Source organism: Pipistrellus hanaki (assembly GCF_964339955.1).
Source record: "Pipistrellus hanaki genome assembly, chromosome: 6".
Taxonomy (NCBI): Eukaryota; Metazoa; Chordata; class Mammalia; order Chiroptera; family Vespertilionidae; genus Pipistrellus; species Pipistrellus hanaki.
In genome coordinates this window covers 16,878,810-16,950,898 of record NC_140508.1, presented here as the reverse complement: position 1 = coordinate 16,950,898, position 72,089 = coordinate 16,878,810, and positions in this window count along the sequence as shown.

Genomic DNA, 72,089 nt, shown 5'->3' with positions numbered 1-72,089 from the left:
GTTGTCTCAAATGGCAGAATTTCCTTCTTTTTAAAGGCTGAATAATATTCTATTTTAGGTATACACCATATTTTTTAATCCATCAATCATCTATCCATCAATAGAAAATTAGGTTGTTTCTATGTTTTGATTGTTGCAAATAATGCAGCAGTGAAGATAGAAGTGCAAATATCTTTTTGAGATGTTGATTTCACTTCTTTTGGGTATATAGAAAGAGGCAGAATTGTGGATCAGATGGTAGTTCAGTAAAAAATATTCTTACTGACTTCAGAGAGGAAGGGAGAGAGGGAGAGAGAGGTAGAAACATCAATGATGAGAGAGATTCATTGATCAGCTGCCTCCTGCACACCCCCACTTGGGATCAAGCCCATAACCTGGGCATGTGCAGTGACTGGGAATTGGATTGTAACCTCCTGGTTCATAGGTTGATGCTCAAACACTGAGCCACACAGGCTGAGATATTTATTAATTTTTTGAGGAACCTATACACTATTTCTATAACAGCTGTATCATTTGCATCCCCACAAACAATGCGCAAAAGTTCCACATTCTTACTAGCACTTGCTATCTTTTGATGTATGTTGTTGGTTTTCTCCTTTCTTTCTTTCTTCTGGTCTTTTGCCCATTTTGTAGGTTGATGTAGTCCTGTTTGATTATTTTTCATTTTGTTGCCTATACTTTTTGGTGTGATTTCAAAGAAGTCACTGCCAATGCCAATGTCAAGAAGCTTTTTCTCTATTTTTTTTTTCTCCTAGGAGTTTTATAGTTTGAGGTCTTGTGTTTAAGTCTTTATAAACCATTTTGAGTTGATTTTTGTGTATGGTGTAAGATCAGGGGCTAATTTAATTCTTCTGCATGTGGATACCAACTTTTCCAACAACAATTGTTGGTATATTCATAAAATGGAACTTTCTTTAGCCAGATAAAAGCATAAACTACTGATACAAGCAAAAATACAGGTGGATATTTAAAGCCATATGCTGTGAAAGAACTGAGACACAGCAGACACTATTGTAAATACCATTTTGTTGCATTCTGCATTAGCCAATATGTTGAGACTTTGATCCCCTTTCCAAATTATAATTGGCAAACTTGACCAGATACCACCTGTGTATTCAAGAAGGGGTTTCAGCTGAACAGCAGCTGCCCAAGACAAAGGAAGTCCTGAATAATTCTGAGTTTTGGGGAGAGATTAGTTTCCTCTTGTTGGAGGTGCTAAGCAAGGGTAGACAAAGTTTTGGACATATTTTAGAGGAATAATATGTCCCATTCTAATGAACATTTAGAATGTGTTCTAGAATGGGGAGGAGGGGGTGATTGAAAAAAATCTCAGAAATTCTAGAATTATCAATGCTCTCCAATGATAAGGAGGAGCAGAAAGGCAGATTGGGGCACCCTGAAATAAGCAAAAATATTTTTTTTGTAGAATAATAATAATTGTGTTTTAATAAATGTAGGCAGAGCTCAGAGGATTTCAGGGCTGTGAAACTACTCTGTATAACACCATAGTGACAGATATGTGTCATCACACATTTGTCCAAACCCATAGAATGTATAGCGCTAAGAGTGAACCCCAAGGTAAACTATGGACTTTGGGGTGATCAAGCTGAATCAATGGAAGTTCACCAGTTGTAATAGGTTTGCCACTGTGGTGGGGATGTTGTATTTGGGGAGAAGGCTGTGTGTCAAGTCACTCCAGAACTCCCTGTAGGAGAATGAAAGCTAAGCATGGGGAAAGGAGTCAATGGGAAATCTCTGTACCTTCCTCTCAATTTTCCTGTGAACCTAAAACTGATCTAAAAAATAAAGTCCTAAAAAATGTAAGTATAATACATATGTATACTAACACCCACTCTTTTACTGTGTAGTATTGTGTATTGACAAATTCATGTTCATATAACTATCAACATAGACTTATTTGTAAAGTCCTTCAAATGACCATATAACAACAAATCAAGCCATTTAAAATAAACTATAATCTACAAGTTATGCACAACTATTTAATTAATCCATATGTGTATGGTGTAAGATAAGGGGCTAATTTTATTCTGCATGTGGATATCAACTTTTTAAAAATATGTATATTTTATTGATTTTTTACAGAGAGGAAGGGAGAGAGATAGAGAGCTAGAAAAGTCGATGAGAGAGAAACATCCACCAGCTGCCTCTTGCACACCCCCTACTGGGGATGTGCCCACAACCCAGGTACATGCCCTTGACTGGAATCGAACCTGGGACCTTTCAGTCTGCAGACCAAGGCTCTACCATTGAGCCAAACCCATTTCGGCAGATATCAACTTTTGAGGCTCTGGTCAGAGCCACACACCCACTGTTTAGTGGAGTGAAAATGTAATCCACTTAAAAAATGTAAGCCACTTAGATGTTGCAGAAAAATCACACCCTCTATTTTGAATTGTTGTGCAAAGTAAAATGTGTAAAAACTAAGTTAAAAAATTGCACTTAAGATTAAAAAACAAACAAAACAAAACAAAACAAAAGTAGAATAGTTCCACCACCTTTCCAAATTCCCATGCTTCCCCCTTTGTAGAAAATGCCTTACTTCACCCCAGCCCTTAGCCACTATTGAAGTGTTTTCTGTTGTTTGACCTTAACCTTTTCCAAAAATGAAAGACTGAAAAAGAAATGGAACCATACAATATATAGTCTTTTGAGTCTGGTTTCTTTCACTCAGCATAAGTTACTTGTTGGTCCTGTGATTGCATGTATCAGGAGTTGATTTTTCTTTACTGCTGAGTAGCATCCTGTGGGGTAGATGGACACAGTTTATCTGTTCATCCACTGAAGGACATCGGGATTATTTCCAGTTTTTGGCAATTATGAATAAAGCTGCTATAAACATTGACTTACAGGGTTTTGTGTGAATATGTTTTAATTTAAAATTAAATATTCAGAAGTGAGATTTATGGATTCCATAGTCAGTGTACACTGAGTGGCCAGATGATTATGATCTCTGAATGCAGAGATCTGGCCACTCAGTATATATATATTAGAGGCCTGGTGCATGAGTTCATGCATAGGTGGGGTCCGGCCAGCCTGGCCAGAGGGAGGGGACATGGAAGGTTGTCCAGCCTGCCTGCTGGTCGAACGCCTGGTAGAGGGGACAATTTGCATATTAGCCTTTTATTATATAGGGTACACACCGAGTGGCCAGATTATTATGCATTCAGAGATCAAAACAACCCGGCCACTCAGTGTATATTCAACTTTAAAAGATAAACATATTTTGAATACACCAAGTTTGTATTCCTGATTTGCTCTATGATTTTGGATTAGAGTAGATTCAGGTGTAATTTTTCACATATAGCTATTCAATTTTCTCTCCCAGAGCAGGTGGTGAAAAGATTCTGAACATTAGTTCTTCATGGGTTTTAAAGCAAAATTGCTGTATAAAGATAGGTAGTAAATGTTCAGAAATTTCCTTGGTGATATTTTTGCAGAAGAATTATAAGGAAGCAACTTTACATCCTAAGAATCACTTTGAAAGCATGCATGTCAATTGAAAACCTACCAAGATGGATTTTCTTGTTCTTTTGTGCTTAACTTTCATTCTCCTACAGAGAGTTCTAGAGTAACTCCACACCCAGCAAACTCCATGTTTTAAACAGAACCAGTCCATTGTCATGAAGACTTTGATGGTGAAGGAAAACTAGCACTGAAGGCCCAGTAAATAAACATTGCTACTGGGTAGCATTATGTGGGTAACCTTGTTGAGAGTAAACAGTATTTTTTATATGTCACATTATTAGTTCCATCAGCTTGCCTTAGTGGATAGGATGGACATGTGTTTCTTGTGTTTCCATAGGTACCTATATTTATTGCTTTGGAACAAAATCTGTTTCTCTCTAAAATAAGCAAGGGCATGGGGTCAACCAACTATTATCAGAAAATAGTGTTTTTAATTTTTATGGGCATCTTCAGAAAACCAGATACCAAATAATAGCTAGGAAGTTTATTTGTGGAGTTTGAGAAAAAGGAAATCTCTTACCTACATAACTAGTTTTATAAAGTTGCAGCACTGATTTAATATAGATCAAAATTTTTCATTGGGGGAAAAAAGCTTATATTTGGCATTAAAGAACAGTGATTCAAATCAGAATAATCAAATTAAAAAACCACTTTGATTTTTCTACATTTTAAAGTAAGGATTCTGCGATAAAAAATTAGCACTCCTTTTAGTTAAGAATTATATAATTTTGTTCAAATTAATAATAATTAATCTTTAGGGCATGAGAATAATATGCCACAATATTTTATATAACAATGCAAAATAAAATAATAAAAGTTATCATAATTGCTAAATTAAGCCAGTTTATTCTAATACAGCACTTCATTCAATGCTTTTAATTATAAACTGATCTTTTTTTTTTTTTTTAAACTGGTGTTAAGTGACCTTCAAATAAACTTACTCAAAGGTCTGAGTATTGAGTTAAAAAATTTCTTTACTTTCTTCAGCATATTTATTATTGGTATTAGATTTTTAATAACTGGTAATTTTACAAATTTAATTTCTAGTAGTAATATGGGAAAGATAATACAGAAGCAATAGATGTCTTCCAATCGATTTCAAATCTTGAACAATTGCTTCAAAATGTTCACATAATGAAATAAGATGCTTTGCATTAGGACCTCTTATTTAGGAATGACAGGATCTTAATTCTGGGTCTTTGGCCAGAATCCAAAGTCAAGCGGCAGAGTGGTAGGAGAGAAGATTCATCATTATTCAGGCCTCATCCTGTGCTAAGAAAAGGAAACTCACAGGAGCATGGCTCAGAGCATTCTTAAGTTACTAAAACTTGACTTTCCTTCTTGGATTCGTAAAGTGATACATTGTTGATTCTAGAAATTTGTAATTTAAAATGCTTTCTCTGCATAGTACTCAGCAAACCATAAGATTTTTTTTTTTTTTATAATTTCCAGTTTCATCAAAATAAAGATTATTATTTTTTGAGTGCACTGCCATCTTAGCACAGAGTCTGCATACACTGTGGCTCCAAGGGCCGGTATCTCAGAAATGGGGAGCATTCAGGATCACCTCACAAGGAATAATTTCTTGATGACTCATTGTGGGTGAACCAGAAGTTTACCATTTCTCTGTTAAAAAGAAAACAAAGGACTATGTAGTTTTGAAACTCAAACATATTTTTTTGCTTAGGTATTGTGTAATTTCAGATTCTGTAAGTGATATCATATTAGCGGGCTGAGAATTATTGCATTCCTTGGGGACATGGAAAAAGATGAGTCTCCCGACCACTGTGCGCCTGACCAAGACAGATCTTCAGTGGGAGGGGCGATCAGCTGAGAAGGATATCCATTTCCAATATTCAGTTTGAAGTTCTAGGATCAAAGTGTGTCTTTAAGTGATTTATCATTTCTTTTTCAAATACGCCTGTTACACACACAGACGCACAATTTGTATAGCGACTTCTTTAGGAGCCTGTGGCAAGCCATCTTGGTTGGGAGACCAGATGGCTGACATCAGCATCTCTCTCTCTCTCTCCCCACTCCCCCAAATTTATTAGAAAATTTAAGTCTGGCAATACACAGATTTATTCATTTAAAAACTCGGGGTGGGGCCAGCAATATGGGCTTTAGGAAGTCTTGAGGATTCTGAGGCTCCCTCAAAAGTGAAAACTGTGGGACTTGATAATATTGCTTTGTACAAAGAAGAAAAGTTAGCTTAGAACTTTTTTTTTTTGGAATCTGGATGGCCCCTCTGCTTTTTGGGCAGTATGACAAGAAGCCAGAGTCGTAGGAAGTGATAGAGAACTAACAACCCAGGGGCAGCCACCATCAGTATCTCCCAGGAGTTAGTGTTTAAACATCTCAGCTCTCTCTTCTCTATAGGTAGGGATAATTTTGAGAGAGTATTGTATATTTCAGAGTTGTCCCTGTGGGATTGAGCTCCACTTGCTGATTTTTAAAGATATTTATTTATTTGTTTTTATTGCTTTTTAGAGACAGAAAGGGAGAGGAAAGAGAGCTGGAAACCTCAATGATGAGAGAGAATCATCGATCCCTTGCCTCTTGCATGCCTTCTACTGGGGATCGAGCCTGCAACCTGGGCATGTGCCCTGACTGGCAATAGAACTGTGACCTCCTGGTTCATGGGTCAGTGCTCAACCCCTGAGCCAAACTGACCAGACCATCTTTACCATTTTTATGAGCACAGTACTGCAGTGTTCAACACAGTCATGTTGTTAGGCTCTGGATCTCCACTATTTTCTATCTTTTCCTTTGTCAAACTTTAGGAAATGGTTACCTCCCCAACAAAAAGGAAAAAGTACCAAGGCATACTTCTAACAGCTGCTGTGCCAATGACATGATGGGGATAATATTGTACATTCACCCAAAATGCTTGTCAACTTTGCCTTTCCCCCCTTATCGTTTGGCTTTAAATAAATGATGTAGATGCTTCATTAATGGCTTTTTAGAAATCTGGCTCATTGTGGTATGCAAAAAAATGATGGAGGGGAAAGTCACTCTCTCATAGCTCTCCTTAGATGTTTGCTGTGTTTCTTTAGATCATGCAAGTCCTTCAAGTTTTCTCCACATAAAATTTTAAAAATCATAAAGCACTAGGCTTTTGCGCTCAAAACCAAGGCATGTTTTTGTTTTTGTTTTTGTTTTAGCGATGGAACCCTGTATCAATAAGCTTTATGTAAAACCATCTAACATATATAATGTTGCAGAAGCAATATTCCTGAGGTCGAAGTGGGGGATAAAGAGGAATGAAGGCTGGGACCTCATAATTTAGCCTCCTCATGAGGGGAGGACCCCTAGGATATAAAACAGTTTAAATTACCCCTCCCTAAAAAAACACACACAACATATCTTAATCTCTTAATTATTTATATGACATCACTTATAGGAACTAATTTGCATGCGACAGGGGGTGAGGGAGGCTGGGGAGACGTCAATGGGGAAAAAAAGAAGATATATGTACTACTACATGTAATACTTTTAACAATAAAAACATCAATAAAAAACTTTTAATTATCACTCATTAATATATGTCTTGCTGTATTTTTCGTACTCATGGGTATCCTAGGATTCTATATAAATAAGCCAGCAATATTATGGGATAAACACTGGTTTGGGTGCCAACAGACTTTTCAACTAACCTTGGCTCTTCTGCCAACTGTTATTTGGAAAAGTCTAATCTCTTATTTGTAGAATGAGGGACTGAACTAACCAATCTCTTAGAATTTGTTCCTTTAAGCCCCAACCTTCTATGTTTCTCCCTAATGCCTTGATATAATGACCTTATTCCTGATGAAAAGATTATCTTGGGAAATGTTGGCCAAAATTAAACCCTTTTCCCCAACATCTGGTCTAATTTCCCTTTCTTGGGCAAATAGGCACCTTGGCTGACTTCCAGTTCAGGTAATTACATTCTGCTTGCCACAATTTTCCTTGCATTGTCAATTGGCTATGGTATTCTTCTCTATTTCTCCTCAGTGACCTCTCCCATGATATCGGTGTCTGCTGTTTCACAAAGCAGAATGCAAGTCGTGGCTTCATTCGGGGAATTTTCTTGTGTGTTAAAAAAATATAACCTCATCACCACAACGGGCCATAAACATTTCAATATTTCTAGGTGTTTTGAAGGGTTTAGCTAAAAAAATACAAGGTGGGCTCTCATATGGGTCTAATTTTAGCAGTGACATCATTGAGGTTTACCTAAAAATACCTCTAATTGAAAAGTATGCTGACAAAAATGGCTAATATTTATCTAAAAATTTCTAATGGGAAATCACAATGACACCGATAGCTACGGTAATAATAATAGCTTATTGTGTTTCAGATACCTTTTTTGGTTGTTAATCCTCACCTGAGGACATTTTTCCCATTTATTTTTTGAGATAGTGAAAATGAGGGAGGGAGGAAAAAGAGAGAGAGAGGGAGAGAATCATTGATGTGAGAGTGTCTAACACACGTTGATTGGTTCTGCAAACAGGGTTGGGGATGGAACCTACAACCCAAGTATGCCCTTGATGGGGAATGGAACTTGTGACCCTTCAGTGAGCAGGCCAACACTCTAACCACTGAGCCATGCTAGCCAGGGCTCAGATAACCTTTTAAGTGATTTCCATGTATCTACTAATTTGTTATTGTAATTCTCATTTTGCAGATGAGGAAACTGTGGCATGGGAGAGCTGTGTCTATTGCCTACAGTTTGTGTATTTCTTCTAAGCATCTCATGGGAGGCAAGACAGATCAGCTATAATGGACCCATAGAATGAGCCATTAAGAAGAATGAGGTAATTCATATGATATGTAGTAGATGCAACAAACTCTTCCTGATATATAATTGAGTGAAAAGGGAAAGATATAAAATAGTGTGAATGCTAATTTTTTTTTTTGAATAAGTCATGTAAAGGGCTATGTATATTTTGCTGCTGTATAAATTTCCTTTTCTGATTTGAAAGGAAACCCAAGGTAATGTTAGCAGTGGTTACCTTGGGGTGAAGGATGATTTTATTCAAAATTAATTTTATCTTTTGTGATATTTAAATTTTTTTCTACCATGTACTATTTAAACATTTTGAAATGTTCAGGAAGGGTTATCTGGATGGTACGATCATGAATAACCTCTGGATTCTTCCTTGTCCCTTTTCAGAAACATAATAAATAAGATTTATATCAATAAAAGGGAATTTGGCATAAAACTAGCCTGAGAATGTCCAGACTAAGAGTAGGAAAGCTTGATTCTTTTGGACTTTTGGCCTGGAGGCTGGTGATGGGGTGAATCTGGACTGGGGGTGGTGGTTGTGGTGGTGAGCCTGAGCTGCCTGAAGGTGGAGGGTGAAGGCCCTCAAAGTCATAAACAGAGTAAGGACATGAGTCAGATGTTGGTCCTATCAAAACAGAAGCCACAAACATATCACATACTTTAAAAAATACATTGAGATTTTTGAAGTCAAGTTCACAATTTGAAAAAAAGAGAGAAAGAAATCTGAGACATATGAGCACAGTCTAATCTTCAGATTTACTTCCCTGGTGGATTTAGTTTGTTACACGGGCACTGGGGGGCAGGACCCTGGGCTTGTTCTTCCACCACCTCCCTCTTTGGTCCAGAGCATCTCAGATTCTGCTACCAATGTGCTAACGAAGCAAAAGGCCCCAGAAAACAACCATGCCATTTCATGGGAATTGCCAGTGGTAAATGTGAGTACACACAGCAGTCGGTTATCTCTTTGGGGGTTAGGTTACCCCATTCAGTGTCAGCTTGCGCAGACAATGGGTGGGGGCCAGCGACACCAGTATAATCCTTTTACCTGCCCTATCTGAACTGACACTGGAATGAAGGGGCACTCTCAGAGGGTATCAGTTTCTTCGGTAAATTCTACAAACAAGCCCCAGATCCTTCACTTCATAATTGTGCTTCCACTCTGGGCCGAGGGAAGCCCTCTCTGCCTGTCACTCCTGCACACAGATGAAAGACTGCCTGAGCGTCTGGTGGAATTCCATTGTCGCGGTGTTTACTCAGGGCCGCCTATGCCTCCACCTAAAAACATGGGCTGTGAGGAGACGGGTTTTCATGCTAAGCACTGCATCCTGAAAGCATAAACAGCAGCTAAAAGTTATTATAAAAAGAATTGGAAAGGCAGACATGGTTTTCCGTTGATCTCAGGGGATAAATCTGTCCCCGACATGCCAACACCTTGGCGTTACCCAATACCCTGTCTTGTCATTCTTCTTTCAAAGAAGCCACACCTTCCATTTCTCATGGCAAGGACCGGTGGTGACAGACACAGCAGAATTTTATCTTCTTTTTAAAAGGACTTAGGAAACACCGGAGCTGCAATGAGATAGGGGATGAAGGAGAGCAGACAGGGAGGGAGCAGGAAGGGCCTGTTCAAGTTCTATTGTGTCCTCAGGCTCCAGAGCAAGAACTACTGTGCCGATTCAGTCTGCAGGCAGTCTTGGGGAGAAGATGTGCCCACGTCCCCCTGCTCTGGGGACAGTAGCTCTACTGTTTAGACTGTTTTTTCACTTTCACCAATGTTTGTAAGCCAGTGGAAACTTCCGTGAATCTAGGTCATTCATTCACAGTCAACCAATATGTATTTACCGACCACTTATAATCTCAAAGCTTGGGGTGCTGAGAACAGACAGAGAGACCTGCCTACAGCGCTGCAGGCCAGAGGGATCCCACTAATGGGACTTTGTGTTCTTCTCTCCAGCTGAACAAACCTGAGGACACCAGGCTCCTGCCATGGACATTTCTACACTCCATAAAATCCAAACCGCTCAGTGGGATGCTGGTCCCCACTTCCTTTCCAATCTGCTTGAGCTCCCCTCTCTCTGATCTCTGATCTGTTCATTCAATATAAACTGCAAATCCCCCATTCTGCTCAGGCCTATGCAGCGCTCGTACCCTGGAATGCTTCTCTTTCCGCTTAATCTGCCTCACCCCTGTTCTTTGGAGAACCAGCTCAAATGCGATTTGGCTAGCGGCCTTACCTCAGGCTTCCTGGAAACAGCGATTGCTCCTCCCTTTAGATTATTATCAGTGATATTATTTGTTTGTGTGTTTATCTCCCCAAAAAGTTTCTTGAGGATTACAGAGAAGCACATTTTGTTCATCTCCATATCTTTAATTCTTATCAGTGCACTTGGCAATCAATAGATGCTTATTGAAGTCAAACATATACTATTATCAATATTTTGCATGCAGAGAATTAGAAAGAGAATATAATAAAATATACTCAGCTAGGGCACTTTTTTTGGTACGTCTGGGTCATTTGCAAAAATTCCCTACGGTTGGTGGCAACTCACCTACTAACAGCAAGCCCAGCAAGGCTCCTTTTGAAGGTCCTCTTATTGGTATCAGTTTAACCTTTTTTTAAAAGTGTATTTTTTTTGTTTTTAGTTATAGTTTACATATAACATATTGGTTTTTATTGTACAGCATAATGACTAGGTATTTATATATTTACACAGAGATCACCCTGAAAAATCTAGTACTCATCTGACACCATACATAGGTAGTTCAATATTATTGACTGTATTTCCTATGCTATAGTTTGCATCCCCATGGTTATTTTGTAATTACCCATTTGTACTTTTAATTGCTTTCCCATTTTTACCAATCTTTCCAACACCCCTTTCATCAGGCAACCATCAAAATGCTCTCTGAAGCTATGAGTTTGTTTCTGTTTGGTTTATTCATTTATTTTTAGGTTCCACATACAAGTGAAATCATATGACATTTGTCTTTCTCTATCTGACTTATTTCACTCAGCACAGTGCCTTCTAGGTTCATCCATGATATTGCAGGTGAGAAGATTTCATTCTTTTTAATGGCTGAATCATATTCCATTATATATATGCACCACTTCTTTTATCCATTCATCTATTGATGGACACTTAGGTTCCTTTCATAGCTTTGCTCTTGTGAATAACACTGCAATGAACATATGGGTGCCTACGTCTTTTCAAATTAGTGTTTTGGGTTTCTTCAGATAAATGCCCAGAAGTGGACTTGCTAGGCCCTTGTTTGTCTCTTGGTATAGCCTTTGCTTTAAAGTCTATTTTGTCTGGTATAAGTATTACTACCCTAGTTTTGTTTTCATTTCCAATTGCATGAACTATTATTTTCCATCCTCCACTTTAAGTCTCTGTGTGTCTTTTGATCTGAATTGGGTCGCTTGTAGGCAGCATATCTATGGGGCTTATTTTCTTGCCCATTCAGCCATCCTAGGTCTTTTGATTAGAGCATTTATTCTATTTGAATTTAATATAATTATTGATAGGCATGTAGTATGCTTGTTTTATTATTCATAATTTTTAACATTTATTGTTTTTCATTGTTGACAGTATTATAGATGGCTCCCATTTCCTCCTCTTAATCTCCCTCAACCCAACCCCCTCCCTCCCCCCCCCCCCCACCACCTCAGGCCTTCACCTCACTATTGTCTGTATCCATGGGCTATACATATGTGCATATATGTTCTTTGGTTAATCTCTTCTTGTCCCCTCTCCCCCAACTCCTCCTCTGGAAATCTTTTGGCCTGTTCCATGCTTTCGTGATTTAAGACCTGTTTTGTTCCTCAGTTTATTTTGTTCATTAGATTCCACATATAAGTGAGATCATATAGTATTTGATTTTCTATAACTGGTTTATTTTGCCTAACATAATAGACTCCAGGTCCATCCATACTGCCTCAATCCATTGTGTAAATGTACCCCAGCTTTTTTATCCACTCATCTGCTGATGGGAACTTAGGCTGTTTCCAGATCTTAGGTATTGTAAATTGTGCTGCTTTGAACATAGGGGTGGATATATTCTTTCTGATTGGTGTTTCAGGATTCTTAGGATATATTCCTAGAAATAGAATCACTGGGTCAAATGGCAGTTCCATTTTTAAGTTTTTGAAGAAACTCCATATTGTTTTCCACAGTGGCTACATCAGTCTGCATTCCTAGGGTTCCCTTTTCTCCACATCCTCACCAGCACTTTTGTTTGTTGATGTATTGATGCTAGCCATTCTGGCAGGTGTGAGGTGATACCTTATTGTAGTTTTAACTTGCATCTCTCTGAAAATTAGTGATGAACATTTTTTCATATGTTTATTGGTCATCTGTATCTCCATTTTGGAAAAATGTCTATTTAGGCCATTTACCCATTTTTTAATTGGATTGTTTTGTCTTTCTGGTGTTGTGTTGTATAAGTACTTTATATATTTTGGAAATTAATCCCTTATAAGAGGTGTCATTGGCGAATACATTCCCCCATACAGTGGGTTCCATTTTCATTTTCTCCATGGTTTCTTTTGCTGTGCAGGAACTTTTTATTTTATGTAGTCCCACTTGCTTATTTTTACATTTGTTTCTCTTGACCTAGGAAATGCATTAGTGAAAAAACCGCTATGTGAGATGTCTGTGTGGGGTTGAGGCCCTGCTCACTGTGGCTGGGGCTCTGTTACTGAACTTTCCCTCAGGTCTGTAAGTTGGCTCATCCTTTCCATGTCTCCTCCTGTCCTTTTCCATGTTTCCTGCTCACAACATTGCAGATCAGCTACACTTCAACTGGTTTTTCAAGCCGAATACTCTGCAGTTTAGCTAAAAGTCTGGTCTGGTGTTGGGAGCAAGCAAATGGAGCTTCCAGATCCTCTAAAGCCATCTTAGAAAACAACAACAACAACAATCTATTATTCATAATTTTGATCTTTATTTCTTCTTATTTTTAAAGGTGTTCCATTAACATTCCTTGTAATATTGGTTCGGTGGTTATAAACCCCTTTGGCATTTTCTTATCTGAGGAGCTCTTTATATGTCCTTTGATATTGAATGATAGCTTTTTGCTGTGTAATCTTCAGGTTTTTTTAATCACTTCTAATACCAGGTGTACTGGTTAATAATGCGGATTTTGTAGTAAAAGAAAATAGGATAATTTCAAGAGAAACATCAAAAGTTCTTTATTCAAAATAATGCCCATCATTAGCTACACATTTCCCCCATCTTTCAGGTAACTTGTGGATACCATGCCAATAGAACTTTTCTTGTTTTGAGGCAAACCATTCAGAAACCCAATTTTCCATTTATTACTTTTTGAAGTGCTGCTCAGAAAGTGCATGTGCCATTGACCAGAACAAGTGGTAATCTGAAGGAGCAAGGTCTGGTGAATATGGCAGGTGGGTTAATACTTCCAAGGCAAGATCTTTTAACGTGTCTTTAAATGGTTTTGAAGTGTGTGATGGTGCGTCATGATGAAGCAAAATTACTTTGTTGTGTCTTCGGGTGCATTCTGGTCATTTCACCATCAAGGTGTGGTTCAAATTGATTATTTTTCTTTGGTAGTAATCAGTATTAATGGTTTCACCTGGTTTTAGAATCTCATAATATACCACACCTTCCTGATCCCACCAAACGCAGAGCATTGTCTTCTTTCTGAAGCGATTTGGCCTTGCAGTCAGTGTTGATGGTTGACGTGGATCAACCCATGATTTTGTGCATTTGGGATTCTCAAAATAAGTCTACTTTTCATCATCAGTCACAATTTGATGCAAAAAAGACTTTCTTTTGTGACAGTGAAGCAACATTTTACTGATGACTTTTTGTTTTTTCATTTGTCTTTCATTCAGTTGACATGGCACTGATTTTTCTTCTTTTAAAATCTCCCCATTGCTTGTAAATGATTGGAAATTATTTGCTGTGCAATAATTTAATTGATTGCTTAATCTTTCTGCAAGCTGTTTTTGAGTTTGACATGCATCTTCATCCAATAATGCTTGTATTGGTCTTCAAACTTTTTCGGTTGACCGGGACATTCTTTGTCTTTCACATAGAAATCATCACTTTTAAAGCATTTAAACCAGCATTCACAAGTATCTTGAAATGGAGCATGTTCACCATAAGCTTCCTGAAGTATACGATAACTTTCAACAGCACTTTTCTTCAAAATAAAGTAATGAATTAAAACTTCCCACAAAAGCTTTTTGGTATGAAATTTGACATTTTAAGGGTAAAAATATCTATAATGTTAACACCTTCAGAAAATTTGACATATGAAGTTTTGAAGCTTGCTGTCAAAACAACAAAATAGCATACACATCAAATTGCATATATAGCAACATATGTGTAACTTCATCTATTAAAAAAATCCACATTATTAACTGGTACATCTGGTATTTCATGCCAATCCTTCAGTGTGCAAAGTTTTTGTTGAGAAATCAGTACAGTATTATGGGAGCTCCCTTGAAGGTAACTAACTGCTCTTCTCTTGCTGCTTGTAAAATTCTCTCTTTAGTCATTAACTTTGGCATTTTAATTATGTTGTGTCTTGGTGTGTGGGCCACTTTGGGTTCTTCTTGTTTGTGATTCTCAGCACTTCCTGGACTTGTGTATCATTTTCTTTCACCAGGAAAAACCTCCAGAAAAAAAGACAAATAAAATGGAAGCAAGCAATTTATTAGTTATAGAATTCAAACTAATGGTTATAAGGATGCTTTCTTACCAATATCCCTGATGATCATAGATGCTAAAATCCTCAACAAAATATTAGCAAGCCAGGTCCAACAAAACATTAAAAAGGTCATACACCATGATCAAGTGAGATTTTTTTGAGGGGATACAAACTTGGTACGATATCCATAAATCAATAAATGTAATACATCACATAAACAAAATGAAGGATAATAAGATGGTCATATTGATAGATTAAAAAACCATTTCATAAAGTCCAGCACCCATTTATGATAAAAACTCTCAGCACAGTGGGAATAGAGGGAACATACCTCAGCTTAATAGTGTTTTCCTTAAGATCAGGAACAAGTTAGGGATGTCTATTTTCACCAATATTATCTCTAATAATAAAAGTGTAATATGCTAATTAGACAGGATGACCTTCCTGATGAAGCCGGGGCTGCAAGAGAAGCCTGGGGTCCCAGGTGCCTGTCAGCAGCCAGAAGGATGCCCAGGTCCTGGATGCCAGAGAGAAGCCGGCACAAGGAAGGCCTACTCTTGCACTCATTTTGTGTATTGGGCCTCTAGTTCAAAATAATACTGGAAGTCCAACCCATAGCAATCAGACATAAGAAGAAATAAAAAGACATTAAAACTGGTAAGGAAGAAGTAAAGCTGTCATTATTTGCAGATGACACAATACTGTATATAAATAACTAAAGATTCCACCAAATAACTACTAGAACTGATAAATGATTTCAATAAAGTAGCAGGATTCAAGATAAATATCCAGAAATCAGTTGCATTTCCATTCACTAATACTGAACTATCAGAAAGGGAAATTAAAAAAAAAACAACAACAACAAAAAAACACACACAAAAAAAACCCAATTGTTTTAAAAAAAACAAAATACCTAGGAATAAATTTAGCCAAGGATATAAAAGATCTGTACTCAAAAAAGAAACCAATACATGGAAGCATATACCATGTTCATGGATAGGAAGAATTAACATCATTAAAATGTTTATACTACCCAAAGCAATCTATAAATTCAATGCAAATCCTATCAAGATACCAATGGGGTATTTCACAAACCTAGAATAATTACTTCAAAACATTATACAGAACATTTCTAGTAGCCAGAGCAATCTTAAGAAAAAACCTCCACAAAGTTGGACAAATCATGCTATCTGATATTGAAGTATACCATAAAGCTATAGTAATCAAAATGGCATGGTACTGGCATGAAAAAAGACATATAGATTGATGGAACAAAATACAGAGTCCAGGAATAAATCCAAGCCTTTATAGTCAATTAATATTTGGCAAAGGAGGCAACAACATAAAGCAAGGTAATGATAACCTATTCAATAAATAGTGTTTGAAAAATTAGACAGATATGCAGCTAAAATAAAAACTAGACCATTTCTTATATCATACAGAGAACAAACTCAAAATGGATTAAAGAGTTAAATTTTAGACTAAAAAACACAACAATCATAGAAGAAAACATAGGCATTAAAATACTGGACATTTATAAAATACATGCTTTCTTACCAATATATATATATATAACTAGGACTTAATATTCAACATTTATAAGTAACTTATAAAACTCAACACAAACAAACAATACAATTAAGACATGGGCAAAGGACTAGAAAAGATAATTCCAATAGACATATGAAAAGATGCTCAATGTTACTAATCAGAGAGTTGCACTTCAAAACTGCAATGATGTATCACCTCACACCTATCAGAAGGGCTACCATTAAAAAACAAGTGTTGGCCGCTGACCCAGGGCGCAGCATGGAGCAGATCCCACCCCGGAGGGCCCCAGGGCCTCGGGCCCCGCCTTGGATGCATAGAAGGCCATGCGCTCCCAGTGAAGCCTCCGCAATTCCTGGGGGGAGTGGAGTGGGGAGCTCGAGGAGGCCTCACCAGCCCGGCACTCAGGCTGGCTGCTCAGGCCGCAGGGTCCTAAGGCCGCTGGCCAACCCCGAGCCCGGTCCGGCTCCCACTCTTTACTCCTCAGCGCTGGTTGCTCTAAGGCTGTGCACCCAGCTACTGGGAGTGCTGGGCGGGGTGTCCCGGGCCCCTGGGATCCCGGGCCCGCAGGCGGCTTATGGGGAGAGCGAATCCAGAGCCAGGGAGGAGGAGTGCCTTCAGCTCCGCATCCAGCGGCTGCGACAGCAGACAGCAGCTGGGGGTGGGGTAGGGTGGGGGGATGGGGGTGGGGAGCAGGTGGTTTGGATGGAGGGGCACAAGCGGCCCGCCAAAATCTTTGGGAAGATCAAGGCTTCCCACGCGCTCAAGAAAAAGACACCGCGTTTCCAAATCTGAGCTATTGTAAATTGTGTTGCTACGAACATAGGAGTACATACATCCTTTCTGATTGGTTTTTCTGTTTTCTTGGGATATATTCCTAGAAGTGGGATCACTGGGTCAAATGGGAGTTTCATTTATAGTTTTTTTTTTTTTTTTGAAAAAACTCCATACTGTTTTCCATAGTGGCTTCACCAGTCTGCATTCCCACCAGTGATACATGAGGGGGAGGTGAGTGCATTAAAAAACTGCGGTACATCTACACAAAGGAATCCTATGCTGCTGTAAAAAAGAAGGAACTCTTACCATTTGCAACAGCATGGATGGAACTGGAGAGCATTATGCTAAGCGAAATAAGCCAGTCAGAGAAAGGTAAACATCACATGATCTCACTTATTTATGGAATATAATGAACAACATAAACTGATGAACAAAAATAGAAACAGAATCATAGAAGCATCGAACAGACTGTCCAACTTATGAGAGAAGGTGGGGGTTGAAGAGGTAAAAGATCAACCAAAGGACTTGTGTGCATGCACATAAGCATAACCAATGGACTAGACAGTAGGGGGATGAAGGCATGTGCTGGGGAGGTGGAGCTGGCCAGGGAGGGGGGAAGAGACTTATATATTACTTTAAACAATAAAGAATTAAATAATAATAATAAAAAAAGACACTGCGTATCCCTTCTGGTTCTCTCAGGGTCATGACTACGGTAAGAGTTTGGAGGTTTGCTTGTGCTTCCCCCTTCATAGCCTCTGCACCACCACACTCCTAATCACCGACCCTTCAACACTCCCTTCCACAGACCATCTTTTTCTTCAAAGACCCTTCCTCTGCCCCTGCCCACTGTGGTCTGGGTTGAAAAGGCTCCCCCTCCACCACAGGAAGAATGGGGGAGGAGCCCAGTTTCACCCCCTTCAGCTGAAGGCTGGGTTCTGCAGCCCCTGGGCAAGCACGTTCCCTCTCTCTGAACCTCACCTTCTGGACTAGGGGTGCACTATGGTATGCCAAAGGGGGAATTCAGTTTGAATTTCCCCATTTAGTTTAGATACTTAGGCTGTTTGATGCCCTTCACTTCTCTCACTGAGCCCTCCTTATTCCTCCTCTCCATGCCCAGATATGGCCTCCTCAAACACAAAACTACTCTTTCATCTCCATCCAGGGGCAATTATGGAGGACTGAGAAGTAGAAGAGGGGAAGGAAGATGGCTTCCATCTTGTGAACACCCCTCACCCCCTCTGGTGAGAGGAGTTGGGGAAGCTCAGGATGACCCTCAGCTGTTCCAATTCAGTATTTTTTTCTTTTTAAAAATTACTGTATTTATTATGACAGTGACTCCCTGGTTCACAGGAGGGCCAGATTCTGTGAGTTTCTCTAAACTCTTTGTAAATAATGTACAATGTTAAAAACAAAACAAAACAAACAAACACAAGTGCTGACAAGGATGTGGAGAAAAGAGTCCTTGTGCACTGTTGGTGGTAATGCAGATTAGTGCAGCCACTGTGGAGAACAGTATGGAGTTACCTCAAAAAATTAAAAATGGAACTGCCTTATGACCCAGAGATTCCATTTCTGGGACTATTTCCAAAGAAACCGGAAACACTAATTTATAAGAATATATACACCCCTGTGTTCTTTGCAGCTGGTTATTTACAATAGCCAAGATTTGGATACAGTCCAAGTGTCCATTAGTATATAACTGGATAAAAGGCTGTGGTACATTTACACAATGGAATACTACCCAGGGGTAACAAGGAAATCTCATCTTTTACAATAGCATCGATAGAACTGGAGAATATTATGCTGCATTGAATAAGCCAGTCAGGAAAAGACACATCTATCTATCTATCTTTCCTATATAATAAAAGGCTAATATGCAGAATGACTGGTCTCTATGACAAGCACTGACCACCAGGGGGGAGAGGAGTTGCTCAATGCATGAGCTTCCCCTGGTGGTCAGTGTGCTCCCACAGGGGGAGCACTGCTCAGCCAAAAGCCAGGCTCACAGCTGGCGAGTGCAGTGGCAACTGTGGGAGTCTCTCCTGTCTCTGCAGCAGTGCTAAAGATGTCTGACTGCTGAGTTAGGCTCACTCAGGGCTCCTGGACTGCAAGACGGCACAGTCCAGGCTAAGGGAGCGTCCCCAGTGCACGAATATCATGCACTGGGCCTCTAGTATATATAAAAAATCCTAATATGCAAATTGAACAACTGGTAGAACAACTGAACAACCAAATAATCGGTCACTATGACATGTGCTGACCACCAGGGGGCGCACACGGAACATGACAGGCATCAGTTGCAGGGGGCAGAGTGTGGAACATGATGGGCCATCGGCTGTGGCAGGATGTTGGAGCAGGTGAGCAGGGGCACCAGACCAAGGCGGGGCACCTGTTGCTGTCATTGGGGTGAGCCTCTGGTGGTTACGAAAATTCTTGCTCCCACATGCCACAGTCCTGCCCAGCACTTGCACCTGCTGCCAGCACCTGGCACCTGCCCTAAACACTTGGTGCTGTCAGTGGGTGTGAGCGGTGGCTGCCGGCCCCAATTGCTTCTCAGTTTCTCCTCCTCCCCCTGCTCTTGAGGAGGGATTGGGGCTGGAAGCCACCTCTCACACCTGCAGCTGGCACCAGAGCTGCTGCTCACACTGGCTGCCAGCGTCTGGCACTGGTCCTGATCATTAGGCACCATCAGCGGGTGCGAACAGGACCTGCACAGTCAGCCTGTGGGAGTGGCAGTGGTGGGAACGGTGCAAACAGGGGACTGGGGCTGTGGTGGGAGCAGCTGGGCTGGGGCTCAGAGGATGTGTTGATACCTACCCCTGGGCCCACCACAGCCTCGTATCGTGGCCCACAGTTCCTTTCAAGGTGCATAAATTCATGCACTGGGCCCCTAGTATCATATCACTTATAAGTGGAATCTAATGAACAAAATAAACTAACAACAACAAAAAAAGACACAGACTAAAAGATATACAGAACAGACTGACAACTGTCAGAGGCGAAGGGTGTTGGGGGCTGAGTCGAAAGGATTAAGGAAAGAAAAAAAAAACAAAAAACACACCCCATAGACACAGATAATAGTATTGTGATTACAAGAGTGGAAGGAAGATGGGGGAGATAACAGAAGATAAAGGGGGATTAAATGGTGATAAAAGGAGATGTGACTTGCGGTGGTGACTACACAATATACTATACACATAATGTATTATTATAGCATTGTATACCCGAAACCTAAATAATTTTCTTAACCAATGTCATCCCAATAAATTCAATAAAAATACTCACACACAAAGTAGAGGGTAATGAATTAAAATTTAAAGGGTTTTCTCTTTTAAATGGAAATAATAATTATACTAAATATAGATTAAATTCAAGTTTCAAGTTATTTTACTTAAATAAGTTAAAGAATGTACTCAGTACATTCTAAGGCCTTAATCAAATGTAAAATTTTTATGTCATTATGATTATTATTGGGGTAAGAGAATTAGAACATTAATTCATGGAAAATTCAGATTATATTAAACATAATTTAAATCACACAGTACTGTTCAGAATCAAGTCTGCTACATTTTTATTTAAAGCAACTGACAGTGTTGGAACCACAGCTTCACCTCATGTTCCTTAGTCTCTCTCAGGGCCCAGAGTTCATTGATTCTTTCAATGATACCTTCTCCCAAGAAATACAAGCTCCAAGGGATAATCCATTTACTTTTCCAAAGATGCTCAGTCCAACCTCGAACTCCGCCTTTCGACACACCTGTGCTTCCTTTGTAGAGTGAGAAGAATGAGATTGTGCATGAAATGGTTCTCAGTGTCCAGATAACTCCATTTTAAAAAAAAAGTCAAGATCTGGATGTTCCCCCCACTCCCCTTCATCATTTTTGTGGGGATGTCACATGGCACATTGCATGGACACAGTAAGTCGTCTACAACAGAGCCATGGGCAGCCTCAGAATTCACCCACCTGCTGAGTCCCGTGTGTTGTCAGCCCTGGGGCCGCGGAGAAGGGCAGGAGTACCCGTGGCTCCAGGTGGAGTGCTTTGGCCATAGACTTCTTCCAGAACCAGTGAAAAGCAGCACCCCCAAGGTGACGCTCTTCCTGGCTTTGCAGGGCAAACACTGCCAGGGGTCTTCAAACTACTGCCCGCGGGCCACATGCGGCCCACAGAGGAGTCTGATCCGGCCCGCCAGGTTTTTTGGGCAGTGAGCGCAGCCGAGGTGTTACAGTAGGAATTAGTAGTTCATATAGTCCGGCCCTCCAGCTCTCTGAGAGACCGTGATCTGGCCCCCACTTTAAAAAGTTTGAGGACCCTATGCCTTGCTCAGAAGGTCACCACAAGCCTCCACGTTGGGGGATGGATCCCAGCATCCTGGTGCCCCTGCCTGCCCTCCCTCCAAATGCTATCATAGTGTAAGGCTAAGGAAAGGGGGAAAACAAATCAGGTCGCCCCAGTTGTGTTGGGGACACGTCAGCGCTCTGTGGGCCTGGCTATTTATTTTCTCTCAGAGATAGCAGGTTCCAACCATAGAGAAATTGTATCTGGTTATTTATTTATTTTTTTTTTCAAGTTTAGAAGGCTCTTCCTTTAGTTATTGTAGAGCTTCTTATACTAGTAGTTCACATAGCCACATGATTCTCATGATTGCTATCAATCCTACTCTATCTTTCTCAAGTCTACCTCACCTCAAGAAAAGGACATAATGCTTTTTTTTTTTTTCAAAGCCCAAGGCATAAAACATATTTTATGTAATAAAAGAATTATGGGCCTGGCCTGCATGGCTCAGTGGTTGAACATCGACCTAGGAGCCAGAAGATCATGGTTGGATTCCCAGTCAGGACACATGCCCAGGGTGTGGGTTTTATCCCCAGTGTGGGGCGTGCAGGAGGTAGCCGATCAATGATTCTCGCTCATCACTGATGCGTCTCTCTCCCTCTCATTCTCCCTTCCTCTCTGAAATCAACATATATATGAATTATGATACCACAGTGCATAATTAAGTGTGCACCAGAAATCATTGTTCCTGAAGTCAGAAACCACACTCCATCACAGAGACTCTCCTAAGGGTAGATAGAGTCTCAACCTCTGTGGGCTAGTCAGCGATAAGGGCCATTTCCGTAACGAGTGAAATTAAATGGCCTGCTGGTGTCCTTTCCACAACTGAGTCATGCTTCATGATGAGGGTGTGCTATTCCTTCTATTAATAGCTAGCAACTTTTAAACGCAGCCATTTTACTAAAATAATTTATTCTTCAGTGGACACCAGAGTACACAAAACTCTTTTATCTCCTGCTTTTCTAAAAAAAAAAAAATTCAATTATAGTTGATATTCAATATTATTTTATATTAGTTTCAGATGTACAGCATATTGGTTAGACATTAAATGTAATTTACAAAGTGATCTCCCCAATATTTCATGAGTCCATCTGGCACTGTTCAGAGTTGTTACAGTATTATTGGCTATATTCCCTACGCTGTACCTGACATCCCCATGACTATTTTGTAACTACCAATTTGTACTTTTTAATCCCTTCACCTTTTCCACCCAGTGTTCCGTTAATTTTTGTTGCGCTCCACGAAGGGGGAGGGGAAGAGGGACTTTGCCAAGAAAAGGGAAGTGGGACAAGGTGAATCATAAAAGGAACTATAGTCTTGGTCTGACCAAAACGTCCTTTGCTTTGCAGATTCTAAATATGTTATCCCCGGTCATGAATATTTTTGACAGATTAAAAATAGTTAACATTTGCACTCCTCTGAAACACGACCCAAACTGCCTGCGATGTAGTGCGGGAAGCTGGTTGTTAACATGCACAGGGCAGGCCCACACCTGTCCACTGTGGCGCCCGTCCTTCTGTCCATGGAGGGCACACAGTTAAGGAGTCCAAGGCCTCCCCTTCCTGTCTCATACTCTCTGCTGTGGCCTCCAAACCCTGGGAAGGGGGGGTTCTGAGTCCACTCCACGTGCAAGCTCTGCACTGGGGGCCCCTATGAACCCAGTTGTGGTGTCCCTGCCCCCAGTTTGGTAATGCTGCCTGGACTGTTAAAGGGGCCTCCAGGTCTCTATGCCTTTATTTCTAAAATCCATCCTCCACCTTGCCAGGTGAAGCTTCTGAAATCAGAGCTCTGATTGTATCATGCCCGAGCTCAAAAATATCCCTGGTTTTATAGGTTCTACCCATGTTGCCCCTGGCCTGGGACTCTGGGCCTCTCCTGTCTGATTTCCACCTGCTGTTCTCCCAGGTTCCCTCACCATGCTGCCTTCTCCAGGAAGCCCTCTCAGTCTGATGCAGGTGCCTCCTCTCCCTTGACGTTGGGATGCTCCCTCTCCCACTCTTGTGTTTTCATTTCAGAGCCATGCTTCGTGATCCAGAAGAGATGACACCTCTTCTTTGAAGCCAGCCCCTGCTTGCCAGGCAGAAATGATCTCTCTCCATATGACACTCATCATTTTATAATAATTAAATGGATTTGTTTTGTTGTAAAAATAAAATTTGAAAACCACAACTGTAATAAATACCATTTGTATTATTATTTTTAATATTTTTATTGATTTAAGAGAGTAAGGAAAAGGAAAAGAGATAGAAACATCAAAGATGAAAAAGAATTATTATTGGCTGCCTCCTGCATTCCCCCCACTGGATATGTGCCCTTGACTAGAATCAAACTTGGGATCCTTCTTTTTTTTTTTTTTTTTTTAAATCAATCTTTATTGTTCATATTATTACAAAGGTTCCTCATTTCTTCCCCCCTCCACCAGGTTCCCACCCCAACCTCTGCCCCCTCCCCATCCCCCATTGTCCTCATCCATAGGTGCACAGTTTATGTTCAGTCTCTTCCTCCCTCCCTTTCCCCGATAGTAAATCCCTTTTCAGATAGTAAATCTGTTACTTAGCATTTTCTCATATCAATAATACCTCCACATGCCAAACTTGGGATCCTTCAATCCACAGGCCCAATGCTCTATCCACTAAGTCCAACCAGATAGACCTACGTTGACTTATCCTATATAATAAAGAGGTAATATTCAAATTGACCATCATTCCAACACACAAGATGGCCGCCCCCATGAGGACACAAAATGGCCAGCAGGGGAGAAGGATGGTTAGGGGCAACCAGGCCTACAGGGGAGGGACAGTTAGGAGCAACCAGGCCACCAGGGGAGGGCATTTAGGGACAATTGGGCTGGCAGGGGAGCAGTTAGGCATTGATCAGGCTGGCAGGGGAGTGATTTGGAGGCAATTAGGCTGGCAAACAGTATTGGTTACAGGCAATCAGGCAGGCAAGTGGTGGGGAGTCAGCAGTCCTGGATTGTGAAAGGGATGCCCAACTACCCGTTTAGTGTAATTGGGCCTAAATGGGCAGTTGGACATCCCTCGGGGTTGAGGGTGGTCTCAGATTGGAGAGGGTGCAGGCTGGGTAGAGGGACACCCCCTCCTCCCGTGCATGAATTTCATGCTCCAGGCCTTTAGTTTTAAATAAATGTTGAGTCATCCTGTAATTTTTTGCAACTTTTTTCCTCATTTAATATATCAAAAACATTTTTCTATGTCAGGGTATAAGAATATACTGCACTATTTTTAACAATAATATAGTATTTTATAGTATGCATGTGCTATAATTTAACTAATTCTAGTAATAGCTATTTTTGGTTGTTTCTTATTGTTCAATTACAACTAATTATATAATAAACATTCTTACACATTTATTTTTGTATATTTGAAGAAATATTTCTGAAGGACAGATTCTAGATGTGGGATCCTTAGGTCAAAAGAGTATTTATAGCTATTTGTGTATAAAGTTATCTCACTTAGGAAGCCCTAAAGTTGGCAGGTGGATTCATGCCTCTTCAGCAGCTTTGATAAAGTCTTTAGACTGTTGACACGGGTTTGGAGGGAGAACTTTAGATAATATCACATTTCACATTTTCTGATCAAAATTAGGATCAAAACAAAAGTTGGGAGAAATATGAGGGAAAGAAATACTTATATAAATATGACAGTGTTGCTTCATGGAAAATAATCTGACTTTGGAAGTCAGAATCTCACATTAGAATTACCTGGGGAATGTTAAAATATCCCAATGCCCAGGCTACACTCTAGATTCTTTAAAATAGATTTCTGAAGGAGGGACCCAAACACCCGCATTTCAAAACCTCTGAAGATCCTCCCAGTGTCCCTCTAAGGTCGAGACCCGCCGTTCAGATGTCTGTGTGCTCTGCTCAGCTATGAGGCATCTTGAACGCTCTGCTTGCATTTCCCCCGCTCTGTAACATGAGCATGTTCTGTCTGTCTCACAAGTTTCTGTGATGCCAAAATGAGATAACAGATGTGAAAACAAGTGTCAAAAGATAAGAGTATTAAAAATAAAAACATATGCCACCGTCATTACAAGGTGGAGCAAAAGTAGGTCTACAGTTGCTTGTATGAAAAATAATACAATAATCAGTAAATAATAATACAAAAATAAACTGTGTTTCATGTACTCGCAACTGTAAACCTACTTTCACTCCATCCTGCATCTTTCAGTTCAGCCAGTCACAGACAAAGCAAAATGTTTAGAAAAACACTTACGGTCTAAAAGTCACATAGTGAGAAAACAAAGATGACTGAAGGAGAAGAGCAGCATTTGGCTGCTTCCAGCACTGTTGTCAATGTGGGGGGGAGGGGGGGTGTCTGATAGACAGTACAAGATTAAGAATAACACCCACCTCAGCTTCAGAGGGATGGAGCATTGTGAAGGTAAACAAGATAATGTCAGGGAAAAGAGCAGTATAAATTATTTGCCATCAGCAGTGGCAAATTTCTTCCTCTGTGGATTCTGCCTTGGCTGAGTAATCATTGGAAAATTAATCAATGGTCCACATGCCTGCTGCCCACCTACTTCCCTTCTATTTAAATCCTGAGCAGAGGAATGGATAAGAAGGTCTTTGAATTTAAAATGTAACTTTGTGATTGCATTTTCTCTGGTGTGCCCTGAAATGCACTAAGTTCCTGAGCTCTGACCCTTACCTGGAATGCCCCAATGTGTCAAGCTGATTAAAGACTGAGAAGCTCTGCATTTGGAGAAATCTGTTAACTTGGTCGGATCTGCCTGGATTGTGCACTTGCCTCTTAATACCCCTTCACCATTCATACCCTGTAATGAAGAGTTGATGCTCATCACCCAGGGACCTCGGAGAATGGAAGACTGCTCAGCCTGGATTTAGTCCTCCAGATCATCTCTTCCAGTTGTATTACCATTGAGGTGAATAAGCAGAGCTCCAGAGATGTTAAGAGCTGGGAATAGATCCCACTGTGACCCCACTATATCACGTACTTGGGGTGGGAGTTTGAACCTCTCGGTACACAACAGCTGTTGAACAGCAGTTTCCGCAATGTGGCAAGTGGTGTGTATTTGATTGTGCAAGTTGACTCCTGAGGCGGCCATGCTGCCCAATCTAGAAGCAATGGCATGAAATAGCAACATACAATGCAAAGAGAATGAATTAAATGCTAAATTGGGTGGCATGGACAGTAAGCAGTGGTGTGATGGTAAACTAGTTCTCTGGAGAAAAAATAAAAAAGCTCTGATTTGTAATGTTTATAGTCGTTGCTTATTTCTATGCTTTAAATACAACCTCCTTGGCGGATATCACTGAACATAATGTTAGGAAGAGATGGGCACCATCAGAGCAGATTTCAGAGGACAGGGAGGTTGGTGATGATTGGAAGTTTCCAGAAAGGGTAAATAAAGGGGCTTAAACTCAAGCTGAAAAATACCGAGTAAGAGAAAAGCAACAGAAGTACAGCTGGCAGCAAAGATTTTACACCTTTTCCAGGTTTGGAAAGAAAGGGAAACTCCCTGAGGTAAAATTTACTTCATCCCAGGACTTTTCAAATTTTTTACATTCAAAAATTTTTTGTTCTAAATTTTTTCTTTAAGGACAGTTTGAAATTTACAGGAAAGTTGTAAAGATATTACAGAGAGTTTCTGTATACCCTGCACTCAGCTTCCCCTATTTTCACATCTTGTATTGCTATGGTACATTTGTCAGAATGAAAGAACCAATATTAATACATTAGAGGCCCGATGCATGAAATTCATGTAAGGGTAGGCTCTCTTGGCTCTGTCTGCCTCATGGCCCCGCCCCCCTACCACTGGTAGTTCAGGAAGGTCATTCTGGAAGGTCCTTCACCATCTGATCTAGTTAGTATATTAGCTCTATAATATATAGGATTGGTGTGAATAAAACTCCATACTTTATTTAAATTTTATTAGCTTTCCTTATTGTCCTGTTCTGTTCTGAGATTCTGTTCAGGACACCACATTGCCTTTAGCTGTCCTAGCTCCTGAGACTCCTTTGGTCTGTGACAGTCCTCAGACTTTCCTTGATTTTTATGATCTGAGGAGAACTAGACAAGTATTTTGTAGAATTCCCTTCCATTTCTATTTGTCTCATGGTTAGGTTGGGACTGTGGGTTTTCTGGGAGGAAGAATATAGAGATAAAGTGATATTTTCTTCATATCACATCAAGGGTACATGCCATCAACATGATTTATCACCGAAGAAGCTGATCTTGGTTATCCGGTCCTGGTGCTCTCTGCCCAGTGCACTTTTTGGTTTATTTGTAGGTGGTCCCAGGAAGCCCTGGGAGGATGGAGTGAGACAGATAGGAAGGCAGGCAGTATGTGTAATGAGCAGATGGCCATGGTGGGCACCTGGGGCTCAGGCCCACAGGAGACTCTTTGGGGGACTGTGTAGAACATACCTCAGATTTGTCTCTAACTGAAGGGCAAAAAAAATTAGAGGTATTCAATTCTCTAATTTTCATCTGTCATCAAGTGAGGATACTCCTGGGGACATTAAGTTTCTGGATGCTCAGGCTACCTAAGAACTGAGGGGGTCAGAGAAAGCCCCCAGCAGAGGGTCCCAGTAGCTTTCAGTCAAAATCAGGCTGCAGGCTCAGGACTGGGAGGTGCTGAGAGTCGATTATAGCCTTCCTTGCCTGTTTCCCTTAATGATCGAAATCAGAGAATTCTACATTAAGAACATCAAATTAAGATCTCATACTAAAAGAAGTTTATACAGAAAAATAACTTCTAGAGAAGTCTCCTGGATTAGGTAAAAATAAAAACAACAACAGCAACAGAGTAACACAACACAGATAATTCATTTTCCAGTTTACAAAGCCTTCATATACATAATCTTATTTAAGATATATTTTGAATTTTGCAAGAGCCACATGAGGTTTTCAGAGCCTGTTGCTCTCCTTTTCCAGATGAGGATATCAAGGCATAGAGAGTTAGCCAACCAATGGCAGAGGCAGAACTGCTCACCAGTTTTCCTGAGTCTAACCAAGACCAGTGTTCTAGAGTTAACAGGTTATTGGAATTTTTCACCCACTTTGGTGTCAGTGTCTGGGAAAATCAGTTTGCAGCTCAAATATTCTTTACCCCACTTCTGGTGATAGAGCCAAACCAAGCACAGGACTGCCAACTTTAAGATAAATCCAGTCTTTTTATTTCTAGATGGTTTTAAGAAGTACTTCAAATGAGAAAATGGAATATAGCACATTCCAGAACAGCCAGATAAATTCCCTCATATTAATTTGGTTTCATATGTTTCCAAAATCAGCCACAATGCTAAAACAAACAAGAAAATTGTGTACTTGAACTTAGAAATTGGAAGAATTATAAATATAGCTGTGTAAATATTTGGATTAATAACATAAACAAGAACCATGGACATTCTAGAGTCTCTTAGATATCTGAAAAATTAAAAAAAATATATTTTTATTGATTTAAGGGAGGAAGGGAGAGGGAGAGAGAGATAGAAATAATGCTGATGAGAGAGAATCATTGATTGGCTGCCACCTGCATGTCCCCCCACTGTGATAGCGCCCTTGAACTGGGAATCCAACCATGACCTTCTGGTTCATAGGTTGACTTTCAGCACTGAGCCACACGGGCCAGGCTGACATTTTTATTTATTTATTTATTTATTTATTTATTTATTTTTTATGAAAGGAGTACTGAAAATCAAAGACATATTGCATTTTGTCACAATGCAGTGGCTGATAGTTTGTGTCTATCCAATTTTTTTTTAAAAAAAAAGAGAAAAGAAACTCTAGAGCATAGGTAGATAGGACCTATTGGACTGTAAGGGAATGGTGGGAGGTGGCTGGGGTGAGGATGCAGTATAGGTCCTATAAGCATTAATTAAGGTTGGTTCACGTGTCATTTAAAATATTGATTCCCTGGGATGTTTCTCCAGAATTTAGTTGTTACCTTCTTGTTCAGTTCCTATATGTTTTTCAAAACGTTCTTTTCCTCCTGCAATATCTATTAAGAATCCCAAGTATTTCAGGGATTGTTTTAATTTATGCATTTTCATTCATTTCATGTTAATCCAATATGAGAAATTGTAACATGGCCACATACTAGAAATTATTAGCTGATAATTTTATATCAGAATTTAAGGAACCACCCAGGCAACGGATATGTCTTTTTACATGTAAAACACCTCTATGTGTAAAGTACTTTAGCAGACACCAGGGTCCCCTGGAGAGGTGGTTAAAACATAGATGGGTGAGCATCACTCCCAGAGATTCTGATTTTGTAGGGCTGGGATGGGACCCAAGAATTTGTCTATCTAACCACTTTCCAGGTGATACGTGTTGCTGCTGGTTGGGTCCACGCTTTGAGTAGTCCTGGTGTTGGGGCAATGATTACAGTAGGACTTCCTATCTGACGGAAGATGGTGACTCTTTAGCACTAAATAATTTTCGGGAATAACTGGCGGTAAGGCAGATTAAATGCATGAGATGGCGGAGGAAGTGGGAAATCTGCCCAACATGTATGTGCCTTTATACACTGTGTTGGTGGTCGCAGGAAACTGTCAATGACTTCTGAGGAATATATCTACGTTTTAACCACCTCTCCAGGGGAACCCTGGTGTCTGCTACAGTACTTTGCATACAGAGGTATTTTCCATGTAAAAAGACACACCGATTGCCTGGGTGGTTCCTTGGAATTCTGTCCACGTGTTCTGTAGTGCCTGATTTACACTTAAGACAAATACTCCCCTGGGCTAATATTTCTCAAAGCATGGAGACTGGTATCCATGGATGAATCACCAAACTCTGAATTAGAAGCTCTTGGATCTAAGACCTGGTGACGCACGCGCTTCCTCCCTTTTTTCTGCTGTGTGACTTCAAGCAAATCACATAACCTCTCTTAGCCTTAGTGCTCCTCTCAGGCCCCCCATCATGTGGTGATAGCATGAGCCGTCCTGATCAACGTCTCGGGTGGCGGCGATTGTCTACATGGGAGCGAGCTGATGTCTGTATGTGTAAGGGGTTAACCGGGGAACAGCTTGTTCCCAAAGTGGAGATGGGGGTGGGCCAGCCGAACGCAGGCCCAGCTCCATCCGCCCCCCTGCCTGGTGCGTTGCCATATGGCGCCTCACCTTGTTCCCTTTCAAGATGAACTCTCATTCCCCAGAAAATAATTTTTCAGCCTTACAGTCACAACTTCAAAAATGCAGTGGGGACCACATTTAAAAGGTCTTGCAAATTTTTACTTGATTTAATTTTTTTTAGACTGTATTTTTAAAACAAACCCAAATATAGAGATGAAAGCCAAGAATTAAAATATACATGCAAAAAAGAAAACACTAATATTTTCAAGTATGACAAATTGAATAATCATCATAAGGAAACAATAAAGCATTAAGTGATGCGGACCAGATGATCACTGTTAGCCTTCATGATGCGGGCGCATGTGGTCTGTGCAGAAGATCGGGAACAAGCCAAGCCAGTGCTGGCTCCCACATTTGCAGTCACTCCCTTAATCCCTCTGTTGACAAGTGTCCGTCAGTTAATTAAACAAACTTTAACCCTGATTGGCCGAGGGGGAGTGAGAAGAGACTGAGGAGTTCCGTTAAAATGACTCAGAGGGTTGAATTCTATGAGCAGGATACTCTGTATTACATTGTCTGCCAACCCATAGTTCTTTGATTTTTTAACTGGTTGTCAACCATTCTAGCATCCCTTGCTAAGATGTGGTGTTTCTTACCACGCAAAGGGAGCTAAGGAGCTGAGGCATGGCATATCTGCAGTGAGTAAGACCTGGGGCTGGAAGTCCTGAGGAATGGAGCGATTCACTGTGTTCCATCACCTGAGGCTCTCTCTTCTCACTCCTGCCCTGTTATTCTCATCACCTCTTGCCATCACCCCTCTGTAGTTTGGCTCATGGGAGATTTTCCACATGTTAACCTGGAAGAACTGGCCCTGAAGGAGTGGATTCAGAGAGTAATGTTTCTGTGGTGGTGTCCCCTGTCACATTCTGAGGGCCCCACGGTGGGGCCCACAGTCTTGTGGACCCCGAGGCTCAACTTTAGAAGCCAACTTCTATTTATCCCCTTCTAAACTATAAGTAAAAATCCTGGCCCCTGAGGCAGGTCATGCTGAGGCAGCCACTGAGTCTCTTGTCCCCAAAGTAATGGTTGGTGGACAGCTGCTGCCTTTGAAAGAGGGATGTTTTCTTATCTAGTTAAGTAAGTGAGCCTTAGAACAAGAATGCTTAATTTTATTTTTTGGTATAACAAAAATTTTTAAACATTATGATCATTACTTTGTTTTTAAATTGAATTTGTTTAGGTGACATTGGTTAATAAAACCATACAGGTTTCAAGTGTCCAACTCCTAAAGCATCATCTGCATACTGCATTGGGCACTCACCACCCAAAGTCAATCTCTACTGCTGGAACTACGGTGTTTATCTTTTATTGGGATACTCTGATTTGTACTTTTTTTAGGGTCTGGGTGCCCCCAGAAGCTGACACTCTAAAACAAGGATTTGGGGTGGAAATTGTTTATTTGGGAGGAGCAGGATGGTGAGGCAGGGAGGGTAAGGCAGGCAATATGGATGCATGACTTTGTTAACAACTTTGTGGGTGGTTGGAGCTTATTCCTTTGGAGGGGGGGGGGGCTGGAAAATGGTGTAAAACACATGTAAGCGACAGAGCTGGAGTATCAATGCCTGACCTCCAAAATATTATTAACCAAGGGGTGTTCATTCATGGAAATGTCTGGCTTTCCCGGTACAGCAGCAGTTTCAGAACTAGTCCTTAAGCAAAGACAATGAAACACATAACATAGAAAGGTTGGAGGATCGGGGAGGAGGTCATGGGCAGCATGGACAGCAGAAGCAGACCCTCTAAAGGGCTCCTTTCTTGAGAAAGCCCCTGGGCAGGCTCATGTTCAAGGTACAGCACTGGTATTTATCCCCTTCTAAACTATAAGTAAAAATCCTGGCCCCTCAGTTAAACATGCCCCAAAGCCTCCCCTGCCCCCACTTTGTTGTTGTTGATCAGCACCTCCATCTCTCCTGCTGGCCCCCTAACAGGCTGCTGAGGCTGCCGGGCAGGGCCCACACCACAGCGTGCCTCATTGCAAGTGCGCACACTGATGCGGTCTGTCGGCTGGCCCTGCATGTGGAGAGCACTGTTTGTTATCCCAGGAAACCTGCTGAGCTGAACTGACAGAGGGGAGCTGGTGTTTCTGTAAGTGAGGTGTGCCACTTGCTTGGGAAAGAGGTGGAGACAATGCTAGGACATGTATAGGCAATGTCTGCTAGCCATGGTGCATGGGGCAGCAGTAACCACCAAAGCTGTCATCACAGTACTTTGCTTTTATTTATTTATTTTTTATTTTACTTTTTATTTTTTCTTCTCCTCCCCACCCCCCACCCCAAGTGCTTTGCTTTTAAAGAGGAAGAGGCTGAAAATGAAAGAGCTAATGTGACTTGTTTCGAGGCTCATGACCAGTTGGTGATAGAGTTGGGTTTAAAAGTTAGCTCATCTTCTGTCGTGCTCAGACCATGTTTGATAGGTCAGATACAACTGCCCACTTCACAGCTGGAAGGAGGATAAAGCTCCAGGACCAGGAAGATGGGGTGATTTCCCTGATGTGCAACCTGGGGTGGTGGGAAGTGAATTTCCTCTGGCAGAAATTCCAAGATCTTGTGGTGACCTGCCAAGGGGCATTACCAGAAGACAGAGTTGAATGCAACTCAGGAATTTACTCATTTATTCAGTTTTGACTACAAAATGGAGTTGTCTGAGCACTGTACAGAAACACACACACACACACACACACACACCCCTAACTGGTACTCACAAGAGCATAAATGTATTCCACAAATTGTGGTGAGTGACAGAAATCAGACAAGAATGAGACTATATTGCATAACCCCCTTTTTAGAAAGTTCAAGAAGAGGTAACACTAATTTATAATAAGCATCAGAAGGGTGATTGTTTCTGGGTGCATGCTGATATTAACTAGGAAGAGGTGAGTGGGTGCCTAACTGGGTGAGGACAATGTTTGATACTTTGAACTAGGTGGAAGTACACAGGTGTTTATATGGACAGCAGTCCTTGAGCTGTATATCTTAGATTGGATTTATGCTCTTTATGATGTTATATCCCACCTAAGAAAATAAAGAAAAAAAGTTCAAAGCAACACATCCTATATACCATATTTTCCAGCGTATAAGATGACCCCCTAATTTTACAGTTAAAACATAGGTTTAGGCCTATATTCGCTGTATAAGACTACCCCCCACTTCCGAGGCAACACCAGTTCTTTTTTTAATAGACCACCTCTCTGATTCTGGCCAATCTGAGCAGGCTTTTTACTAGAACACAGTGTAGCTTCGGGTACAGAACATGTATAATTTGCATGCATAAAAAGCCTGCTTGGATTGGCCAGAGTCAGAGAAGCCGTCTATTAAAAAAAGAACTGGTGTTGCCTCAGAAGTGGGGGGTAGCCTTATACAGCGAATATAGGCCTAAACTTATGTTTTCACTGTAAAATTAGGGGGTCGTCTTATACGCCGGAAAACATGGTAATAAAAGGCTAATATGCAAATCAACAGAACAGTGGAATGACAAGTTGCTATGACACACACTGACCACCAGGGGGCAGACGCTCAATGCAGGAGCTGCCCCCTGGTAGTCAGTGCGCTCCCACAAGGGGAGGGCTGCTCAGTCAGAAGCCGAACTCACTGCAAGCGCAGTGATGGTGGTATGAGCCTCTCCCACCTCTGAGGCAATGCTAAAGAACCCTCAGGGATGTCTGACTGCCATGGGGAGTAGGCCTAAGCCTGCAGTAGGACATTCTCGAGAGGTCTGGTTGCGAGAGGGTGCAGACTGGGCTGAGTACCCCCCCTCCAGTGCACAAATGTCATGCATTGGGCTTTTAGTATAGCATAACGGATCATAGAATTTTAAAGGGAATTGTAATGAAAGAAATAACTTATCTCATTCACGCATCTATTCTTTCAACAAATGTCTATGGAGACTGTTGGTGCCCAGTTCATATTCCCTCATTACTCTTTTCCATACAAATGGACAGGATCCTGCAAGAGTGTGCCTCCATGCTCTGGCCTGGTGCTGAGGAACCATGGCCTAAGGGAACACCCCTGGGCTGATGGAGAGAGGTGGACATGAGTACCCTGCTCCCAACACACTGAGCCCTAGTTGCCTACAGTTCTACCTTAATCTCTCACTTCCCTGCATTGGCTGCCTTGCCTTCTTTGTCTCCTTTCCCCTTCCCCCTGTACCTAGGATCATCTCCAAAACAAACTTCTTGCACTCACATCCTTGTCCTAAGGCCGGTTTTGAGGGAAACTCAAGCTAAGTGAAGCTCCTACTTTCTTTCTGGACAACCATTCAAACCCAGTCTCTCAGGCTTATACAACTTACAGGGTGAACAATCCACAAACATAAAAAAAAAATGAAGAGGGACAAGTGCCGAGTGGGGGAGCACTGCCCAGAAGAGCCCATAGAGCCCATAGGGGAACCTAGGGAGTGCAGGAGAGGTCCCAGAAACAGAGTCAAGAGTGATCACACCTCCTCTCCTTCTCTTCCCCTTCTCGAACTTACACCCCTCTCTGTTCTCTTCCTCCCTTCTCTTTTACAGCCTATTAAAAGAGGCAGTCATCTAATGTAGACATTTTCTTATGTTCCTATAAATATCAGTATGTTGAATTTACCACCCATGTTGGTTTATTGTGGTGCCTCATCTTCTATCACAGAACTGAGACTTAGCCTTTACAATTGTCTCTGGATGTATGGAAACCATCTTTTACATATATTTTTAATATTTCTTCCCATCTGTGTGGCATATAGATCCCAGGAAAACCTAGCACATATTTCCCAGACCACGGAGGGAGATGCCTTTCAGGGTAGCTCAAAACTACCTACCAATCAGCAGCTGGCAGAAACGTGTACCAAGAGTGATCATCTGGAAGTGGGCAGCTGACTCACATCGTGGGAGCTGTCATTCCCACTCCAGCAGCTTTTCTGGGTGAATAATTCTTCAAAGCACATGCATTCGAGATCAGGGCATTTTTTAAAAAAATGCTCCTCACCAAAATGGACAGCTCATAGCGCTCTCTAATTCACAATTCAGTAGGGTATCAAATTGAAGGCAGGCTGTGGTTTGGACATCTCTTCCCAGATAGCAGATAGACGGGGTGTCATTTCAGCAGGGATTTATGCATTTAAAATATGAGATGCTCACAATTCTGAACTGGCATGCCTGTTGGGGAGGATCATATAGAGACAGAAGACCCATTTCAATGAACTATCCATTTAAGATATTCTTTACCGTATTCTGGGTGGTATCAGGCAGCTTTATACAAATGCTGCCCTTCACTTTATATTAAAAACATGGCTTAGAAAATTATGCCAAAAATGGCAGAATGTCTGTTTTTATTTCTATATTATTTTGGTCAAAACACATGTACTTTCAAAGACAAAAAAAAAAAAAAACAAACAAACAAAAAAAAAAACACCAAACAAACAAAAAAAACCCCTCTATTAAATAAAAAAGGAATGTTTACAGTAAAGTTTCTATAGAAAACTAAACTCAATTAAGATTGGGTTTTTAAAAACAGCAACCCCTCATTTATTGCTTAGAAAATGTTGATGTGAGAAAAAAGATAACTTTTTACTTTTATAAAACAACTTTTCTTTTAACCATTTATCCTTTGATAAAAATTAAGGCCTTGATTAGTCTTCTGTTGCTACTACCACAAACTTAGAGGCTCAAAAGTAACACCTGTTTATTATCTCCCAGTACATTAGACCAGATGTCGAGGCCTGGGGTGGCTGTGTTCTCTGATTATTACAAGATTAAAATTAAGGTGATGGTCAGGCTGTGTTTCTCTCTGGAGGCTCTGGGAAGAATCTACTTCCAGACTCATTCAGGCCTTAGCTGAATTCAGTTCCTTGAGGTTGTAGGACTGAGGTCTCTAGTTCCTTGCTGGCTGTCAACAGTAGGTCACTCTTAACTCTTAGAGATCTTCCCCATCCTTTGCCATATGGCTTGCTCCATCTTCAAGTCAGCAACAGAAACTCTCCCTCATCTTGTGTCCGTTTCACACTTCAAACATGTTCTCCCAGTAGGAGCCCAATCCCTTTTAAAAGCTCATTTGATTAGGTCAGACTCATTGAGGAGCAGCACCTAAGTTTATGTTTGATTAAGTAATTAGGAGACACTATGTATGCATGAGAGAATTTAATCTTGAGATCCATTTTAGAATTCTTTCTCCTTGGTAAATGTTGATTCACACCCACCAGAGAAATAGAAACCATGACATGAGGTAATGTCAACTTCTGTAATGACTACTTAAAAGGCCCAGTGGGGAATGTAAAGTAATGCAAAGGGTTAAGTATCAGATAATCTGGTGGAACAGTGGGCTTAGTGGCTTACTGTAACCAATCACTCTCAATTTCAGTTGATGGCAGTCATGTGACAATATGTATCCAGTATTAGCAGATCTTCTTATTTAAGAGAAATCAGAATTCTCTTGACCTTTAAAAGTTGTCAATGACTTTCAATTTTTTTTAAATACTGGATGAACCAAATAAAACACATTCATGGTCTTGATGGGACCCATGTGCCACAGTTTATTTCTTCTCCCCCCTGCGGTCCCACAGTAGTCATTTATTCATTTCTTTCTTTCTTTCATTCATTCATTCATTCATTCATTCATTCATTCATTCATAAATAGTTATTGCACCCTAGCCGGTTGGGCTCAGGGGATAGAGCATCGGCCTGCAGACTGAAGGGTCCCAGGTTCAATTCTAGTCAAAGACACATTTTGGGTTGTGGGCTCTATCTCCAGTAGGGGGCATGCAGGAGCAGCTGGTCAATGATTCTCTCTCATCATGGATGTTTCTATCTCTCTCTCTCCCTTCCTCTCTCTGAACTCAATAAAAAATAAATAAAAACAAAAACAAAAACACAGTTATTGAGCACCTATTCTATACACACTAGGTACTGGGAATATTGGTTGGTCATGAGAAACTTCACTATGAAGGATAGTTGAGTGGAGATCTGAAGGAATGAAAGATACACAGGTGTCTCTCTAGGTGGCACATATTCCAAAAGGAAAGAACACCAAGTGCAAAGGTCCTAAGGTGGTCATCTCAGAGTGGCATGGATGCCTGTGAACAGAGAAAGTGCAGTAGGAAATAATGTCAGAGGGATCTGTATTCGTCAGGGTTCTCCAGCTGTACATATCTGGAGCTGTCAGGTGCTTGCTATTGTGAATTAAGGATTTCCTGACAGATAGAATGGGCATGTGAGAGAAAGAGCAGGGGCAAGGATGGCTCTGTGGGTTGAGTCAGAGAAACTAGAAAGGTAAAGAAACAATTAATAGAAAGGTTAAAATGCAAATTCATAACAGATGATTAATAAAATAATATATTGATATAAAAAGCTTGGCATACAAATTCAGTTCCAGCAACTGTCACTGGAAGCTAAATGAGAGTCTATATTTGTCACAGCCTTGGCAGGCCTGCCATCAGCTTAACTCACTAAGACTGCTTATGACCTTGCACAACTCCTAGCAGGCTCAAGGTAGATTTTTTTTTCAACAATAAACAAACAAATAAACATTCTGAAATTGAGAATTTGAGAACCTCCTGTCTTGCCCTCTAGACCACAGTACAAACCCACGATCCTGGCTCTAACCTTGTGCCTGTTTCTGGTGACAGGATCCTTCTCTATGACACAGTGACTAAACAGTATCTGTGTCATTTCTAAGCCTGAGACCATGATGACCTGCCCTGGCCCTAGTCACATGTGGTATACACTGCCTTCCCCTGACACATTAACTTTTAGACTGTTCTTGAGCTTTTTAATAGCTATAGGACTATTCAGATGTTCTGTTTCATCTTTGTCAGTTTTGGTAGGTATTTTTCAAGGAATTTGTCCATTTCAACTAGGTTGTCAAATTTGTTAGTATAAAGGTGCTCATATACTTATTATTCATTTAATAAATGTAGGGTCTGCAATGATAATCTATTTTTCCTTCCTGATCTTGGTAATGGTGTTCTCATTCTCTTTTTTTCTATCAGCCTGGCCAAGAGTGTGTGTGTGTATATATATATATATATATATATATATATATATATATATATATATATATATATATTTTTTTTTTAATTCTACTGAAGGAGGCAATGTTCTGCTTTGTTAATGTATCTCTGTTTATCTGTCTCTGATTCAGCCTTGAAAGATTCATCTACTGGTAATTATCTGTCTGCTTGGATTTTCCAGTTATCTCTCAGATGGAGCTGAGGTAGAAGTCTCATTACTACATTATTATGTTTAGTGTCCTTCAGTGAAATCTACCTTTGTGGCCTAGTGTTCTCATGCGGTCTAGCCTTTTCCTATGACTTATTTTATTTTATTTTATTTTCATTCAACCAAAATGTATTGAATTTTTATAATGTGCAGGCACTGGGAAGATAGCAGATGATTAAGCTGATCTCATAGAATTTGCATCCTAGTGAAAAATTGAACAATAAACATGGTAAGTCAAAATAGCATTTGCCAATAACACATTTCTCTGTATTACTATTATTTTTAAAAATCTTCCATTCGATCCCACACTATCTTGTTATGAGCTAGTGCTCAGAATGCACCGAGCTTTTGCTAGACGGTGAGCTTCTTAAACAAGGAGCAGGGGTATAAGGCTCCTTCCAGGAAGGAAGTTCCCCTGCAGGGAGGGAGCCAGGAGGCTGTTGTTTGCAGTCTTATTGTTTACTGCTGTGGCACCTTGTAGGCCTGGGAGTGCTGGCTGAGTTCACCTGACCCAAGTATGCACTTACATAGCTCTGTGAAGGCCTCGCTGAAACAGTCACAGTAGGCTTTTAAAATAAAGGCCAGGGTGAAATAGACACATGCATTTCTAAATTCTGCATTTCTTCCTGTGTAGGATGCCATTACTGTGTGATACAAGTCATTTTAAAAAATTTTTAATTTTGGTAACTTTTAATTTTGGCATGATTTTAAACTTCCCACAACTGTTTGATATCATGTTCTGAGGCTGGAACAGGTGTCCTCCAGCCCTGGCTGGGTCTGTCTCACATGTGTGGGCCCCACCTGTCCCTCCTGTGCTGCCCCCTCCTCCTGCAGTTATTGCCCTCACTGAAATATCAGTTCCCCCAGATTTAAGGGCATTCCAATGTCTGCTGCTTAAAAACCTGAGGTAGCAAATTTAAGGAGCTTCTTTGAACTGGAAAAGGTAGACCTGAAGTTAAAGTGAGTGTCTGGCATTACTGCTCCTGTGTTAACGAAGGACAAGAAGATGCTATATCATCATCATCATCATCATCATCATCATCATCATTCTCATCATCGGTGGTAAATAATTCCAGCAGATCTGTCCCAATTACTTTACTGAACAACCCACAGCATGAATTAGATTCTACCAAAATGGTGCCATTCATAACTTTTGGGTCATTTCCTGTTTCTTTCAGTAGATTTTTTTTCAATAAATATTGTCTATTTTTCTACAAGAATATGGCTGTCAAAGAGCCTGAGAAGGTACCTTAACTTGACAGTATATTGACTCACTAATTAAAATTAACTAGTGATGATACATTTAAAATTTTACATTCACTTGAATTAAATAGCAGGAGTAAAAGCATTTTTTGTTTGTTTATTTCTACATATGTAGTTTGAACTGAAGTGGGAATTATGCCTGGTTGTTTCACAGAGAGAAACATTTCAATTTTGGTCTTCTATTTCAGGAGAAAATGTCTACAGTCAGTGTTCGCTTGCATTACTGCTCTTTATAAAATACTTCAAAATGCATTTTTCATCATGAACAAGAATTATAGCATACTAATTAAAATGTGTAATCAATATATTTATAACATTTGTAGCAAATAAAATAAAAAATGTGAGTCTTATAACACTTTGAGACCTTGATGCTAATGGTAAACAATGATGTGCTATGTGTTTGAATCAGTATTAAGAATTGTTAAGTATTAAGTATGATCAAGTACAATATTTTAAAGTGAAATTTTACAGAAAGAGTACATATTGTATGAACCATTTATATAAAATTCAAGAATAGGCAAAATCACCTAAACCGATGTGGCTCAGTGGATAGAGCGTCAGCCTGTGAATTGAAAGGTCCCAGGTTCGATTCCGGTAGAGGGCATATCCTTGGTTGCGGGCACATCCCCAGTGGGGGTGTGCAGGAGGCAGCTGATCAATGTTTCTAACTCTCTATCCCTCTTCCTTCTTCTCTGTAAAAAATTAATAAAATATATTTTAAAAAAAAGAATAGGCAAAAACAATCCATGTTGATAGAAGCAAAAATACTGGTTACTTTTGGGGTAGGTGTTGACTAGGGGCTGGAGACCCCTTCTGGAAGGCTGGGGATGGGCTGCATGGTGATCTGGGTGGTGGTTGTGAGGGTGTGGACATACACAAACCTCACCAAGCTGTACACGTCAGATGTGTGCACTTCTCTGCATGTGCATGTTATTGCCACAAAATAAAAATAAATACAAATATACTCCCCCAGTCCTCCCTGTGATTTATATATGGCCATAGATTTCCCTGTTATAACTGACCCAAAGCAGATTTTCAGCAAATGTTTTTAAATGTTTGTCAAAATTGAGTTGTTTTGGAACACTATAGAGGGCTCTTGTACTAAACTATTCATCATGTCATCCCTTTAGAAAAATATGTCAGTTTAAAGATGGAATGAAATGTATTTTGTCACTATTTGTCTGCATGATTTTATTTATTTAGCCCACATGCCTTTTCCTTATTTTCAGCTAAATAATTAGCAAATACAAAGTATAGTTCTGTGCTGCAGTCCTGTAGAAGTAGAAAAAAGAAGAAGCCAAATGCTAATAATTATTTATGTTTCTTTTGGGTTTTTTCAAGGATTATCTGGATTTACTATAAAAGTTATATGTAGATTTATACACACACACACATATTGATTTCAGAGAGGAAGGGAGAGAGAGAGATGGAAACATTAACGATCAACGATGAGTGAGAATCATTGATCAGCTGCCTCCTGTACATCCCCTACTGGGGATCAATCTTGCAGCCTTGGCATGTGCCCTGACCAGGAATCAAACCATTACCTCCTAGTTCATGATTGATGCTCAACCTTTGAGCCATGCTGGCTGGGCTATATGTAGATTACAATAAATACTTCTGATGGAAGTATTATTTAAAAGGTTGGATGATAATTTGAGATATAAATTCATGATTGTCTCTGACTTTTTGTTCTCCACCTTTCAGCTGGCAGAGGCTCCAATTTCCAGGCCCCAGATTAGGGGTGGGACAGGGCAGATAGCAGAGGCAGCCTGAGGGCTTCCTGTCTTTTGTTGTCCAAAGCCTCAGCCAGCGGAAGTGGGTAGGGTTGGCTGGAGAAAGGTTTTTCTCTCCGGATAAAAGGGGGTTTTGAGTCACAGGCTGGGGAGAAGGAGGTCTTTGAGTTTCTAAGAAGATAGTTCTAGACTCTTCTTGGGAGACTGTAGAGGAAAGCAGAGAGAACTGTCACCAGAGGCAGGAACCTAGACAGTGCCTTCATTAACTGTAAGCTCAGGGATGATGAGTATGCCATCCACACTCTGTGTGGAAAGAAGATTCAAGACAGAAACTGCCACTTGGGCCGCCTCTCATTCCAAACCTTTGGTATTGACTCAGGCCTTGGGGTTGATAGGTAAAATCCTAAGCACACCCGAGATTAAATATATTGCCAATCAGGTGGGATGAGGGCTCAAGGTGGCAAATTAGGTTGGTTGAAAAGAAATGAAAAAAAGATATTTCTAGCATATCTGAGCTTATGGATGGTTCATCTGCCATGCTATGAAAACACTCTTCCCTCCAAAATTTTCACTAGCATCATCTGAAGCAATTTTTCTAGTGGCCACATGCTTTGGGAAACCAAGGGAAATATTTAATGAATGAAATTTTGATCTTTGAGAGTGATATTGAAAATATCCTTTCAGATAATTTTTTATGGCCATGCAGCAGGTTATAAGTCAGATGTGAGTGTGGGTGGTGGTGATTTGAGTATTAAGGGACTTGCCAAGGCCTGTCAACTGGGAAAGGGTGCTAGGCATTGTTTGGGTCTGGACAAGCCAACCAGCAGTCAAGGTGACACCATTAATAATTTGGTTGTTATCTACTAGGAAAGGGAAGGCTGAATGATATAGGCATGCCATTTATACAACTCTGCAAGAAAACTGCCTTTAACACTCTCCAGGTCTGTTCCCTGCAGATTGATGGGGGAAGGGACTAGACAAAGGCAGGGTAGACACATACCCAGTAAGGTCTGGGTGATGCCAGAAGGTACTTATTTGTCAGTCACACCTGGGAGCGAGTCAGTGGCCAGACTAGGCATGTCCACCACAAGGGCGTGAAACTGAGATATTAAACTACTGAACAAAGAGAGTTCTCCCTCTTGGCATCTTCTCTCTCTCTCTCTCTCTCTCTCTCTCTCTCTCTCTCTCTCTCTCATTGCTCACTCCTGACCCCTGGTTTGTGAGATTCTCATGCTCTGCACTCGCCCACACAGCCCAAAGACATGTGGACTCCATACATTGGACTAATGGATTGTTATTAGACTAATGCTGTACTGGATTTAATTCCACCATGGAACAGACACTCTGGACACTGGCCCTGCTTTGGGCTCTACTGGATCCCCAGCTGCACCTTTTTCAAGACCGGGTTAAGAAACAGGGGACTTTGCAACGCTAGAAATATAATTCCACGGCAATAAAAACCATTCAGTCTCCTGTGCGACTCTTTAAAGATTCATTTTCTCAAGCTATTATAAGAGCCACCCTAGTCCCATTAATGTTGGGGAAATTGGGCCCACTAAGGTCTCTGGCAATAATGGTGGACTAGGCAAACTTAAACCTCAGGACTCTGCACTTCCAGGCGACAGAGCAGAGGTGGGGAAACCATGGAGAATCATATTACGTCTGAAATTAGATTTGTTAAAGAGGAACCACAGGCCCCAAATGGTGTCATTGTTCTAAAGATGACTTGATACCAGGCTTAACTTCAGTTTTCACCTTCACCAAAAATGTAATTTTAATGAACCAGTTTGGAATTTTCTGGTCAACACCAATGAGGTCATCTGTTAGGTGGGCTCTCTCCTTTTACCTCCCCCTCGAAGAAGAGCCAACCACTATGATAAAAGCTTTGCTGTCCCTTCCCCCCTCACTCCCTAAAAAGATGTCCTTATCTAAAAATAATCCTTTCTTTTCTTTTGGGCCTTCTTCCTATAAAACCTTCTATTTTGTAGAACCCTGGAAGCGCCATTCTAGTTAATAGATAGGGTGTTGTCTAATTCATGAATTATTTAAGAAAGCCAATTATATGTTCAAATTTATTCTTAAAATTAAAAAAAAAAAAAATCCTTACTGGAGGATATGTTTTCATTGATTTTAGAAAGAGAGAAAGGGAGAGAGAAAAGCATCAATGGAGAGAGAACCATTGATCAGTTGACTCCTGGATGCACCCCAACCAGGGATCAAACTTGAAACCTAGGTGAGTTGAAATCAAACCCACAACCATTTAGTGATTGGGAGGATGCTCCAACCAACTGAGCCACCTGGCGGGGTTGTTAAATTTTGTAAGATCCTTATAAATCTTTGAAAAATATTGAAGATACAGAAAACAAACCAAAACAAAACAACCCACACCAAAATCAGACAACTACAACAAAATGTTGATCTATATAATAATGTTAACTTTTAGTTTGGGACTGGAAATGATAACTAGGGTTGGAGGAAGGGAACTCCAAACTGCAGGTGCATTAAGAGAAGGGACTGCCTCTAGCTGAAAAGTGAGAGGCTGACAACTGCGCTCGCTTCCAGCTGGAACCCAAGCAGGAGAGCTGAGATTATGGGATGCAGAGCCCTGTCACAAGGAATGCAGGGACCTACCTCTCCGTCTCCAGGCAAGGGGAGAAGGGATTGCGTTAGGAGCTCAAAACAGAGTGTTCTAGGTATTCCCTCGGCACCCCGCACCCCCCATGGGCTAGTTAAAAGTAACAAGTTCAAGGAAGCTGTTGGAATAAGAAGTGTAACATGAGAATCCACTTGATCACAGTGTCAACTTAAAAACTGTGTGTGTGTGTGTGTGTGTGTGTGTGGTGTATGGCCCTAACTGGGAACCCAGCCTGGAAAGACTCGGTATTATATATGTCTAGGGAATTTGGGAAACAGTGTTCTCTCTTGGCCATGAGATAGAAGAAAAATGTGACTAGGAAAGGTTACTTCCAGGGACCATTTTTTTTTTTTTTAACATACGCCTGCAGGAGAGATGAAATGGTTACTCCATCTCAATTGACAATGGTCTAATGTTATTTTATCCCATGCATATAACTGCTCATACCATCGAAAAGACTATAGCAGCAAATAAATAGAAGGCAGGGGCCAGTTTTAAAGAGTGGCGGCTTCGGGAAAAAGCTGAGTGATAATTCTAAAAGCTTGGCCAAGTGAAGCTGATCTAAAGAAGAGTCTCTCATTTACCTCTCTGTTTACTAGTACTTCCTCCGACTACAGTTAAATTGCTTTTTAGCTGAAAGAGCTCACCATGTGTTTTTGGCCATGTAAAATGTACATCAGCAAACTCAAAGAAAACCCCTAAGTTTGTAATATTTGAAAGTAAAATTGTTCCTAAGTCTTGCTCTCTTTCCAAATTCTAAGATTCACACATTTTACAATCTGCAAAGTAATGATAATATCTATAATACGTTGTTTGTGGTGTTCTGAAATCTCCATAAAAAAGATATGCAAGGTTTATAGAAGTTGGTCAAAAATGTGCACAAACGGATTAGAGAGTGAGCAGAACCCAGTAAAAGAATGGTTTGAATAATAACTTATTGATAACAGATAATACAAACTTTTTTGATTAGGCTTCAGAAGAATTTGAATAGAAATGCATTGTTTGGAATGTGTATGCTTTGGTCTCAATAAAAATATCCGGTTGCAGAAATATTTCATGTGGTTTGAGCTAACAGGCAAAAAATTAAAAATTCATTGGTATACGCTAATAGATGTAATTGTATACTTTGGAGGTAAATACAAAATGGAATAGGTTTGCTGTAATGGAACTGATTGGAAAATGATCTCTTGGAGAAAATTTATTGCCGGTCATAAGATTTCTTTGGTTTATAAAAATGCTGGGTTTAGTAAAATCCGTAGCACCAAATGAAAGTCTGCTTTAATAAAAACATGGATCTAAAGAAGTGTGGTTTTTAGTAAGTGGGCATTTGATCCATTGAAATTGTATTGGTTTATTCTACATGTTGGCTTTTCTGAAATCCATCAACCTAGAAGCATGAAGTACTACTTGCTAGGTACTGCTCCAATAATAAAAGAAAAATACTCAGTAATTGTTCAAACGAACCTTATTCATCAACTGTGACTTGTTCCTTTGCCAGGTTTTCACAAAAAAGAAGCATCTCTTTTTGCTTTTGTCCAAGATGGCAAGACAGTCCCTTTATTGTCAGAGAAGGCACGTGGTGTCACAGAACTCAGTGGTGGAAAAATACCTGCAGCGTTAGCTCATGCCACTCTGGCATGGGCTGCCAGCGCTGCTGCAGCTTCTTGCAGAGCTCTCTGCACTCAGTCTGGGCAATGCTGGGCTGGGTCCTCAGTGGGGACTCTGCCACTCTCCTTGGAACGGTATCTCACGGTCTAACTGACTTTATTGTTAGGAAATTGTTCACAAAATTAGGAAACTCCGAGTAAACAGAGAACTCAGACAGAACTCCTCCTCGCAGAGGGTAATGCACATATGGAGTGAGTTACTGAGAAACGTGATTGAGGCGAAGTGCACAAATGAATTCAAGAGGCTCCCAGTTTTATTTCTGGACGTGGTGGAGGAGGGAGGGGGGCATGGAGGAGGCTAGCAGGAAGGTAAGATACATTTTTGGAAAGGCAGGCATGTAAATAATTTGACCTCTTCTTCAAATTTTGTTTTAAGGTTGTGGGATATCCCAGTGAAAGGCTACTTTGCTACATGTTCTCATCTCTTTGAGGCTGAGGGGTGTGGCAGCGTTGGGTTCTGAGTGACAATTCTGATCCTGTCATTCCTTCTCCAAGGTAAATGGTTCCAGGTAGAGGCTGGAGTGGCACTGACCCTGAGCAGAACAAATCAGCAGGAAACGAGAGAGGCTGGCACTTGTAGTGGATTCTACATCTTGAGATGGACAGGAGGTGAGTCCCAAAGGCCTGTTGGGAGCCAGCAGAGTTGAGGCAAGCAACTCAGTCTTAAGGAAATAGAATTAAGTTCCTTCTAGCAGAAGTTATGCGGTGCCCTGAGGGCTTGGCCAGAAGATAAGAAAACCTGCAGCTTAGCATCTTCCTGCTTAGCATCTTCCTGCCACTTCCCCTTCCTGATCCTCCCCCCTAGATAGCCCAGCCTTGGAATGTTGCACCTTGGAATGTCACACTGCCCCTGGCAGTTAGCCAATCCTGTGTTGCCAGTTACCAAAGACCCCCCTGCATAGGCAACCCTGCCCCGCTTTGTTTCTGCTGTATAAATACAGCCATTTCAGAGAATAAAAATCGGAGCTTGATCAGAACCTTGTCTTGCTCTCATTCTTTCGCGTTCCTTGTTTGTTCATTCTCTTAGGTGGTTCCTGCGTGCCCCCGTTGTTGCCCCGCAGGTCGGGACAAAGGCCCTCTGTTTTTCCATCTTGTTTTAAGCCAGGAAAGGGCAACGGGGACTGTTTATCAGTCTTGTGACAGGCTGGTTACATGAAGACCCTGTTTTCTCCTCAAAGTTGACATCAGAATTAAGAGTGTGTGAGTCTGCTCAGGCAGTATCAAGTAGAATATCAAGTATTGTAGAATATATTGGAGAGACACAGTGCCAGCTCAGAGAAAGGGGAGCTGCCACACCAGATGGGACCTCATTCTAGGAATTAGGAAGTCATCAGGGTCCCCAACAGCGATTTTTGCTTTGTCTCGACTCATTGGCCTTTCTTTACCTATTTGGCTGTCCGCCTCTTTTCTAGAGCCACGTGACATCTCTTTTCTCTCCTTGTCAGCTCTGTCTCTCTGTCTCTGTCCACTGATGGACCTTCTTTGCTTGTTTGTGAGAGAACATGGCTGGAATTGGCCACCCTAAGTCCTGGGTAATCTTTCCATGTGAGAGCTTGCCTGTTTCTGTTCTTTTCATTTCTGTTCTCAAAAGAGAGCAACTAATTGGTTGATTAATTCATGAAATACAAACTTCTTCTTGTAACCGACTCTTTAGAGGATGAGGGAGCAAGGCATGTGATATAAACATAACTCCCTAGACACGTGCACCTTGCAGAGGCTGAGAGAGGTAGTTCCTAGAGAAGCTACAGGCAGGTGGTCCTCCCCAGTGTCTTCTAAAAGGTGCTCTCCTTGAGCTGGGATTCTTGTGATTGCTTGATCCTGAGGCATTGCTGATATGCATTTCAATGCTGAAAGGGCGTTAGACGTCATCTTGGCCCAAATGATCCAATTAGGAAAATTGTATTGCTACATTTTAGAACTCTTAGGAACTTTTCATGCATTCTCTCATTTAATTCTCATAACATCCCAGTTGGAAGGTACCATTATTACCCCCATTTTCATATAAGGAAACTGAAGCATGAGGAGGCAAAAAACTCACCAAGGACATACAGTGAATGCAGAGTTGGGATCCAAAATCCAGAAGCTGGGCTGCAGAGCCTGCACTCAACCGCTGCCATGCACTGTCTGTGGTCATGTGAAGGGGTGGTCCAGCTGTGTGAGAAATTCAGCCATCTGACTCATCGTTCTACTTCTCCCACTTTGGAGAACTCCAAAATTCTCGGGTTCCCCTGGTGAGTGGGTCTGACTTGCTTAGCCAGACATTGAATGAAATGGTGAGTCCATGTGAGGGGACTGTCCAGGAGGCAGGAGGAGAAGGGATTGGTTAGGAGTAAATGCCCTACTCATTGGATGCAGGCATGGGAAATGATGGGCCAGAGATGAGACCAAGAAGAAAATAAACTAGAAATAAGAGGAAAATCTGAGAGAGACACAGCCAAGAAGTAGATTCAAGGGCTATTATTTTGTCTCATTGTTGAGAATGCCTGATCAGATGATAGGGCTAATGCCTTCTATTCTTGTTTATGTTGGTCAAAACCAGGCAGCAAGGGACTCATTTTTATTTATTAAAATGATGGGACCCACGTGGCCCAGAGAGATGGGTCTGTGCCTGGCTGGCTCATTAGGAGGTGCCTGTCTCTTCTCCCAGCAGTATCTCAGGTCTCTCCTAATTCTGCAGAGGATGATGACCTGGGTTTCCACTGTTTCTTGTTCTGAATGACGTCATCCCACAAGGAAACATACCCCCTTGCTCTGCACCTTGCCTTTTATTCACAATTTCTTTGGAATAAATGAAACTTTCTTGGAATTTTCTATTTAGTCATCCAAATATTTCCTTTCAATAAACAATCAAATAAATATTAATCAAATGTCCAGTAGAACCTCCATGGTGCCAGTCTCCATGCGACGCTAAAAAAAAAAAAAAAAAAAAAAAGGCCCTGATTTTATCAACAAAGACTTATAGGTAAATATCTGCCAATAGAATCACAATATAAAATGTCCTGTATGGTTGTTTTGAGGGTTAAACAAGGTAGTCCATATGTAACCCTACATCAAGGCCTACCACATAGTAAGTGCTCCATAATGTGAATGCAATGATTTTGGTTATTATTATCACACATTGAGTATTTATGCTTAAGAATAGTTGCTTACTGAGCTGGTTACAGTCCATAATTTTTCCTGCACACCTTGTTTATTTCATGGTTCCTCATTTTGGTGCCATTTTATGACTTACTCAGATTTTTGATTGCCTGAAGGTAAAGCTTGATACACAGACACAGTGCAGAGAATTACTTGGCCATTGGTCCCAGGCTGGAAGCAGGAGGGAGGGAGTGGGGAGACTGAGGCAGGGCAGGAGGAATAACCAAATAGGAGTACATTGTTGCAATTGCTGCTGTGATATTCAGGTAGACAGGGCCAAATGGTTTTCTGCCTGAGGGACAGGGGAGACTGGAACACTTACCCGTAGGCTAAAGGTTGCCTCAGGGGCCTTCCTTTTGGGTGCTCCTGGCTGTGACCCAGTGAACAGAGAGGCCCCTGAGCAGAAGGCACAGGCAGGGGAGCTGGATTGTTAGCTCTGGGAGCTGTGGCTGGGCTCCTCCAGAGCTGTGCAGCAACAGCTTCGGCTAAAACCAGTGGCGGGCAGAGGAAATGCTGACACCGAAGGCCTCTGCTACTGAGCTAGGTGATGTGAAGGAAACTCCTGGATTGTGAGATTGACTAAGTTTCTTTTACTATATTTTATTGCTTTCAGAGAAGGGAGAGGGAGAGAGAGATAGAAACATCAATGATGAAAATCATTGATCGGCTGCCTCCAGCACCCCTGACTGGGGATCGAGCCCACAACCCAGCCTTATGCCCTGACCAAAAACTGAACTGTGACCTGAGTCACATTGGCTGGGCTATATTGGTTTCTCTTAAACACTTGATTAAGGAAATAACTCAGGTTGACAGAAATATGCCACACCATCCATACTAGTCATTTTAAACATGAATGCAATCCTAAGCACCAGGAGTTATTTAAAAAACAACAACAACTATATATATATATATATATATATATATATATATATATATATATAAAATTGTTTTTTTACAGAGAGGAAGAGAGAGGGATAGAGAGTTATAAACATCGATGAGAGAGAATCACGGATCAGCTGCCTCTTGCACACCTCGCACTGGGATGTGCCTGCAACCAAGGTACATGCCCTTGACCGGAATCAAACCCAGGACCTTTCAGTCTGTAGGCCGACGCTCTGTGCACTGAGCCAAACCGGTTTTGGCCACCAGCAGTTATTATAGTTCATGCAGTACATGATATGACATAAAGGTTTCTTTTTCTCTGTGTATGTGAGCATGGATGTGAGTGCATGAGTGTGCATGTGTGTACGTGTATGTGTGTATGTAAGGGAGAAGTAAGGGAGTTTTTAATGGATGTTTGTCCACTTAGTGGGAATGGACCCAGCCAGGAGCCATGATTAAATATTCACATCTTGTGACGTTTGCCCTTTAATTATCTGTAAACTGATTTTAATTTCTACTCCAAAAGTTGGCCAGCCTTTTCTTTAACAGGGAAAACTGATACTTGGCATCTTGGAAGGCCTTTTGAATTATTTGCTTTAAATCCTTTCAGTAAACAGATTAAACTCCTGTTTGAAATGAAGGCAGCTTTTTACTCATGTAAATGCATTGTTTTTTCCTCCAATGGTTAAAGGCAAAGAGATTAAGGGAGATAAAGAGTCTTAAAGAGGCTTTGGTAAAGAGAGCACGTTGAAATTCCTTTTTTTTTTTTTTTTTTTTTTTTTTTTTTTGTCTATTGCATCCCACCCCCAACTCATTTAGGCTTAGCTTTTAAAAATCAGAAGCAAGAAAAGTTTTCTTTCCTAATCAGCCAGGTCTCACAAGCAGGCAGTATTACTCTTCATATTAAAAAAGAAAAAAAAAGAAAGCTGTGACATATCGAGGCCTGGCTGGTAACCGGTAGGCTGGGCAAGAAGATATGGAACAGACACCGTCAGGACCTGCCAGGCTGCCTCTGTCACTGAGAGACTTATGTGAATATATTACTTTATAAATAGAACAACAAGACATCATTGGGTTCTCTGACACCATGTTGGTGTTTTAGTGTAAAACAGCAGGATGGGTGATATTGATGAGCTGGCATAGAGGTCTCCAGGAGGTGGTTCTCAAGTTTTTCCCGGGAGTCAAGAGGATTCTAGACAGTGTCGTCACAAACTTAATAAAGGCCATTTGCATCATTCTTAATTGAGCAGTGAAGACATTTCTCCCTTCTTCCACCACATACTCCACAAATACAAAAGTGAACTTTAAAGAAGTCTGCCTGCTCTCTCTGAGTTCTGGAGCAACAAGTTTTATGCTGACAGAGAAACAACCTCTGCTCATCCCCTCCCTCTCCACACGGCCTTAACCCTCCATAGCCCAGCAGTTGCTTGTAATCCTCAGGGACCACCTCTTGGCCTTTTCTGGGCTTTTCCAGCAGGTGGATGTGGCAGCACTTCCCAGTGCATCCGAAGTTGTCAAGGCCTCGTGTTCATAACCACTTTTATAGACATTCTTAACTCTGTTCCCAGACCAGGTCATTTGCCACTTCAGAGGTGTGACAGACTCCTGGGATCAGGTGATGCATTTATTGTCTCGGCAGACCTATGGCACAGTTCAGGCAGCTTTAGGTTTGAAATTTGAAAACCTGGACTTGAGTGCCACGTGTATCCCTTGTTCACTGATTCAGTCAATAGATACTGCGAGCCACCTGGGAGCCAGGCACTGTTCTCACTGCTGAGAGTACTGTGGGGACTCAGGCATTGCTCCTTTTGTCTATCAAGCACTTAGCATAGTGGAGACACAAGAATACATAGTAGAGAACCAGGTTTTTTTAAAAAATGTTTTTATCTGTTTTTGTTAATCTCCGAGAGAGGAAGGGAGTAAGAGAGAGAGATGGAAACATCAATGAGAGAGAATCATTGATTGGCTGCCTCTTTTATGCCCTCTAGTGGGGATTGAGCCTGAAACCTGGGCATGTACCCTGACTAGGAACTGAACTGTGACCTCCTGGTTCATAGGTTGATGCTCAATCACTGGGCTACCACTGGCTGAGCAAGGACCAGCTTTTAAATAAAGAAAAATCCATCATGCACTAACACTTTTGAAATGTACAATAAAGCTAAATTACTAGAAAATAAAAATTTAAAAAGACATGCAAAATACAAGCCCCATGGGAGTCTAAGATGGTGATGGTTTAGGTCAGTGGTCGGCAAACTCATTAGTCAACAGAGTCAAATATCCACAGTACAACGACTGAAATTTCTTTTGAGAGCCAAAAGTTTTAAATTTAAACTTCTTCTAATGCCACTTCTTCAAAATATATTCGCCCAGGCCGTGGTATTTTGTGAAAGAGCCACACTCAAGGGGCCAAAGAGCCGCAGTTTGCTGACCACGGGTTTAGGTTAAGGTGACCAGATCGTCCAGGTGTTGGTGGGACAGTCCTGATTTGTAACAATTTTTCCTGCGTCCTGCGGCATTTTAAAAAAGTCCTGATTTTTGGAAAAAATCTTTCCAATGTTTCCAATCTTTCAAAAAATCGGGATTTTTTAGCCGAAACCGGTTTGGCTCAGTGGATAGAGCATCGGCCTGCGGACTCAAGGGTCCCGGGTTCGATTCCGGTCAAGGGCATGTACCTTGGTTGCGGGCACATCCCCAGTAGGGGGTGTGCAAGAGGCAGCTGATCGATGATTCTCTCTCATCGATGTTTCTAACTCTCTATCCCTCTCTCTTCCTCTCTGTAAAAAATCAATAAAATATTTAAAAAAAAAAAATCGGGATTTTTTAAAAATCCCGCGGGACATGGGAAAAATTGTTAGAAATCAAGATTGTCCTGCCAACACCTGGACGATCTGGTCACCTTAGTTTAGGTGGAAGCTACAATGACCTTCTCCCAGGGCTAAACTGTAATTACAACTACAATATAGAACAATCATCCTGAATAAGTGAAGACTAGCTTGAGAGAAGCCTATAACCAAGGACATAAAGTTTGGAGACCTGAGAGGCCTATCTGGGTTCCCACAGGCAGCAGCTAAAGTTTGGGAGGAATATCTCAGCTGTGGGAGCTTCCCCCTGAGAAGTCTGGAATCTAAACCTCAAACCTGGCTCCCCAGCCCAGAGCACCAGCACCAGGAAAGAGGCCCAGATAATTGCTGGCTGTGAAAAGCAGTAGGGTTTCTGTCTGGCAAGGGGAGATGGCTAGAAATGCAGGCACTGCGTTAAAAAGCCAATGCACAAAATTTATTTTGCAGCCACTCACCTTGGGCACTCGCAGAGAGAGAACAGAGTAGACCAAAGCTGTGTGAGGAGATTGCAGAGTTGGTGGCTCTGGGGAGGGAGCTGAGAAGACAGCCACCAGGACCCCTGTGCTGTCATTCCTTCATACTGCAGAGACCATCCTTCTCAGCTAGACCTTTCCCATCCACTCAGCATTAGCCTGGGGGGAAGCAATAGTTCCACTCTTTGAATCCCTCTCACCCAACACTGTGGACCTTACACCCTGACTATAGTCAGAGGCTTGGTAAGTGACTGAGACTAACAGATAGTCTGCAGGAAGAAGTGGATTTCTGGGTGCTTTGTCTTTGCCTGACCTGCTCCTGGACCTGGGCTAATAAGAGCTTGGAACTTTCCACACACACATGGAAGCACAGCTGAGGGAGTAAAAAACGACGGATCACTGGTAGCTCTGAACAGGTTGCTCAGGGCCAAGTGTCTGACATTTGTCTGGACCAGAGTCCCTCTGAAAAGGTGCAAACCGGTACTACCTTTAGATAAAAACAGAACAGGGTCCAATCAGTTTCACAAGCAGCTTATCTACAGGGAGATATTGGCCTGCACCAAACCCTGTTAAGGCAAATTTTGTTTCATGTAATCAGCACCTGCACAGCAGCCTGCACACTGTGTTGGGAGTTGGCAGGCAGCCTGAGGGTGGAGTCCATGCACGAATGGACCAATAGCAATCAAGACTCAATTGCAACAGGAGGCCCCACAAAACGTTCACTAGGGAGATTCTTAGAGCACCAAGTTATGGTGATCATTTAAGGAGACTGTGCTACAGGTCACCTACTATATAAGGTCACCTACTAAGATTGGGTGTTGTAGCAGATCTACCTAATACATAGAAACAAACACAAACAGGCAGCCAAAATGGGGAGACAAAGAAACAGATACCAAATGAAGGAATAAGATAATTCTCCAAAAGAAGAGCTATTGGAAGTGGAGGTAAGCAATTTATCAGATATAGAGTTCAGAGTAATGATTATAAGAGTTCTCAACAGCATGAAAAAGGAAATAGCAAACATAAAGAAAGACCTGTCAGAAATGAAGAATGCTATATCTGAAATAAAGAATACACTGGAAAGATTAAATGACAGGCTTGATGAAGCAGAGGATCAAATCAGTGATTTGGAAGACAAGGCAGAAAAAACACCCCAGTCAGAGCAGCAAAAAGAAAAAAAAAGAATTTAAAAAATGAGGATAGCTTAAGGAACCTTTGGGACAACATGAGACATAACAACATCTGTATAATAGAGGTTCTAGAAGAAGAGAGAGAGAGAGAGAGAGAGAGAGAGAGAGAGAGAGAGAGAGAGAGAGAGAGAGATACTGAGATCCTATTTGAAGAAATAATATCTGAAAACTTCCCTAACCTGGTGAAGGAAGAGACATACAAGCCAAGGACTACAAATAGTCTCAAAGAATATGGACACAAAGAAGTCCATACCAAGACACATCATAATTTAAATATCAAAAGTTAATGACAAGGATAGAATCTTAAAAGCTGCAAGGAAAGGCAGTTAGTTACCTAGATGGGAGTTTCCATAGGACTGTCAACTGATTTTTCAACAGAAACATTTCAGGCCAAAAGGAATTGGCATGAAATATTTAAAGTGATGAAAAAGGATCTACAACCAAGGCCACATTACTAAGCAAGAATATCATTAAATAGAAGAAGAAAGAGCTTCCAATAGAAGAAAGAGTGAAAGGAGTTTGTTACTTCCAAACCAATATAACAAGAAATGTTAAAGGGCTTGTGTTAAGTGGAAGAAAAAGAAAAAAATAAATAGAGGAACATAGTTACAAAATAAAATGGCAATAAATACAAATCTTTCAAAAATCACTTTAAAGGTAAATGGCTTAAGTGCTCTAATCAAAAGATATAGGATAGCAGAATGGATAAGGAAACAAGGTCCATGTATGTCCTCCTCCTAGAGACTCATCTCAGAATGAAAGATACATGCAGGCTAAATTAAAGGGATGAAAAAAGATATATCATGCAACAGGAAATCAAATAAAAGCTGGGGTAGCAATACGTATATCTGACAAAATAGACTTTAAAACCAAGGAGATAGCAAGAAACAAAGAAGGAAACTACATAATGATAAAGGGATTAAACAAATAAGAGGATATAACCATTGTAAATATTTAAGTATCCAACATAGGAACACCTAAATATGTAAAGTGACCACACTGTGAGTTTCACTGGTCTAGTAAGTGGTGTAATCCTGAGGGAGTGACTTCACCCAGACCCCATGAAGTGGTGTACTGGAACTACAGCAGGCAGTAGACATTGCTGGGTGTCTACTCAGCAGAATCCCCTCATTCCCCTCCCAGCAGACCCCTGCCTACCGAGCTATGCACCCACCACTCTCCCTGCCTTGGCAGCTGGCACCACTTCCAGGTCTGTGGCAAGCCTGACTGACCTAAGTATAATTCCATAGCCCCTACTCCTAAATGGTCCAAGAGGAGGTATCTGATGAGGTCCAAACTCATGATTTGCTAAGTAAGCTTTGCTATGACTTCCTGGGAAGGTTCTTTTTGTCCTTTTGAGAGAGCTTCCAAAAGCAATTCTAGTCTGTCTCCTACCAGACATAGACAGGAAGCATGCATTCCAGATGGCTGGACCATAAGCAGAAACAGCCTTAAGGTGGAGTTGATGCTGGATGTCCAGGTGGAGAGGAGAAAAAAAGTGGGCTCTTGATATATTGTTAATTCATCCTGAAGCCCTTCAATCACATGAGGCAACCTGGTTCCTTTTAGTTTACATGAACTTTAGCTGTGTTTTTTCTTCTTTGCAGCCTAAAAGGTATTCCAATGACTACACCATTGTGCAGGGTTTTCTTTAAGGCCAAATCTGAACTGGAGTGATGCTAAAAATCCTTAAAAAGGAATACAGCCAGGCCAAGGAAGGACTCACTGCAAATTATTGGTTTGGCGAGACAGGTGAGTATTGGCTAATCACCAGCCCTGCCCATAGCAGAATTTCAGTTGATATCATTGCCAGAGTTTTTATTTTTCTTTCTTTTCTCCTTCCTAGAATAGCAGCAGCTCATGTACATCTGGATTGCTCCCTGTTCTCACCTCCTTTCTCTAACAAGATGTTAGAATTCACTAAACTATTTTTAATGCCTTTTCTAATTTGTTAGGATCCCTGCAAAGGAATTGAGATGCCATTCTTAGTTGTAAGGGGAAATAGCAAGCCCCAGGCTGGAACTGGAGGTGGGCTTGGTTTATTTTTAAGCCTCTACCTTCTTGCTCCTTACTTGTCATGAGCATTCCACCTCCCCAGACAGTATCCCATATGAGAGCTTTGAAAACTTTAATTTAACGTCCTTTAGAGGAGAGAGCTTTTGTGCTTTAAGGTGGTCCAAAGAAAAGGACTTTGCTGCACCCAAGAATGGTATTTAGATGGCAAGAACGCATCTATGACAGATGGTAGATGCCTTAGATGTGTCTGTCCACCCAGAATTTGACTCCAAGTCTTTCTCAGAAACATGAGACAGTGAAAGCTCAGAAGAAAGAATGAGAGAAGAAGAGGTAGAGGAAAGCAAGGAATAGACAGAAACACAAAGGAGAGGGACAGGAAGCAGTCAGAGAAGGGAATAGATTGCAGTAAAAAATGCTTTCAAAAGGCACTGAACAGCCTTGCTCCAATCTCGGCCTTCTGCTGGGCCAGGATGAGAGAGAACCATGATTTTGTTCAAAATATACATAGTAAATTTCACTTGTGCAAATTTATCCTTACAGAGCTGAAACCAGTTTCATTTACTCTTCGTTTACAGCATGAGTAGTTGTTCAGCGTGGGTCACATATCGTCCCTCTGGTCGCCAAGTTCTGTCATATACATTTGGGTTTCCAATTAACCAACAGATGTGGAAGAGGGAAACAGCTGGACCAGGCAGAGAGGTCCCACATGGCTAGATGTGTGCAAATAATGAAACTCACAAATTATTCAGGGGAGCTCAGCCATAACTCATGTGAATCCCTCTGATACCCCCTGTCCAGGAGATTTTGTGATGGAGATGAAGCCAGGTCAGGCAGGAGAGGTAGGAGAGTTGACTACAGAGGTGAGCTTGATCATCTTACACCTTAAATTTCTCTTTCTGGCAAATGTTGAGGAATGGGAATGTTGTCAGGGAGAATATAACAAAAAATAATTTTCTACAAAAATTAATATTGGGCCAAAACCGGTTTGGCTCAATGGATAGAGCGTCGGCTTGGGGACTGAAGGGACCCGGGTTCGATTCTGGTCAAGGGCATGTACCTTGGTTGCAGGCATATTCCCAGTGGGGGGTGTGCAAGAGGCAGCTGATCGATGACTCTCTCTCATCGATGTTCCTAGCTCTCTATCTCTCTCCCTTCCTCTCTGTACAAAATCAATAAAATATATTTAAAAAAAATTAATATTTGCATAATAAGTAACTAATAGCAGATAGGAATCCTCAGTTGAAATATTGTTGGGCAAAAGGTGGTTTATCTGCATATAAACATAGTCTTTCTTTCTCTGTGTAGACTTTTTTCAAAATTTCAAAAGAGCAAGTAAAAAGTTCATGAGTTTCTCAGACATCAAAAAGCTCTCAAAAATGTCAACAACATCAATGTAAAACTAATAAAAATATGGCACAGATTTAGCACTTGTACTTAAAGGAAATATAAAAAAGAGGAAAGAGAAGCATATGGAAAAGCCTATTTAGGGTTTGAGCAGATGAACCAAACATACAAAAAAAAAAAAAAAAAAAGACAGAAGAAAGGGTTTTGATGGGAATGAATGCTAGGAAAAAAGACTTACTTTAGAAACAAAAAAAAATGGTAATGTCCCACCCCCTTTCCTTTTTTTTCAACATTTATATTGAAAGTGGCCCTTGGCTTCAACCATTACCTTTGACAGTCCTAGCAGGAGAGGGTTTCAGACCTTATTTTCTTTTCCAGCCCACAGTGAGTGTGAAAGTCGGCCTTGCCATGGAGATTCTCTATCAATGTAGACCCATCAGAGAAGAGTGGATGTGCTTTTAGGAGCAGATGACTGGGAGACTGGAGAGCTATTGAACACCTTTGAACTTCAGTTTCTGCATTTATCATATGGGGCCAGTAAACCTTCCTCACAGGTTTCTTGTGAGAATTAAGTGACATAGCATGTGGGAAGTGCCTGTACATAGTAGACATTGAGATCAACACTCTCCAACAGAACTTCCTGTGATGATGGAAGTATTCTATGTTCTCTGCTGTCCAATAGAACGGCTACCAGCCATATGTGTCAACTGAATATCTTAAATGCTACTAATGTTACCAAAGAAATAAATTTTAAATTAAATTACATTTAAATTAATTTACATTAAAGAGCCACATGTGGCTAGTGGCCGTTATGTTGGACAGCGCAGGTCTGACAATGTGGCTAATATTGATGATAATGATAATCATATGGGTATTGTTTTCTCAGGTTGTGAGTCAAATTTTCTTGCTCGAGGGGCTGTTAACATATTAGGAACTCATGCCTCTTGGATGATGTTGGAGGCCTAACTTTTTCCATGACAAGTTATGTCATGGTCAGGTCTCTGTGAATGTGGTCATCTGTGACCAGATAAGCTTTGTGAAAATTTCCTCAAATATTGGCAAATGGAATTAATAAGGATGAATATTAGTTCTCTTCTCCCATATATTCTAATATTCTAAATGTATAAAATGACATTAGCATATTAACATCTAATTGATATCATTATTATTTATTAATAAATGTATGAAGTGCCACTCTCAGTTGCACAATACATACATATAGAGAACATGTCTTAAATTAATTACAAGAGCATTATTGCTTTATTTAACCTCTACTCTCCAGAATGCTGCTAAATCTTGTCCTTACAAATAAATATTGAAGAGAGGACCTCTGAACAACAACATAATAAACCCAAGATCAGTCATTGAAGATGGAGAAAAGCACTCTTGCTGGACAATGTTGTTGCAAGATACTATAAAGATTAATGGAGGTGTTAAGTAGCAGGTCAGATTTCAACCAAAAACAGGGCAATGAAACTTAGTGATACAATGCATAAAGGTTAGCATCCTGGAACACAAAGCTGAGGAGAGAAGGTTGGGCAGGGGATCTAAAAGAGCAAACAAAGCATATCCAAAGCAAGTTAGTATATCCATGGGCCTGACTAGTGGTTGGTGGTTGTAATTGTTGGAAAGTAGAAAGTATTAAGAAGTGTTTGGGTAGGGGATTCAGGAGAAGTGGGTGGAACTTTTTAGTACATTTTTTGAAGACTAGCCATGAATTAAAGTTATGTAAAAACTCTATCAAATTTTGTAAGTGATGTTATATCATAAGTGAAGAAAAAATAATACTATTTGGGTATTTATATTTATGTAAAATGTATATAAATATAAAAGTATTTAAACTATGGAAGTGATAGATACCTCTACCTTCATCCAATTCTCCTAAAAGTTCTGCCAGGGAGGAACCACTATTACCCATTTCTCAGATGAGGAATCTAAACAAGATTATACTGGCTCAGGGTAATAGTTGATAGAATTGGATGTACATCCTAGAAGGGTCATTCATGTACCACCAGTATTAACTATAATTATGCTACCTGTCTTCCCTAATCCCTTGCTTATCTCTGATAAGACTTGAAATTGAACATATTAATATTTATTAAGTAGCTGTTATTACACCCAGGAAGCCATCTTTCAGGCTGTGAGAAAACTCAAGTTAGTCATACAAACATACCATACGTTTAAGTGCTTCAGCTGCAAGCTCCAAGGGGGTCCAACAGGTAGCTAATATCAGCTGGCAGACTTTAAAATGGGTCTCCATTATTCGAGCTCCCAACTGTCAAGGCACTCCACCCCCATCAGCCTTTGCATCTTCTCAGCTAAGGAGCCCAGACACTGTAGAGCAGAAAAATGCCACCTATTGTGGTTTGCTCTCCAAATTTGTGATCCATATCATCTGTAGCATAATAAAATGGTGGCTTTATATCATTACATTCTGGGTGTGGTGTGCAACAGTAACCTGAATATTCTTTTTCTACACCATGTTTTCTATTCTCTTGCCTTTGTATCTTCATCTGATTGGATCAGGTAATTACTATCAACCCTATTGCGTTGAGTCTTTTGAGCTAGAAAATCTCATTGGTCCTTGGCTAGCCTCTGCAAGGATGCCTTTGGTCATGTGACAACTGCAATCCAGCCAATAAACAGCCTTACACAATCAGAAACTGAGCAAGGTGTTGTGGGTAAGAAAAGAACATTGATAGGCTCACAGGTATTTAAAAATAAAAATAAAATGATTTAAAAATATACAAAAGCATGAAGTGAATACGATCCCATATATAGATCAGTAGTTAGTTATCACAAAATGACTATGCTGTGGTCATTTAAAAATACATTTGTGTAGCATAAAAAGAGACCCAAAGCATGATGTCCTATGTTTCCTCTGTTTATAATAGCATGTCTCACCATGTTTGAAATGTAATAGGCCCTTCATTTCTGGTTGGTATTTTCCGTCTTCAGGAAAACTGAGATGCTTTGAGCAACTAGCCTAAAATTTGTCGATGGATTTCGTCCTTTGCTAATAGATGGTGAGTTGCAAATGTCATGCACCGGGCCTCTAATAAATAAATGAGAAGGAAACTAAATATATTGTTCTAGCCTGTCTTTGGGTTTCTTCAGAAGCAGATGATGAGACAAGGATTGACATACAAGTCGTTTACTTGCAAGTATCAGGATATACTGGTAATAAGCGAGACAGAAAGGGAAGAAGATAGTCAAGGCATGATGCATCATTTAACAAGTTGCCTGAGGAAATTCCCAAGAGCCACTGTAGAACACAGCTCAATATAACTCTATTCAAGATGAGAGGTAAGAGAGTTAAGATATTTGTGCCCCAACTCCCTTCAGTCTTTGGCAGAGGGATCTTGCCAAGGGAAAATAATTTCTGGTCCTTCTAGCCTGGGCAGGAGGGAAAAGCAGGCTCAACAGCCACAGAAATTGTCATGTGTGTCTGAATATGCAAAAAAAAAAAAAAATGGGGAAAAGAAGAGCAGTGGAAATCTGGCTCCATGCTTTCAAGATCAAAAGCGAGGCTCTGGCTCTCTTGTAGTGCCACCAATTACATAGCATGCCTGGGGCTCCCTAGTGAAGTCTACTTCATAGTTCTGTGAATGAAGTCAATTTTTTGGGGAGAGTTTTGTGCCTTTTAAAAATATATATATATTTTACTAGAGGCCCAGTGCATGAAAACTCATGCACTGGAGTAGAGGGACCCCCCCACTCTATCCTACCCCCTCTCACAGTCTGGGAGCCCTCAGGGGTGGGAGGCGACCTGGCGATCAGGGGAAGGCAACGCCCCATCACACCTCTGCTGCATAAGCCTTGGTCACCCTTGGTTATCTGAACCTCAAGCAGCCCTGAGCGGCTGGGAGGCCACCATCCAAGGCTTGCCTGTGCCTTGGGCCTGCCCTGAGTGACTGAGGGGCTAAAGGGACTGAGTCACTCTGGAGTCAGGTGTTCAGAGGCAGGCTTGCCACGTGCCTGCCGCCCAGGTGGGGCTGAGGGGACTGGGTACCACCATCTTGTGGCTGTGGGCACCTTCATCTTTGAGGGCGTGACAGTCAATAAGCATATTCCTTCCTTATTGGCTGTGGGCATTGGCATCTTTGCAATGGCGTGAGGGTCAACTAGCATATTCCTTCTTTATTAGGTAGGATTGATTTCAGAGAGGAAAGAGAGATAGAAACATCAATGATGAGAGAGAATAATTGATTGGCTGCCTACTGCACACCCCCAATTGAGGATTGAGCCCACATTCTGGGCATGTGCCCTGACTGGGAACTGAACCAGTGACCTCCTAATTCATAGGTCAATGCTCAACCACTGAACCACACCAGATAGGTGAGTCCCTCCCTTTTGATCCTCTCTTACTTTATTGGTGTGTGTCTCTGTCAGAGTCTTGCTCCAATTGCAGAGAGATGGGATTATGTGGCTTTGTAGATGTCCTAAACTGAAGGAGAAATTTAAGGCTGTATAACCATTCACAATTTCTTAGGAGTGGGTTGGCATTTAATTTAAATGTCCTGCACTGATATAATGTAACAAAGAGAAAAGTAAGAAAGACAAGGTAATTTTGTAAAAGTTGACATTTCAAAAATATAGATCAAGTCAAAACAATAAACATAGATTCTTTAGGATGAGTTTGATACTGTTGGTGCCTTTTCATAACCCCTCAGTGGACCCTGAAGGGCACCTAGAGAATGGAGTCCGTGATCTCTTTCTATTGCCTAGATGAGGGAGTACTCTTGGCCCTTAAACTGGGCAGGGCAGAAGTGATTAGCTGTTACAGCATCGGGAACACTCCTCAACCACTGAGGGGTGGACATTGATTATACATACCCCACTTGTCCACTCAAGGTGGCCATTCTGAGAAGTGCTCTCAGAGGGTCCCCAATTGGACCTAACCCCACTTGCCCATAATGGTAGCCTGCTTATTGCATCTTCATTGCTTCCTTTCCTGTCTCGCTTCTCACACCCCCACCAAGTCTCCTGTTACTTCCTACCTCCATCCAATTGAATACCTCCATCCAAGGCCTGCTCTGGGAAGGGACCCAAACAAAGACATAGGATTTGTTTATTATACAGTCAAGACACTAATAGAAACACAAGCTTGGACTTTTTGAATATAAATGAAAACAATCAATATAAATAGACTACACATCATATACACTCCTTAACTTAACCTGGCCTATTTCAGACTAATGGGTTTGGGGTTAGTTTCCTGCAAAGTGCTTATTGCTCTTTAAATTCTTGGATTTCCGGATGTGGAATATTAACACTCATCTAATAAGTTGAACTACTTGTTATTTATTAGAGAACTACAAGAACTGAGCCCATATGTTTGATGGCAACTTGACAAAGCTCAGTTAAGCACTCACACCTATGAATACGAGGTGGTTTGCCAGAAAGCAGGCATTCAGTTATCCAGCCAAAGACATACACTGGAGCACTAAGAAAGGCGAACTGAATTTTGACCTGCTGGTATGCAGACTTTTCAAAGTTCTTAAATTTGAAGACAGGTTGGACATTTTTCTTGTGGAGTTCCTGGACCCAGAGTTATTTTTCATGAAGCAATTTGTAAAATTTATGAGGTGAGGATACAAAACGCCTTTTTCTTGAGCTTCATCCTGCTTACAGGCATCTCTGTAGCAAGCTGGCAAAGGGCAGTGGAAGGGGCTTCTGTGGACAGTCCTGTCATTTGCTGCGGTCTTTTCATGAACCGAATGAAGAGGACTTATTCTATAACCCCTTAGCCCGATTGGAGAGAAGCACCCTTTTATAGATGAACTTTCTCTACCAACCAGGGGAATAAAAATAAGTTATTAAAATAAGGAGATTATTTGAACTTTACACATTAAAAATCACTCATTTTGACTGATCTTCCAGTTAAAAATTACATAATTTAGACTTTTGTTTTATGGATAGTGAATCTGAGGCCCAGGAAAATGAATGGATTTTCCCAAGATGACACAACTTAGCTATTATAGTACAGTACTTGCAGATTTGTCTTGCAGAACTATTTATAACTTAAAAATAAAATATAAATTTATTAAGTTATAATTGATAAAAATAAATAGCATTTAGTTAAAGTGCACAATTTGATAAGCTTTGACATGTATATATCTAAGCCTGTGAAACTACCACCATCAATATAACACATCTATTGTCCCTTGTGGGCCTTTGTAAATCCTTCTGCACTTCTTCCTAGGCAACCACTGATCAGCTCAGTTTGAATTTTCTAGAGTTTTACGTAAATAGAACCATAAAGGCTGTATTTCTTTGGCACAGCTTCTTTCATTTTGCATAATAATTTTTAAAATTCATTCATAGTATTGAGTGTATCAATATTAATACAATTCTTAAATATTTTTATTAATTTCAGAGAGGAAGAGAGAGAGAGGGTGAGCGAGAGAAACATCAATCATGAGAAAGAATCATTGGTCAGCTGACTCATGCACACCCAACATGGGGATCAAGCCCTCAACCCAGGCATGTGACCTGTCTGCAAATTGAACCATGACCTCCTGTTTCATAGGTCACCACTCAATCACTGAGCCACACCAGCTGAGTTACACTCTTTTATTTAAGTAGGGTTTCATGGTGTGGATACCATAAACTGTTTATCCATTTAGTTGTTGGAAGACATGAAGTTGCTTAAGTTTTGAGCAATTATGAATAAAACTGTACAAGTATTCATGTGCAAGACTTGTGTGGACATATGCTTTTATTTCTCTCTGGTAAAATTCTAGGAATGGAATGGCTGCACCATAGGTAAGTATATTTTTAACTTTATAAGAGACCAATAAACTATTTTCCAAAGTGGTTATTCATTTTGCATTTTCACCCTCAGTAAGAGCCCTAGGAGCAAGGTTAGGACCATCGGGCAGGGACTGCAGGACCCTGGTGCCCTGAACAGGTCTAGAAGAGGAGCACAGCTCTGAGGAGGAGAGGCACGTACCTGAGGGGAGGAGCACAGCTGGAGGAGGCCCAAAGTCAGGCTATTACAGCACAGAGCTCAAGGTAGGACCCCTCTTGCCCTCATGTAAGGCATCAGTAACTTATCTTGCTGTCAAGAATCCATTTATTGCCCTAACCGGTTTGGCTCAGTGGATAGAGCATCGGGCTGCAGACGGAAGGGTCCCAGGTTTGATTCTGGTCGAGGGCTGGTATCTTGGTTGCAGGCACATTCCCTGTAAGAGGCAGCTAATTGGTTTCCAACTCTTTAGCCATTTCCCTTCCTCTCTGTAAAAAAGTTAACTATATATATATATTAAAAAGAATCCATTTATTGCCCTGGTCCCAGCTGCTCAGTTGGTGAGAGTGTCATTTCCATATGCCAAGGTTGTGGGTTCAATTCTGGTCAAGGCATATACAGGAAGCAACCAAATCAATGTTTCTCTTTCTCTCTCTTTCTCTTTCATTTCTCTTTCCCTCTCTCTTCCCTCCCTACCTTTTCCTATCTCCCTTGCTCTCTCTCTTAAATCAATTTAAAAATTGTTTTTAAAAAGAATCAATTTATTGCTTCGCCTTTTAATAGCTATCTCCCTGTTAAAATGAGGACTGTGAGAGCAAGACCAAGCTCACAAGTATATTCCAAGTATCTAGTGGAGAGCCTCATTAGTTGTTATTAAATGACTGGTGGTTAACTAAGTGCCAGGTGGCTTACCACTCCATGTGTTAGCTCAGGGCTCACCAACAAGCCTTGAAGGTGAACATCATCAACAATAGTTTAGTGATCATCTTAGTCCATTCAGGCTGCAATAACAAAATACTGGAGACTGTGTTGTTCATAAACAGCAGAATGTTTTTCTCTGGAGATTGAAAATCTGAGGCAAGGGCATCAGTATGGTCAGATAAAGACATTCTGGATTGAAGACTTCTTGTATCTTCACATGGGGGAAGGGACAATTCAGATCTCTGGGGCCTCTTTCATAAGGTCACTAATTCTGTTCCTAAGGGCTTCATTCTCATGACTTAATCACTTTCGAAGGACAACCCCCTGCCTCCTCCCCTGTACACACACACCTTCTAATACCATTATCTCGAGACTAGAGGCCCAATGCATGAAATTCATGCACTGGGGGTGGGAAAGAGGGGCCTCTCTGCCAGCCTGCACCCTCTTGAAGTCTGGGACCTCTCAGGGGATGTCTGATTGCTGGCATAGGCCCGCCCCTGGATCTAAGTCAGCAGGCGGACATTCCTCTCACAGTCTGAGACCCCTCACTCCTTACCACCAGCCTGCTCGCTGCTCCTTAGTACTGCTGCAGAGGTGGGAGAGGCTCCCACCACCACTGTTGTGTTCGCCACCCATGAGCCCAGCTTCTGGCTGAGCAACACTCCCCCTGTGGAGCGCACTGATCATCAAGGGGCAGCTCCTGTGTTGAGCGTCTGCCCCTGGTGGTCAGTGCACATCATAGTGACCAGTCGTTCTGCTGGTCATTCCACCATTTGGTCGATTTGCATATTAGGTTTTTATTATATAGGATTTGGTTTTCAACATATGAATTTGGGGGAAAAACAAACATTCAGACCATAGCACTAAGGAAGAGACTGAGGTTCAGAGAAGCCCAGCTTGCCAAAGCTTACACAGTCGATAAATGGTGAGACTCAAATGCAAATCCAGGCTTTCCATTTCCAAAGCTATGTTCCTTCCACTACAGTTCATGAGAAAGCATTATGCAGAACCAAAACCAGTGATTAGATGACCTCACTTATAAATGGCCGCTTTCATTTTGTCTGTGTTATAATAAACTGGGGCTGAGTTCCCATTTCCTCTTACCACTAAAACCTTTTGAGTAATTTTTTATCTCCTGAAGTAACTGAAAAATGAAGTCTGCTCCACTCCCTCTCTTGGCAGCCTCAGCAGGAGGGCCAGTGCCCAGCCATCAACATTTAGAGTTCCAGAGTCAACACCAGGATGCTCACATGCAAAGACAAATGATAGTCCTTCCTTCTTTAGGAAACCAAAAACTTCTTCAGATAGAAATGCATGTTGGGCTTGCCCTGAGTGTGGAAGCACTTCCTGGTATGAGTATGTAAAGATACAATGTGGAGCGCAATGAAAAAAAGTATTCATTTACATAATGTGTAATGAACTGTTTAGAGACAACCAAGAATTAATAGTCATTGGCAAGTACTTTGTGTTAAATATTTATCAAATAAAATTAAAAATTTCAAAATACAGTATTTCCAATTTAGGAGTAAAAGTGTCTTAAAAATCAGAAGATAAAGGTAAAGGGATTAAGATTTATTTGTGTGTTTTTTTAGGATTTTTACCATTTATTTGTAAGTCCTTATGTTTTCATTCCCAGCTGCAGTTGATGCCTGGAATTTCTTTAACTATCAGTGATGCTATAATCTCATTTTAGAAATGAGAAAACCTTGCTCCTATGCCCACCTTGTTCTGTGCATACAGGCTATTTATGTTTTGAATAAGACCAAGTGCAAAATACCTCTCAGTTTTCTTATTTACTTTTAAGTTCTATTTTCTCAGCCGAGTTTACACTTCAGCTGCTGGAATCGGTGCACACTCTGTTTCTGTATCATCTGCCCCAAGGCCACCAATGCTATGTTTAGTTAAGCAGAGGCCTGGCCTTGTCAGACTGCCACCCAAAATCTGTAATGGCGCCCCATTGCCTGGGTTATATCTTATTAGGGCATTTGAGACCTCTAGCCTTGGCCCCAATCCTCTTCCTGTCCATTGTCTGCCACAACACTCTAGTCCACCATGTCTGCCATCCACACCTAAGTCCCTGGGGGTTTCCATGCATTCCCTGCCCATCCTCCAACTCTAACATGTGTCCTGTCCTCTTGCTCATAATACCCATTTCCTCTCCAACCCTCTCCTGCCTGTTGCTAGCCTTCTCCTTTGCAGAAGTTCAATTCAAATGCCACTTTCTATTCCAACCTCCAATCCTCCCTACCTATGCTTCTTGCTTTTCATTCTATAGAATAGGGTTCTACCCCACTCCACACCTTGTTTAATCTCATCTATGTGTATATTTCTTCTCTCTAATGGTCTGTTCTTACAGATCTGGCAGCTGTGCCTCACTCATCTTTGTGCCTAGCACAAGATAAGTGTTCAATAAATGTTTATCTGATAAATGTATTGAAATGATGTTGAGTGAAATTCTCACTAATGTGTTAATGATTGATAGCCCTTTTTGAAAAATACTGTTAGTTTCAGATATAAAGAAATTAAAGTCCAAGAGATTTGAAGGTCCAAATTAAGTAAAAGAGAGGAACCCAAAAAAATAAAACCACCCACACACTTTTCCAACTTCAAAATGAAACTGGACTATGGAATCGGTAGCATTTTAGTTCATTAAACAAAAACACTAATTTCTCTCAACTCTGTTAATCAGATGAGAGAATAAAGTTAATTTTTCCCTATTGGAGACGTTTGTGAAGGCTGTGATTTTAAGGATTTTCTAAGGCTTTTATTTGCAATTCAGTTTAACTGCTTTCTAGGGCCTGAGATTCACCTGCTGGGTTTCCCAGTCCCCAAAGAGTTTTGGAACACAGCGTTAGTAATAAAAATTAATGTGCCAGGGTTGAAGGTCAGTTAGTGTGGAGCCGCCTTTGATACTTTAGGTACGAAATGGGGTTAGTCAGTGATTAATGAGATCTTAACTGGCAGGACAAGATACAGTGTCCCTTCTGATTCAAGTTTGTTTTTGCAATGTGGCCCTCGTGAAAGCAAGAGCAGAAACAATGCTGTGTGCCAGGCATTGAGTGGGAGAGCTGTCCTTGCACAGCTCCGCTGTGCCACTCATTTCTGGCCCGGAGGCCCTCACAGGTCTCTCCCTTGCCAGAGCCTGCCCATGTTTTTGAATTGTATGGTGGCTTCATGTTGTGGCTAAACGTCCAATGTTTACTGGGACGAAGACACTGATTCATTTTGCTCCGAGTCCTGCTTCAGTTTACAACTAACCTCTTCAGAGTAAAAAAAAGGCATATACTAGCTCACTTTTCCCACCACCTCATCTTCAGAGCATCTTTTCAGGCTGCGGTTGAAAAAGCCAGTGTCCTCCCAAGGCTGGACACAGGCACTTGTTATGACTAGTGCAGCCAGAGTCACTGAGGTCCAGCCAAATGAGAGGACGGGGCTCCGAGAGTAAAGCCACGATGGGTTCGGGAGGGCTGAGAAGCCCAAGTCTGAAACATCAGTTAAGAAACAAGGAAGTGCCTGTTCTCTTCCATGATGTAACAGTTTTCTAAAATAATTTAAATACTGTTATCTTCTCAAGCTGGGAAATTAGGAAAATAATTAAAATTAAAAAAATTAATAACTCAATAATGTGGTTAGATTTCCCATTTTCTTTGGTGATGCAATATAGCCTTGCTACTTTACTAAATTTTTTTTTTAAATTAGTATAAGTTTTTTTTAAATTTTTAAAAATATATTTATTAATTAAATTATTATCTGTGTACATATTTTAACATTGCCCCCCCCCCCCCATATATACCCTCCCTCCCCAGAGTTTTGTGTCCATTGGTTGTACTTATATGCATGTATACAAGTCCTTTGGTAAGTTATGGCCTTGTAAACATGCACTGGGGGAGGGGAGGAGGTTCCCTCAGCCCAGCCTCTGCTCTCTCACAGTCGGACATCACCCAGGGGTCCTTAGCACTACCGTGGAGATGAGAGAAGCTCCTGCCACCGCTGCTGAGCTTTTATGAGCCCAGCTTCTGGCTGAATGGCACTCCCCCTGAGGGAACACACTGACCACCAGGGAGCAGCTCCTGCATTGAGTGTCTGCCCCCTGGTGGTCAGTGTGTGTCATAGCAACCGGTTGTTCCACCATTCCATTGATTTACAAATTAGGGTTTTAAAAATATATATCCCTACCGAAACCGGTTTGGCTCAGTGGATAGAGCGTCGGCCTGCGGACTGAAAGGTCCCAGGTTCGATTCCAGTGAAGGGCATGTACCTTAGTTGCGGGCACATCCCCAGAAGGGGGTGTGCAGGAGGCAGCTGATTGATGATTCTCTCTTATCAATGTTTCTAACTCTCTATCCCTCCCTCTTCCTTTCTGTAAAAAATTAATAAAATATATTAAAAAATATATATATCCCTAACTGTAAACCAATTTTAAGCATATACTCCAGCATGTTTTATTCATCAATGATATAAGTTCTATTGCTTTAAGATTTTATGGATATCAAACATATAGAAAAATAGGAATTAAAAAAGATGAGAAAAGTACATAAAAAAATTAAAGTCTTGCAAATTGTGACGGCCCCAGGTGGACTTGCAGGCCAAAGGATACCTTATTCAATGGGAGTAGTTGCTCTGGGAGTTGTGAGGGTTGTCGATTTTACCTTGCCTTTGCCGAGGGGTGTGTGGCAGGGGTAAGAGGAACATGTCAGCCTGCCTTTGTCTCGCTCTTTGGTGTGCCTTCATTACTAGTGTTAACTTTGATCCGTGCATACTTCTCAGGAATTTTTGTTTAAGCCACCTAGCCATTTTTCATAAGGGTTAGTGTAGTTAAAACCAGATAATATAATCCATAAATCCTCTAAATTGAGCACATGTGAACTGCAGCGTCACAAGGCAGAAAACCAAGGCAGGCTTGAGGGCAACACTGCCTCCAGCCTCTGGCTCCTGCCTGGAACATGACATGTGATCACCAGCCATGCAGGCCACAAAGGGCACCTCTTCCATCTGCACCTCCGATAGGACTAAGACCTGGTTTCTTATTCATGTAGAAAACCAAATGCACATAGAAGTTCTGGTGCTTTCTTCCGGTTCCATGTCTGATTGCCTCATGACCTGCCTGGGGCTGTGATGCCAGAGTTGTAGGCTGTGAAGATGGTAGGGAGTGACAGAGAGGCTCCGGGCCCTTTGAGGTACAGATGAGTGGAGAGACAAAGATGGAAACAGGGGGGAAGACAAAGATGGAGACTTGGAGGAACTGTAAGTGGGGAGAGAGGAAAACTTTCTAAGCTTTGAATCCAAAGGATATTGGGATCATTTCAGCGATCAAAGTGAGAATTATTGTTTGCTAATCAGGCTCCCTCACCATCTTACCTGGCACATCAGTGGAGATTTTATACCACTTCCCTTCACCACATCTGGTGGAAGAAAAGTCCCCTCTTTTTAATGTTTGTCCTTTGAGATGTAAAAATAAAAACTAAAAGGTGTGTGTGTAGACACTTGGGCTAGAAAACTAGGGAATGCTTGGTCCTTTAATGTGTGGATTCTGTTTACTACAAGAATGATAAAAAGTATGAACAACAAAAAGACATCAAATACATACCTACCAACAAGTGAATCTAAAAATCAAGTGAATAAAAAATCTGAAGAACAAAATGGATTGGTGATATATAATAGAATCAGGAACATAGAGGGAGTGGACTAACAATTCTCAGGGAGAAGGGGGTCTGAGGGGTGAGGGAAGAGATTGGACAAAAATCTTACACCTATGGATGAAGACAGTGGTGGGGGTAAGGGCATGGGGTGGGTGGGGGATCAGGTGGAGGGGAGCTATGGGGGGGGGACACCTGTAATAATCTGAACAGTAAAGATTTATTATTAAAAAAAGAATGATTTCGCTCTGAAATTTCAAAGCATGTTGCAATTTTTATCATAATGTAAAATTCAGGTTGTTTCATAGTTTATTTATAGTAATACCTCTTAGTTTATAACCTTAGGGATGATTTTTTTTCCTTTTGAAATTGAGAAATGAGCAATGAGAGTTTACTTAGACACAGTTACAGAAATAATGGAGACATGATTTTTATTAAACTTTAGGGAAAAAAATTAAGCTTTCCCCCCCCCCCCCCCCTTTTTTTTTGTCTCAGACCAGTAGAGGTCAAACTCACCATCTGAAGTTAGTTTGTGTTTTCTTTTTTCTTTCCTTTTCATTTTTTAAAAAAAGATCTCATTTAAAAAACGTGTGGGTCATCAGACTCCACTCAATAAAATTTGCTTCATTGATCCTAAAAAATGGCATATTAAGAAGCAGGAGCTGTATGATGGCATACATATCTCCTGGGTTTCTCT